The sequence below is a fragment of the Cucumis sativus genome, unplaced genomic scaffold (genome assembly GCF_000004075.3).
Source record: "Cucumis sativus cultivar 9930 unplaced genomic scaffold, Cucumber_9930_V3 scaffold61, whole genome shotgun sequence".
Taxonomy (NCBI): domain Eukaryota; kingdom Viridiplantae; phylum Streptophyta; class Magnoliopsida; order Cucurbitales; family Cucurbitaceae; genus Cucumis; species Cucumis sativus.
Window position 1 is genome coordinate 108,651 of NW_022279556.1, and position 72,089 is coordinate 180,739.

General features: G+C 37.4%; 1 protein-coding gene and 3 long non-coding RNA genes across 6 annotated transcripts; 2 read left to right on the forward strand and 2 right to left on the reverse strand.

The window, feature by feature from the left end:
* Positions 1 to 11,448: 11,448 nt before the first annotated feature.
* LOC116406059 lies at positions 11,449 to 13,074 on the forward strand. Of its 2 annotated transcripts, XR_004219124.1 has the most exons (3): positions 11,449 to 12,138; positions 12,219 to 12,266; positions 13,062 to 13,074. It is a non-coding gene; the product is annotated as an uncharacterized LOC116406059 (long non-coding RNA). The 2 variants fall into 2 exon arrangements; XR_004219123.1 differs by lacking the exon at positions 13,062 to 13,074 and having other exon boundaries at positions 11,450 to 12,138; positions 12,219 to 12,362.
* Positions 13,075 to 14,252: 1,178 nt separating this feature from the next.
* Positions 14,253 to 16,120, reverse strand: LOC116406058. Its single transcript, XR_004219122.1, has 3 exons — positions 15,861 to 16,120; positions 15,566 to 15,753; positions 14,253 to 14,460 (listed from the first exon to the last, which is right to left on the reverse strand). It is a non-coding gene; the product is annotated as an uncharacterized LOC116406058 (long non-coding RNA).
* Positions 16,121 to 38,915: 22,795 nt separating this feature from the next.
* LOC116406053 lies at positions 38,916 to 42,663 on the forward strand. Its single transcript, XM_031889774.1, has 6 exons — positions 38,916 to 39,801; positions 40,085 to 40,456; positions 40,552 to 40,790; positions 40,912 to 41,628; positions 41,995 to 42,292; positions 42,443 to 42,663. Exons 1-6 carry the CDS (start codon positions 38,916 to 38,918, stop codon positions 42,661 to 42,663), a joined length of 2,733 nt encoding a protein of 910 aa, XP_031745634.1.
* Positions 42,664 to 44,651: 1,988 nt separating this feature from the next.
* On the reverse strand, positions 44,652 to 47,069 carry LOC116406056. 2 transcript variants are annotated; one of them, XR_004219120.1, is made up of 3 exons: positions 47,056 to 47,069; positions 45,212 to 45,253; positions 44,652 to 44,823 (listed from the first exon to the last, which is right to left on the reverse strand). It is a non-coding gene; the product is annotated as an uncharacterized LOC116406056 (long non-coding RNA). The 2 variants fall into 2 exon arrangements; XR_004219119.1 differs by lacking the exon at positions 47,056 to 47,069 and adding an exon at positions 45,791 to 45,938.
* Positions 47,070 to 72,089: the final 25,020 nt, after the last annotated feature.

Sequence of the window (72,089 nt, forward strand, 5' to 3'; positions counted from 1 at the left end):
TTTAATTAAATCATATTTAATTTTTAATTTAATTAAATCATTTTTAATTTAATTAAATCATATTTAATTTATTTTAATTAAAATCAAACAATAATTAATTAATTTGATTAAATCATATTTAATCAAGAATAACTTAATTAATTAAATAATTAATTAATCATATTAATTAATTTCCATATTAATCAATTAACATGCATACAATACAATATAACCTTTATATCATACATTTTAATGCATGAACATGTTAACCTATGGTTGGATTTTAAATCTATATGACATTCAAAATGCACATACAAATTTAAAGTAATTTAATCATACATCACATGCATAAATAAAAAAAAACACCCTAAAATGGACTGATTTTTGGCTCCTAAATTAACTAAGTACTAAATTATTACATAATTAATTTGGTGTAGTACAGAACCACTCCCAAAAACTTCGAACCGGCCCAAAAACCAAATTTATTGGCTTGAACGGGCCAATTAACTAAACACGCCCAGGCGCACACAGGTCAGGCGCAGGCGGGCGCAGCGGCGGGTCGTGAAGCGGGTCAAGGCCGGGTTTTCGGGTCTGTGACCTTCTTTTCTTATTTTTTTCAATTCTCTCACCCGGTTGAACCAATTACAGCCTAACTTCAACTCTAATGACTTTTTTTTATTTTAAAAAAAATTACAAACACTTTGCAACAATAAAAATAAGCCATTAACAAGGCTAATTACAATAAATTAGAACAAAATGTTGGATTTTCCCACTAACTTAGTCCAAGGGTAAAATGGTCATTAGATATTTCTAGTCAAAAGTCAAACTTTGACTTTTCTTAGTCAAAAGTCAATATTTTGACTTTTTACCATTTTGTCCGTCTTGACTAATTCCAACCTCCCGAGCATGAATCCGCATTCATTTGTCCAAAATTCAAATCACATTTGAATATAAGGCGGTCAAAGTTTGACTTTTCAAAGTCAAAAGTCAAATTTTGACTTTTTACTATTTTTGACCAATTCCATCAATTCCGAGCTTCTTAGTATGAATCCGCATTCATACTTATAGTATGTAAAACATAAAGCTCTATTTCTAATTAGAAGACCGACGACTATATCACTATATTTGTCGGTTTCCCTTTCTTCTCCCAATTCGAACAATTCGACTTATTTTATCACCATGTTCTAAGTTTAATCCATATGAGCTAGCAGAGGAACCTAATGGACCTATAGATCATGGGCTCCAACGATTCAAGATTAACTAGCTAAACTCTTTTAAACCGAGTTAATCAACATTCGTTAACTAACGGGTCATTCCACTAAAGTCCCGTAGTTGCACTCCCTAACTATAGATATATTTGTGTCCATTTGATAAAACCATAATCAGTAAGTTAATCCTTCACAGGTTGCTCATAACCTTGGCTGGGTCAAAATACCGTTTTTCCCCAAGATTACATCTTGCTCCTTAAGTCCCACTAATCCACTATTGAACAATTGGTTTAAGCTTCAACCTATAAACTTAATCCTCTCGGGCCAATGAGAGGGTGGGGCCCCTTGTTCAAGACTTGGATTCAGTGCTTAAGAGAACAACCTATCTACTAACCTAAAGCGGGTAGGAGTGAATTCCATCTTGTCCTATGTTCCCAGCTATCCACCCGATCTTACCCCTGAAATGGGAGGCTTATTGGGCCAACGATGAAGAGCTGCCCTCACCTATGCAGATCTAAGGATAATCTCGTGCGAACAAGAGTTCATAGTTAACTCAGGATTAAGACTAAGTTACCTAGGTCATCAACAATTGAGATAGTTAGTTTTAAACAGTAAACGGTGTTATAACGTAAAAAAGACTAATTCATGGTTCAGTCTTATGTAAACATTTTACATAGGATGTCTCTACATGAACTATTAGGATCACCTCATTTGTACTACAAAGTGGGCCGCATCCATAGTTTCTCTAAATAAGGCGCCCAACCTTTATTTCATATACTATAGACTATTTAGGCTATATACTCGAACTTGATCCACGTTTATGTTTACACATAAAGTTCAAGTTTATTCAAAAATAGCCTTGGAACTTGATTTATTGGATTTAAGATTATAATATTTAATTTCTCAATAACAGCTTTATTGAACAGAATATGATTTACAAACTACGAGTTTTAGGAGAAAAAATTCCAACACGGAGGCCCCGAAAGTTCACGTCTAGCTACTGGGTGGTCCCATTCTGAGTGATCTCAAAGTTTCTTGCCCACAAAAGCCGATCGGTGATGCCCTAGACTCGGTTTCTTGGATCTGTCCCAAAACGCCGAAGAAAGGCAAATCGCCTAGAAAGGAACGACCGGACTCAGACTCGGTTTCTTGGTTCCGTCCCAAAACGCCGAAGAAAGGTACAATCGCCTAGAAAGGAACGACCGAACTCAGACTCGGTTTCTTGGTTCTGTCCCAAAACGCCGAAGAAAGGCACAACGACCTAGAAAGGAACGACCGGAGTAAGAACGGGGTCGGAGGACCCGAAAGTGCATATCTAACCACTGGGCAGTCCGATTCTGAGTGATCTCGAAGTTTCTTGCCCATAAAAGCCGAACGGTGATGCCCTAGACTCGGTTTCTTCGTTCCATCCCAAAACGTCGAAGAAAGGAACAATGGCCTAGAAAGGAACGACCGGACTCAGAACGGGGTCGAAGGATGCGAAAGTTCACATCTAACCACTGGGCGGTCCGATTCTGAGTGATCTCGAAGTTTCTTACCGACAAAAGCCGAACGGTGATGCCCCAGACTCGGTTTCTTGGTTTCGTCCCAAAACACCGAAGAAATGCACAATCGCCTAGAAAGGAACGACCGGACTCACAATGGGGTCGGAGGCCTCGAAACTTCACATCTAACCACTGGGCGGTCCGAGTCTGAGTGATCTCGATGTTATTTGCCCACAAAAGCCGAACGGTGATGCCACAGACTCGGTTTCTTGGTTCGGTCCCAAAACGCCGAAGAAAGGCACAATAGCCTAGAAAGGAACGATCAGACTCATAATTGGGTCGGAGGCCTCGAAAGTTCACATCTAACCACTTGAAGGTCCGATTCTGAATGATCTCGAAGTTTTTTGCCCACAAAAGCCGAACGGTGATGCCGAGACTCGATTTCTTGGTTCCGTCCCAAAACGCCGAAGAAAGGCACAATGGCCTAGAAAGGAACGATTGGACTCAGAACGAGGTCGGAGGCCTCGAAAGTTCACATCTAACTACTTGGCGGTCCGATTATGAGTGATCTCAAAGTTTCTTGCCCACAAAAGCCGAATGGTGATGCCCGGACTCGGTTTCTTGGTTCAGACCCAAAACGCCGAAGTAAGGCACAATGACCTAGAAAGGAACGACCAAACTTAGAATGGGGTCGGAGGCCTTGAAAGTTCACATCTAACCATTGAGCGGTCTGATTCTGTGTAATCTTCAAGTTGCTTGCCCACAAAAGCCAAACGGTGATGCCCTAGACTCGGTTTCTTCGTTTCGTCCCAAAACGCCGAAAAAAGGCTCAATGGCCTAGAAAGGAACGATCGGACTCAGAATGGGGTTGGAGGCCTCGAAAGCTCACATCTAACCACTGGGCGATCCGATTATGAGTGATCTCGAAGTTTCTTGCCCACAAAAGCCGAACGGTGATGCCCAGACTCGGTTTCTTGTGGTGCAGATCTGGACGGCGGCAGATCTGGACGCGTACGGCTACTTTGCAAACTGAAGAGAAGAGGAGAAGGGTCGCGGCGCTCGGCTTCAAAAGGGGAGACACGGCGGTTTGCGGCAGGGCTGCGGATGGAAAAAGAAAATGGAAGGGAAGGAGGCGACGGTTTGCAGCGGGCTGCGAACGGGAAGGAGAAGAGGAATGGAGGTCGGTCGGTGGCGGTTTTGCTTCGCAAACGGAGAGAAAAGACGAAAGGGGAACGGCGGAAGGAAAAGAGAAAAGAGAAGGAAAGGAGAAGGGAAAAGAGAGGAAGCGGGGGGGGGGGGGGGTCGCGGCGCGCGAGGGAGAGAGAGGAGAGAGATTTCTTTTTCCTTTGTTTTTCTTTTTATTTAAATTAAATATAAATAATAAATATATATATATATTTATATAAAATAAAAAAACAAAATATATATATAACGGTTCTTGACGTTTTAAAAACGTCAAGAATTTTTATAAATTTCTTGACGTTTTAAAAACATCAAGGAACTTTTACAATAGTCTTGACGTTTTAAAACCGTCAAGAATATTTTATAAATTTCTTGACGTTTTTAAAAATGTCAAGGATTTTTTTATAAATTTCTTGATGTTTTTTATTAAAAATGAAATCTTTCTTGACGTTTTTCGAAAAAAACGTCAAGAAAGGAAAACAGCAACCGTCAAGAAAGCCTATTTTTCTAGTAGTGCGTCCCAAAACGCCGAGGAAAGGCGCAATTTCCTACAAGAGAACGACCAAACTCAGAACGGGGTCAGAGGCCCCAAAACTTATCATCTAACCATTGGGCGGTTTGATTCTGAGTGATCTTGAAATTTCTTGCCCACAAAAGCCGAACGATGATGCCCCATACCCGGTTTCTTTGTTCCGTCGCAAAACTCCCAAGAAAGGCACAATGGCCTAGAAAGGAATGACCGGACTCAGAACGGGGTCGGAGGCCTCGAAAGTTCACATCTAACCACTGAGCGGTCTGATTCTGAGTGATCTCGAAGTTTCTTACCCACAACAGCCGAACGGTGATGCCCATACCCGGTTTCTTGGTTCTGTCGCTAAATCCCAAGAAAGGCACAATGGCCTAGAAAGCAACGACCGGACTCAGAATGGGGTCGGAGGCTTCGAAAGTTCACATCTAACCACTGGATGGTCCGATTATGAGTGATCTCGAAGTTTCTTGCCCACAAAAGCCGAACAATGATGCCCCAGACTCAGTTTCTTGGTTCCGTCCCAAAACGCGGAAGAAAGGCACAACGGCCTAGAAAGGAACGACCGGACTCAGAACGGGATCGGAGGCCTCAAAAGTTCACATCTAACCACGTGGCAGTCTGATTCTGAGTGATCTCGAAGTTTCTTTCCCACAAAAGCCCGAACGGTTGATGCCCCCGACTCGGTTTCTTGGTTCGGTCCCAAAACGCCGAAGAAAGGCACAGTGGCCTAGAAAAGAACGCGCAGACTCAGAACGGGGTCGAAGGCCTCCGAAGTCCACATCTAACCACTGGGCGGTCTGATTCTGAGTGATCTCGAAGTTTCTTGCCTACAAAAGTCGAACGGAGATTCCCAGACTCAGTTTCTTGGTTCCGTCCCAAAACGCCGAAGAAAGGCACAAGGGCCTAGAAAGGAACGATCGGACTCAGAACGGGGTCGGAAGCCTCAAAAGTTCACATCTAACCACTGGGCGGTCTGATTTTGAGTGATCTCAAAGTTTCTTGGCCACAAAAGCCGAACGATGATGCCCCATAGCCGGTTTCTTTGTTCCGTCGCAAAACTCCCAAGAAAGGCCCAATATCCTAGAAAGGAACGACCGAACTCAGAACAGGGTTAGAGGCCTCGAAAGTTCACATCTAACCACTGAGCGGTCCGATTTTAAGTGATCTCAAAGTTTCTTGCCCACAAAAGCCAAATGGTGATGCCCCATACCTGGTTTCTTTGTTCTGTTGCAAAACTCCCAAGAAAGGCACAATGGCCTAGAAAGGAACGACCGGACTCAGAACAGGGTCGGAGGACTTGAAAGTTCACATCTAACCACTGGGCGGTCCGATTATGAGTGATCTCGAAGTTTCTTGCCCACAAAAGCCGAACGGTGATGCCCCAAACTCGGTTTCTTGGTTCCGTCCCAAAACGCCGAAGAAAGGCACAACGACCTAGAAAGGAACGACCGGACTCAGAACGGGGTCGAAGGCCTCGAAAGTTCACATCTAACCACGTGGCGGTCCTATTCTGAATGTTCTCAAAGTTTCTTTCCCACAAAAGTCGAACGGTGATGCCCTAGACTCGGTTTCTTGATTCCGTCCCAAAACGCCGAAGAAAGGCACAAGGGCCTAAAAAGGATTGACCGGACTCAGAACGAGGTCGGAGGCCTTGAAAGTTCACATCTAACCACTGGGCGGTCCGATTCTGAGTGATCTCGAAGTTTCTTGCCCTCAAAAGCTGAACGGTGATGCCCCATACCCGATTTCTTTGTTCCGTCGCAAAACTCCCAAGAAAGGTACAATGGCCTAGAAAGCAACGATCGGACTCAGAACGGGGTCGGAGGCCTCAAAAGTTCACATCTAACCACTGGGCGGTCTGATTCTGAGTGATCTCAAAGTTTCTTGCCCACAAAAGCCGAACGGTGATGCCCCATACCCGATTTCTTTTGTTTCGTCGCAAAAGAACCAAGAAAGGCACAATGGCCTAGAAAGGAACGACCAGCCTTAGAACGGGGTCGGAGGCCTCGAAAGTTCACATCTAACCACTGGGCGGTCTGATTCTGAGTGATCTCGAAGTTTCTTGCCCACAAATACCGAACGGTGATGCCCCACACCCGGTTTCTTGTTTCCGTCGCAAAACGACCAAGAAAGGCACAGTGGCCTAGAATGCAACGACCAGACTCAGAACGGGGTCGGAGGCCTCGAAAGTTCACATCTAACCACTGGGCAGTCAGATTATGAGTGATCTCGAAGTTTCTTGCCCACAAAAGCCGAACGGTTATGCCGTAGACTCGGTTTCTTGGTTCCGTCCCAAAACACCGAAGAAAGGCACAACAGCCTAGAAAGGAACGACCAGACTCAGAACGGGGTCGGAGGCCTCAGAAGTTCACATCTAACCACGTGGCGGTCCGATTCTGAGTGATCTGGAACTTTCTTTCCCACAAAAGCCGAACGGTGATGCCCTAGACTCGGTTTCTTGGTTCTGTCCCAAAACGCTGAAGAAAGGCATAGTGGCTTAGAAAGGAACGAGCAGACTCAGAACAGGGTCGAAGCCCTCAGAAGTTCACATCTAACCATTGGGTGGTCTGATTCTGAGTGATCTCGAAGTTCCTTACCCACAAAAGCCGAACGGAGATGCCCTAGACTCGGTTTTTTGGTTTTGTCCACAAACGCCGAAGAAAGGCACAATGGCCTAGAAAGGAACGACTCATCTCAGAACGGGGTCCGAGGCGTCGAAAGTTCACATCTAACCACTGAGCGGTCTGATTCTGAGTGATCTCGAAGTTTCTTGCCCACAAAAGCCAAACAGTGATGCCCCTGACTCGGTTTCTTTGTTTCGTCACAAAACGCCGAAGAAAGGCACAATGGCCTAGAAAGGAATGACCAGACTCAGAACGGGGTCGGAGACCTCGAAAGTTCACATCTAACCACTGGGTGGTCCAATTCTGAGTGATCTCAAAGTTTCTTGCCCACAAAAGCCGAACGGTGATGCCCAGACTCGGTTTCTTGATTTTGTCCCAAAACGCCAAAGAAAGGCACAATGGCTTAAAAAGGAACGACCGGACTCAGACAGGGGTCGGAGTCCTTAAAAGTTCACATCTAGCCACTGGGCGGTCCGATTCTGAGTGATCTCGAAGTTTCTTGCCCACAAAAGGTGAACGATGATGCCCTAGACTCGGTTTCTTGGTTCCGTCCCAAAATGTCGAGGAAAGTCACAATGGCCTAGAAAGGAACGACCAGACTCAGAACGGGGTCGGAGGCCTCGAAAGTTCACATCTAACAACTGGGCGGTCTGATTCTGAGTGATCTCGAAGTTTCTTGCCCACAAAAGCCGAACGGTGATGCCCCAGACTCGGTTTCTTGGTTCCGTCCCAAAACGCCAAAGAAAGGCACAATGGCCTAGAAAGGAACGATCAGACTTAGAATGGGGTCGGAGGCCTCAAAAGTTCACATCTAACCACTGAGCGGTCCGATTCTAAGTGATATCAAAATTTCAAGCCCACAAAATGGGAAAGGAGATGCCCTAGACTCGGATTTTTGGTTTTGTCCACAAACGCCGAAGAAAGGCACAATGGCCTAGAAAGGAACGACTCATCTCAGAACGGGGTCCGAGGCGTCGAAAGTTCACATCTAACCACTGAGCGGTCCGATTCTAGTGATCTCAAGTTTCTTGCCCACCGAAGACGGTGTGCCCTGACTCGGTTTCTTGTTTCGTCCAAAACGCCGACGAAAGGCACAATGGCCTAGAAAGGAACGTCTGGACTCAGAACGGGGTCCGAGGCCTCGAAAGTTCACATCTAACCATTGGGCGGTCCGATTCTGAGTGATCTTGAAGTTTCTTGTCGACAAAAGCTAAACGGTGATGCCTCAGACTCGGTTTCTTGGTTCCATCCCAAAACGCCAAAGAAAGGCATAATGGCTTAGAAAGGAACGACCAGACTCAGACAGGGGTCGGAGTCCTCGAAAGTTCACATCTAGCCATTGGGCAGTCCGATTCTGAGTGATCTCCAAGTTTCTTGCCCACAAAAGGCAAACGGTGATGCCCCAGACTCGGTTTCTTGGTTCCGTCTGAAAACGTCGAAGAAAGCCACAGTGGCCTAGAAAGGAACGACCGGACGCAGACAGGGGTCAGTCCTCGAAAGTTCACATCTAGCCACTGGGCGGTCCGATTCTGAGTGATCTCGAAGTTGCTTGCCCACAAAAGCCGAACGATGATGCCCTAGACTCGGTTTGTTGGTTTCGTCTCAAAACGCCGAAGAAAGGGACAATGGCCTAGAAAGGAACGGCCGAACTCAGAACGGGGTCCGTGGTCTCGAAAATTCATATCTAACCACTGGGCGGTCCGATTTTGAGTGATCTTGAATATTCTTGCCCACAAAAGCCGAACGGTGATGCCCCGAACTCGGTTTCTTGGTTTCGTCCCAAAATGCCGAAGAAAGGCACAATGACCTAGAAAGGAACGGCCGGACTCAGAACGGTGTCGGAGGCCTCGAAAGTTCACATCTAACCACTGGACGGTCCGATTCTGAGTGATCTCAAAGTTTCTTGCCTACAAAAGCCGACGGTGATGGCCCATACTCGTTTCTTGGTTCCGTCTACAAACGCCGAAGAAAGGCACAATGGCCTAGAAAGGAACGACCGAACTCAAAACGGGGTCCGAGGCCTCGAAAGTTCACATCTAACCAGCGGGCGGTCCGTTTCTGAGTGATCTCAAAGTTTCTTGCCCACAACAACCGATCAGTGATGCCCAGACTCCGTTTCTTGGTTCCGTCCCAAAACGCCAAAGAAAGGCACAATGGCTTAGAAAGGAACGACCGGACTCAGACAGGGGTCGGAAACCTCGAAAGTTCACATCTAGCCACTGGGCGGTCCGATTCTTAGTGATCTCGAAGTTTCTTACCACAAAAGGCGAACGGTGATGCCCTAGACTCAGTTTCTTGGTTCCGTCCCAAAACGCCGGAGAAAGGCATAATGGCCTAGGAAGGAACGACCAGACTCAGAACGGGGTCGGAGGCCTCGAAAGTTCACATCTAACCACTGGGCGGTCGTATTCTGAGTGATCTTGAAGTTTCTTGCCCACAAAAGGGGAAAGGTGATGGCCCAGACTCGGTTTCTTGGTTCCGTCCCAAAACGCCGACGAAAGGCACAATGGCCTAGAAAGGAACGACCGGACTCAGACAGGGGTCGGAGTCCTCAAAAGTTCACATCTAGCCACTGGACGGTCTGATTCTGAGTGATCTCGAAGTTTCTTGCCCACAAAAGCTGAACGATGATGCCCTAGACTCAGTTTCTTGGTTCCGTCCCAAAACGTCGAAGAAAGGCACAATGGCCTAGAAAGGAACGGCCGGACTCAAAACGGGGTTGGAGGCCTCGAAACTTCACATCTAACCACTGGGCGGTCTGATGCTGAGTGATCTCAAAGTTTCTTGCCGACAAAAGCCGAACGGTGATGCCCCAGACTCGGTTTCTTGGTTCCGTCCCAAAACGTCGAAGAAAGGCACAATGACCTAGAAAGGAACGACCGGACTCAGAACGGGGTCGGAGGCCTCGAAAGTTCACATCTAACCACTGGACGGTCCGATTTGAGTGATCTCGAAGAGTCTTGCCCACAAAAGCCGAACGGTGATGCCCTTGACTCGGTTTCTTGGTTCCGTCCCAATCGTTTCGACATCTTTACTCAATCGGAGGTAACTATACAGACAGCACAATTCAGAACTATAGGTGAGTCCAATAGTAGAGAATCCCTTACCTTATAACCTTACTTAAGCTTATTTTTCAAACTAAAGTGCAACGAACCGACCTAAACATAATTGAAGAGAAATCAATCACTTCTACAAACAATTTAATCCATTCAATTCACTCTATATGTAAATTCCATAACTTACCCAAATTGTGGAGAATCAAATTCTAACGGAGACGGATCGGTGCAACAAATAACCGAACAATTCAAATCTAAACATACATGGCGTGACGGAACCGGAGTGACTCGGTCTAACGGTGATGCGACGATAGGACAAAATTTGCTTGACGTTCGGTGTAGGTGGAAGACGGTGATGAAGTTGATTGGAGAATGAAAAGAGAAGGAAGAAAAGAGACGGTGGTGTGGCCGTAGGTTGAAGAGGAAGAGAAAGGAAGAAGATGAATAGGAAAAGAGAAAAAATAAGATTAAATATTATAAATATATATATATATATATATGAAATACAAAAATAAAAGTAGAATAACGATGAAATTTTGAAAAATGAAAATTTGGATAAAGTAAAATTTGAAAATAAAGATTTGATACAAATCCAATATTTGGAGGAAAAAAAAGTGTGTTAAGATAATGTAGGAGAAAATCAATATTTATGCTAAAATTTTGCATATTTCAAAATTAGTTACAGTTTAACTAAAAAGCAGGCGAGGAGATTTTAGGGTTAATGAAAATTCAAAACACGTGAAATGCTCATGTTTGCTATTCTTCTAATAAAATTTTGCTATTTTCTCAAATGAGTGTAATCCAACAAAATGAAGTTGTGTGTGTGTGAACAAAAATGAGGTAAATAGCTTTGATGATGATGGCAAATGGGTAAAGAAAATCTTATCTTATTCTTCACTTTTCATTTAATTGACAAAAAGTAACCAACCATATGAAGGGAAAAACAAAATGCTCTCTCAGTTACTTTACTCATTTCTTTGTTCTTTGTGTGGGAGATATTTGAAATGGAGATGAAGATCAAAATGAAAGAGAGATTATGCATACACTGTGAGAAGCACACAGAAAAATTGAAAATAAATTGAGAAGAAGAGAGAGATAAGCCTGAGGGAGAAATATTCATGTAACGCCCCAAACTTGAAGGTAAATTATTTTGAGAGAATTATTTCGATTTGTTCAAGATTTTTTTTTTAAATATGTTGAAGGGGAGAAAGAAGATTTGAAAATGTATTAATATAATTAAATATGTATATGTATTTAATTATATTTTTATTATTATATTTATTTTACATTTTATTAAATAAAAGAAAAGAAAATGAAAATTTTAAATATATATATATATTTATTTTATATTTTTTATTATATTTATTTTATATATTTTTTTAAATAAAAAGAAAAGAAAATGAAAATTTCTTTTTTCCCTTTTCTTCTTCCGCCCAGCGCCGCGACCCTCCCTTCCGTTCTCCATCTCCGTTCGCGAAGCAACCTTGCAGCAGTCGTCCCGCGTGACTCTCCGTTCGTCTGTTTCCGTCTCCATTCACCGAAGCCGAACCCAACCGCCACCCTCTCTTTTCTCCTTCGGATCGAAACCGCCGCGCCCATCCACCTGTAACTGTCGTGCCTCCCCGCTCACAACCGTCGTCCAGATCTGCATCGCCGAGCCGTCCAGGTCCTCGCTGCCGCTCGTGCTTCACCCTTGCAGTTCGCAGTAACCCAGATCCGTCGCTGCAACCGTCGGCCGGTTCGTGAAGCCCTGCCGCGCAACCTCTGTTTCCAGCCGCCGCCCATTTCGTTCTCCTCTGTTTTCTGCACTGCCGCGCGACTCTCCGACCGCGTCTGTCTTCACCTCCGTGAAGCCGTCGATGCATACATCTTGTGAAGCCCGGTCGCCGCGTCAGATCGTCGATCGATTTTGAGGCAGCCGCCACGTCTCCTTTGGCCGACCGCTGACCGACCCACACTTAGGATTTTTGCTGCGAGTTCGACAGTCGTGCGTTGAGGTGTTGGGAGTAACGTTGGGCTCCCTTAAATTCACAACCAATATATGAATTGTTGAGGGTTCAGTTCGCCAATACTTCGGTGAGTTGGAACTTACGTTGAGGAAAGTAAGTGAGATATGTATCTTGAAAGTAATCGAATTTTTGTATTGTATTGCTTAGGATTGTTTCGAGGACGTTAGTTGATTAAGGAGCTTCCCTAACTTTGAGGTAAGGGATTTTCTACTGGACTCACTTATGATTGTGAATTGTATGTCTGTATGATTGTCTCTGACTGAGTAAAGATGTTGAGATGATATATATATATATACACGTATGGATGTAGATTCGGTGTTGAATGTATACTGTGGATTGACTGAAAATATATATATACATATGGATTGAAGTAGACTTAGTGTTGAATGCATATTGTGATTGTCTTGGAATATATATATATATGTGTGTGGATGTGGACAGGACGAAAATTGTAGATTGTGTTTGTATGAGATGCAGATGTGAACTTGTGATTGTCGTTTAGACTGGGTGTACGTTACGCTAAAGTATGACTGTGTGCTGGTGAACTGAGGGGTGTATTGACTGTATAGTTTGATTGACTGACGTATTAGTATGTTATTGACAGACATATGACTAAAGTGAGATAAGTTGACTGTTAGGACGTTGAGAGAAAGAACTTTATATTTTGAAGTAACTGAAAGATGGATTGAATGGAATGAGGGGAAAATTGTTAGCTTTTATTGGGATGTGTGCCTTGTAGGTGTCCCACGGGATCACCAATTTATTCTGCACCTTCGGAGCATTAGACTGATATGTGTTTCTGCAGAACACTAGACTGATATGTACGTCCCTCGGGCGTTAGACTGAAATGTGCATCCTACGGGATCACAAGACTGCGACTGTACAGGGTGTCCCAATAGAATGTTAACAATTTATTTTCCCCTGACGGGACCAGTAGAGGGTCTCTTACTGAGTATTGTTATACTCACCCTTCTTATGTTTAATTTTCAGGCAAAGGAAATAAAGGTGGCAAATCGGCGAGGGGCAGGAAGGAAGCGTGATTGCCATAGGAAACGTGTCATTTTGCTTCCGCTTATGGTTTCTTTTGAGGTTTAAGATGTTGTATTGAAATTTAGTTTACAAACTTTTATTTGTAAATAGTATTATTTTTAAGTTTTTTTTTTATATTAGAAAATCAGGCCTGACTTAAAGTTGTTTTTAAATTGGCTTACGTTTCATTTTGTATCAACCAAAGTCTTTTGTCAAAAATTAATGACCTCGACTTACCTAGAAAAGTTGGGTCGTTACAATTCATTTCCTTTTCAAAGTGAATTGCAAAGAAATTTTCTCAAATTGAAAAGAAAGGAGAAATATACAAATTCAGCCACCGCTTCTTCTCCCTTCAGTTTGCAGTTTTCGTCTCCCTCTCTTCTATTATTAAAATAAATAAATAAAATATCACAACCCGACTTAACACAAACTATTTACTCCAACTTTTTAAACCACAAATTTAATTTCTCAACTTTTAAACTATTTTAAACTTACAAATCTACTTTATTCATTTCTTCAGATTTATATCTAACAAATAAAAAAAAATCAAAATTTATAGACACTTAAAACATAAAATTGAAAGACCTATTAAACAATTGAAAGGTTTAAGAGGTAACTAGACAAACTTTAAAAGTTCTAAGGGAAAGAATCTTTTGTTTAACTATTACAGTAATTAATTTTGAAAATATGTTATTTTAGAAAAACTACAAGTGTTTGACAACTCTTTGAAAGCTATTGAAATACTCTCAAATTGTATTTTAAGCAATTTTAATAAAAAGAAAGTCTACATAAAAAAATACCCTTTTTAAAGGAACATTTTTTCTCTAATCACTCCAATGGAACTCAAACACGTACTTCAAGTTAATTCTGGTATCCAAGAATCAGTCTCATCCAACATAAACAAGAACATTCAACTTGATAGAACTTCATTACCTCATATTTACAATTCCCAAAGTTACTAAATGAAGGACCATTCCTAAAACATACTTACATCCAACTTTCTCCATGAATAAACTTATCGTCTTTTATGTACTGATGAATATAGAGATGGAGCGATCAGAGTTTGTTTATGTACCAAATTAGAGTGAGTTGAGAAAAGAGTGGATTTACACAAGGACGAAATGGCTGGCTGCTGCTTGTTCAAAATTGAAAGTTAGGGTGACCTTGTTTCTCATAGGGACTCAGCAAATTGAGGGGCCTCCAAGTCTACTTCTTGTCTCATTATACATGCCATTAGCCATTCAACGTTGAAAGTCCATATCCCTTTTTCTACGGCCACCAAGGCTTCCTCCACGTCTTCCTCACAAGCCACAAAGCTCGTCTTCCATACGTTGTTTACTTTATCTAGCTCATGAATCACCTAAATTTTCAAGCATAATGAATTTGCCAAATGAGAGAAAAAATTATGTATATACTACAAGGAAATTGCAAGTATTCACCCTATCAAAAAATATTAAACAAATTCTTGTTCTAGTCCCTAAAATTTTTCATCTTTTCCCAACTTTCAAAATGCTTCCTATGAGATATATTCCAATCACATATAGCAGAAATGACCGATGAGTATTGGATAAATGAATATTAATTGATAAAATAATTTACAAAATACTAAAACCGTTAGTTGGCTACGTTTTGGAAGCTCGATGACTAAAATGGATGTTTTGAAAGTTCTAAGGCTAAAATGGAATTTAAATCAACATAATAGTAAGTTCAAGATCAAAGACAAGCTAAACAATAAAATGTTGCGACCAGAAAACAATCTAATCATAATTAGAAACATGGATGTATGTATTTGTACACCAAATCACAAAAAATAACTCCAGATTTCGATCTAGAGACAATTAAAAACTTGAACAAATTTGATAATTAAAGAAACACGGAGATGGCCATATGACCCCTTGTGCATAGACTTTTTACATTACATGCTCAATTCCTAGGATCAAAACAAACATAAATATTAAAGACTTAAAGAAGCACATACACTCTAGTTTGGGTAGTGTATCAATAAACAATATGTATGGAACACTCGGAGAACACGTGTTGAACACTAGTTAGTACAGTAGATGTGTTAGACAACAAGTATTCCAATGCAATAAAGGTCAAGATTGGTCACACACACATATTAAACTCTTGGCTTTGAATAAGTTTTGAGTGAAGGACAAGCTTATTTTTAAGCATATAAATACATAAACTTATTGACTTTGAATTTCTATATAAATATGATACATACTTTTTAAATTATATATATTAAAACTGTGTTCTAGCACTATCCTATATTTTTAAGAAAAAAATGACACGTCACCATGTCTATGATTTATTGACCCATGTCTAGAATTCGTATACGTGCTTGTTTTTTGAGAACTTCACGTCTTCATTAGATGGGAGGATAGCCATATTATAGTGGTTGTATATGTAATATAGAGAACCAAACCTAGTACTCGAGATTTGTACAATAACAGAGAACTTACATTTCCACCGGCTGACTTGACTATCAGGGATAGAGTTTTAGGTGGTGGTTGAGCGTGAGCTGATATGCAAACATCATACCCTTCAAATAAAGCTCAAGAACATGCTTTTGCCCTGAGAACTACAGCTTTTAGGCTGGCTCGATACTTCGATATGTAGTCATCATCATTTAGTATGTAAGGCAACTCGTCTGCAGATCCATAAGGAATTAATCAATCACAAAAATTAGGTAGGATGAAAAACATAAGTGGAAGAAAATACATTACGCTTTGATACTAGCAAGCCATTCGAACTTACCAACAAATCTGCCTTCCCGGTAGCTTTCCTTTAACCAACTGGAGGAGACAATCCAAGCTCTGAGTAATTTGCAATTAACTTGCAATTTTAGTAACAAGATATAGTAAAAATTATGAGCAAGAGCACACTGACACGCTTGAAGCCACATGGTAATGCATATGCTCGATAATCATTGAGAACATTAACAGGAGAAAATAAAGTTAAGAACAGTAGCTTGAAGAACAAAAAACATTCTACAACATAAAATCTTCAAAAACACATTGCTTAAAATCAAGTTTACTAATATAAAAGGTAAGATATTACGTTCCACTCTCCACACTACTGAAGTTCAACATTTCACATGAAAGAAATGAAATACTACTCTCAAATATAAAAAAAAAAGCATAAATGGGTAAAGAAAAAGCATAGAGAAATGCAAAAGAATCCTTGGCTTTGATATATTGAAAGGTAAAGAATATCAACCATAGATGCCCGGGAGAAGAACTCCTACAAATACACACTTAACGCAGATTATCATTCGCTAACATGAGACCTTCTAGAGTTATTCTGTTAGGATACTTCCTAACAAGAACAAGTTCTTAATTTATTATAATGAACTATAAGAAAATACAAGATAAAACCAAGTATAAGGCACTTGGAACCTCCCTCTTGAGTACTCTCACCCAAGCCCTAGATCACTCCCCAGAATTCTCCCCTCACTTACCCTCCCTCCATTTATAATAAGATGTAACCACACTTACATAATAACTACTAGTAACTTTCTAAATATCCAATTACCCTTATACCCCTAACCTTATACTAATCTAGGTATCTAACATTACCCGATCATTCAAAACACCTTGTCCTCAAGGTGTGCTTACAAACATGATCAAGGCCCCTTTCTCTTTTTTTCTCTTTTTAATTGCAAACAATCCCAGCATTCTGCTCTTCAATGTTGAAAAAGAAATCCTCCCCTTCGGCTTTGAAAAACTCTCGATTCCAACAAGGTCCATTGACTTCAGCCCACAAAGCAGCCCAATGTACTTGAATTTTCCTTTTCCATAACACATTGTCTTAGTTAACCCTTTGCATATCACCAACAAGTGTTTAATTTTCAAACCCTTCATCTCTAGTGGGCTAGGCCATAATCAAATTGTTGCGTCAAGATCAAAATCATACTGCCGGTTTCATTCCTAGGACCCACCTACATACACGTTTTTCTTCCCTCCTATTTTTGGAACTCTCCACCCACTTCATCTACAAAATGATGTTCCCCCAATGTTTTATTTAGAATAGGTTGAAGCTTATTTAGGGTAAGTTGAAGCCCACTTGAAATAGTAAAACCCAAGATTGTTCCTTTTGTCCTAATCCTCTTTCCTACCAATTTCTACCACGTCATTGGCACCATCATGTGTGCAGCAACTTCTTCCTCGTCACGTGACCGGTAACTGTCGGCTTCTTCTTTCTCCATTGCAACCAGCCATTTTGTGTTTCTGTGAGCAACAAATTTTTCTTCACTCGAGTCTTCATTTCGAGCCTCACAGGTAATCATCATCGACCTTCCTCTATAGTTTCTTCTTGGTCACTCTTTGCCATCCTCTTCACCTTCGTTGTATAACCGTTGCAATCGCGTTTTCCTCGATTCTTCTATGGATTCAGCAACTTCTTGGAGTCCATCGATTTATGGACCTGAAGATTCCAATCCATTCTAAATAAACACAATCCAGATCAGTGCCACTGAACACAGGCATTTCAACCTTCTTGAATTTGCTATGATCGTTTGAGTTTTCATCCCTTTCAAACTTGTTTGTTTTACCTTCTACCTTGATTTCCTTCAATGTCTTACCTCCACCTTCGATGATACTCTCAATCGTTGGTCCTTTGCTCGACGATCCTTCCATTCTTCCGGAGATTGTCGAATAAAAAGAACTTGACTTGGACCCTCTACTTCTCCCGAGCACGAAAGACGGCAGCCTCTACTTCTTTGGAATATTTTGTCCCCTTTCTCCCTCCTCTTTCCTCCCTTTTATTTTGCTTTACTAACAAACTAATGGGAAAGATCTCCTCCGATATTCTCTCCTCCTATAATCTCTCCTATATTCTCGTGTGGGTCAATATTACCTTTTAATTCTTCTACTGTATTTAAATAATATTGGAGACATATACTTCCTAACAAGAACAAGATCTGAATTTATTATAATGTAACTATAAGAAAATACAAGATAAAACCAAGTATAAAGCACTTGGAACCCTCCCTCTTGAGTACTCTCACCCAAGCCTTATATCACTCCCCAGAATTCTCCCCACTTACCCTCCCTCCATTTATAATAACATGTAACCACCCTAGTTACCACACTTACATAATAACTACTAGTAACCACACTTACACAATAACTACTAGTAACTTTCTAAATATCTAATTACCTTATACCCCAACCCTATACTAATCTAGGTATCTAACAAATTCCATAACATAATGTATTAGGGGAAGAAGGAAATCGAGGATAAAAACACTAGCTAGCCAACAAATATCTTTCATTAGTGAGCTTGAGCCATTTTACACGTAAAATGGGAAAAGTAAGCCTGCAACCCAAATTAGCCTAATGGTTGTCTTAACAACCACTACCCACCATCACGATAGAAACAACTGAAAAGGAAGAGCATGATACAATCCAACTCAAACATAAGAATTGATTTTGATGTTTAACTAAAAGTAAACAGGCAGTAGAATAAGAAACTATGCCCTTTTAGATTTAGAAGGTTCACAACAATTTCCAGCCTAAGCACAACTACGAGGCAATGGAAAAATAACGGCAAAGGCCTTGTGTGCATGGAATTGCTAACTTTGGTGCAAATGAGATGATTATCGGTATTCAAAGGCCAAAAGGACACATAGAAGAGTGTTCGTCTAAGGTTGCAAGACTAACCCTAAAAAGAGAGCAATACAAAAATTTAGAGTTTTCCGCACTTTTCCTGTAATGACATGAGTGCTTGTACTCCCATCAGCAGTGAGAGAACCACCAAGCTCCTCAATCATCTGAATCAGAAAACAACTGCATATTAGAGCAGTCACAATTTGGAATAAATAGAACTTTTTATTGTTAGAATCTTAGAATATTTATGAAAAGTTTATGGGAATATTTTTCTTAATTCCTAAATATTTTCCTTTTTTATTCCTCTGTATATTCTATTTATTCTCCCTTGTACCTATTGTATTTTTCATCAGAAAATAATAAGAAGAAAAATATAGTGGTTTTTCTCCTGGTACACAGGTTTCCACGTAAAGTTTTGTGTTTGTTTGTCTCCCTTTCAATATGGTATCCGAGCAGGTGGTCCAAGAAGGTCTTGTGTTCAAGCCTCGCATTGTCGTTTCCTCCCCAATTAAAATCCATTTCCAGTTGTTGGGCCTTTCAAATATTTCAAGCCCACAAGTGAGGAGAGTGTTGGTGATATATAATTGAATTTTCTTTCTTTTTTTAAAAAAGGATACGAGTCTCACTATTATTAATATAAAGAAAGACACAAAGCTCAATGTACATGAGGATTATACACAGAGCAAAAGAGGAGAGGGAAGATCAACAGGCGCATCCGGGCATCTCAAACTAGGTTGACACCCCCTTAGTGCCCTCAAAACATCCAAAAAGCGACAACACAAGATCAAAACAAAAAGCCACAAAAACAAAGACAAACAAAATGATAAAAAGAATCTTTCCAAAGAAAAATCATAATCAAAGGCAGCATGCTGAGAACAAAGAAGAATAAGCCTTGATTGGTTGAGCAAAAACTGTTTGAAGCAGAGGGCTGATCCGAAAGTCCTGATCATCAAAGACTTCAAAATGGGGATGCTGTAAAGGCTGGCCAATATAACACAATATCCTACATCGAAGATCTTCTTTTGCATTACATTTTCTAAAATTTCCAATCCACTCTGTTAAAGGCCTTTTCAAGGTATAATTTAATGATCCATCTTTTCTTTTTTCGGATACTATAGACCTCCATAGTTTCTTTTGCTATTAAAATAGGATCCAAGATTTGGCACTCTTCCAGAAAGCCACATTGTAATGGAGAAGTATGTTAGGATTCTAACAATAAAACACAAAATATCCTAACCAAATGGCTAAATAGAGGCAGCACTCTGTAAATCTTTATTTATGTAAAAGCCAAAACACATTCAACAGTAGTAGATATGAAAAATAAAGGAAGAACAACATAGAAAACTTACCCAGCTTCTTTATACGGGGCTGGATACCCTCAGGCTACAGCAGCCTTTACTCTCCTTGAAATAACCAAAAAAGACCTAGCCTCCCCTACCCCAACATTACATATTTATACCTCTCTCTCTCATCCCTCCTGGCAGGCCCCACCTGCACGATCCTCTCCCATTATTCTCTCATCATTGGTTGCTAAGGAATTTCTCTTTCTACCCTTCCTTTTATAGGTATAGATAATAGGAGGTCTTACAAAGTAATACCTGGCCTGACTTTCTTTAATCTTTCTGCGAGAACCTTTCCAAACAACTTATAAATTAATGTTGAAACAACTTATGAGCCACACTGTAATGACCTTCCTTCTCTTGACCGAACTTCAATAATCGACAACTTATATTTATCCACATAATCAGCAAAACTCTTAATTTGCCACTAGCTTCAAACAAAGACCCAGCCAATTCCTTTTGAACTCCATAGTGCCTTTATAATACAACTGGCAATCTCTTCTCTTTTGGTCTCCGGAATCAATGCTCTATCTGGATTAGCTTTCTTCAAAATATTTTTAATAGCCAATTGTTTCGAATAGCCCATGAATCCTCTAGTGTTCCATGATATAATCTCCATCTTTGCTACCTCTGCCTTATATCAATTCAATTTCACATGCTGCCAAGAAAGGAACCAACTCTTGAGGGGGAAGGATACTTACACTGGTGACTGATTCAACTTCCATGAATTCATCTTCTAGGTTCTCAACTTTTTTTAGACAAGAAGTATCTTGCACAAAATTAAAGAATGAACCAGAAAGTTTGGAGGAGGATTGAGAAAATTTATTACTTAAGGAGGAAGGCAGTACTGACCTTTTGCCAACTGAATTTGGAATTTGTATCTTCACACAACTTTCCTCTAATAAATCAGAATTAGCCAAGCTCATCCAAATGTTGCGAAAAGAAGTTCTCCCTTTGGTATAGGTCTTGAGGTGCTTAGAAAAATTTCTGGCATGAAATGGAATAGCTTTCATTGCAGATGATATTTTAGTCTTGGGAGAGGCTGGTAATTTTGGTTGAGAACTGAAAACAGGAGATGGCCCGCAAGTGAAGTTCCTTGATGGAGGAGAGGACTCTGATTCTTCCTCCAATTCGTCAGAATACCAAAAGCCATTGGAATTCTGATTAATAAAATTCTTGGGGCCTACCATCTGTGTGTCAGCTTTTAAAATGTCTGCAGATACATTAAGTTTGAAACAATCTGGTTGGGGAGGGCTAGGTGAGCTGTTTTTTGAGATAATAAAATGTCGGCTGGCTGCCTTTTCTTCTTTCGAGGTCTGTTTTTCTCTCTTTTCTGTTGAAGTCTTTTCCCCTTCTAAGTACGTGGAGATGCCAACTATACCCAAATTTGAATTTTGCCTTCTGAAAATTATTTTTTCCGGTGAGGATTCAAGGGCTGAAACTCTTTCCGGTCGAACAAGGTTTTCTTCTTCATCACCCAACTTCCTAAGTGCTTCGAAAGGATTTCTTGAGATGGATGGGGCATTCTGTTTGAGAAAATTCAGGTATCTGGGAGACCATCACTTTGGAGCCCTTCATCTAAAATCACTGAATTTATTCTACATAAATCAATAGGATTGGAAAAATCACTTTGAAATAGATCAGATTGGATTATTACAGGAGCTTCTATGGGTTCAAAATCCCCAAAATTAAGGGAAAAATTTCCTCAGTTCTCACTCTTTAATTCTATAGTTGCAGAATCCGCAAAGATTTTTCCGAACTTTAATTCTTGCTTCAGAGAACTTGATCAGATTGAGTGTTTCTAAGATTATACTTTCTAGTCCACCAAAGTAGCTTAAGGCTATAATTGAATTTTCTTTCAACCACCAGCTTAAACTTTTTGGTGAATCGGTAGTTTAATATTTATATTAATATTTTATAAAAAAAGTATACAGCTAATGCCATATAAAATAAATAAAGAAATACTATAAAATCTACATCCATAAAATATGCATGTGAACACATATCAGAAGATGGATATTCGTAAGTTAGAAAGACCGATAACAAAATGTCATAATTAAACAACAGCATTAATATTATGGGTAGTTTCAAGCTTCATTTGTCTATTCTAGGTAGGGATATTGAATAACTCTTAAGAATAATATAAAGATTGAATCCCTAAACTTCAGGTGCTTGCTAGTATACAACCTAAAAGTTCAACAGTTAAAGAAACTGATTAATCATTTTTGGCAGGATGTCAGATTCGCCTTTTGAAAGCCTACATGAGTAGAGCCAGCCAAATAAGCCAAGCAAGATATGCCTCTTAAGGAATATGGAGAAGTTCAGTGACTGGGTATGTATATGATAAGCCTTAACCTCAATTTTATTTATCAATAATGGAGGGAAGGAATCAGAAGCTTCTCTAGCTCTTCAGAATTGAGGTCCTCTGATGCCACATTTACACTTCCAAATTCTTGACAAAAATTTTGTGTACACTGATTGGTTGGATTTTTAGGATAAATACTTGATAAAATTTCATGCTTTGAATTGGCTAAAGAGCATCCTTGAGAGCAGGTATCGTATACATCACTTTTAGGATCAAGATTTTTGTTAGAGTGGGAATGGAAATGGTCCAGATTGACTCCTTTTACTTTCTTTGACGTCAGGGAAGAAAGTGATGCTTCCCAAACTCTCTTTGCGCTATGTTTAGAGCAAGAACAATGTGTCTCATCCAAATTACCAAGAGTATTGGATAATTTTGCAATACTAGCTGTCGTGTTGTTCTCTATTTCTGCTAAAGAAACTGGACCGTTGCTGTCATGCACTGCATCCTGGTTTAAATAAACCGTTATGAGATAATTAAGCAACATATGGAGAATAATTTAAATTGTACTATCTTGTGGAACAAAACCTGAATTACACATACCCTGAATTTCATTTTCTTCTCCAAGGGGCACTAAAGTTACAAACTCGTCATGTTGAAAATTCAAATTTTGAATGGTATGCTGATCAGTTGCATTTGAAACGTTGCAACCTCGATTGGCAACACTGATTCTTGCAGCATACGGGGCTTCAGGCTTTAGTAGAATGTGCGAAATCCATGGATTTTATTACACATCCCAAAGGTGAACGACTTTGAGGCATCTTGGTTATAATCAATTGGTTCTCGAAGTACGCCACCTTCATCCCCACTACAAAACTATGTTCTGTCGAGCTGATAGCACACTTGTTCTTTAAGAACGTCTTGAAGTTATGGGGAGTTCCATCAAGCATTGTGAGTGACAGGGATGGTAGATTCATTGGTACTCTCTGGACCGAACTATTCGCCTTCTTGGGGACACGCCTAAATATATCCTTAAGCTGCCATCCTCAGACGAATGGCCAAACTGAAGGATTCAATTGTATGCTTAAGGAATATCTACTACATTTTGTTGATTTTGGACAAAAGAATTGGGCCTAGTTGATGGATGTGGCTCAAGTTTTGAGCGGAAGACCAACTCTTCATAGAGTTTAAAGCAAAGCAAATTTGATTTAGAGGACATCAACATCAGCATCTCACCAGAAAATACGAAGGGCCTGTTGAAGTTCTGAAGAAAATTGGAAATTCATCCTATAGGGTATCGTTGCCTGCATGGATAAAAAATCATCTAGTAGCTCATGTGAGCAACTTGAAACCTTACCATCAAGATCCAGATGACCAGTAGTGCAACAATGGTGTATGGTCATCTAGTGACCTAAAGCAGAAAGACAATAAAGAAATGGAAGAAATCCTTCCTAAGAGAGTGAGGAAGGGTATACCCATGAAGAAGATACATGAATTCCTACTGAAGTGAAAGAACCTCCATGTGGAAGAAACACGTTAGGAATGTGCTGAAGACCTTGGAGCGTGAAAGAAGAAGATCGAGGAATTCTAGCTTCGCCAATCGACAGGGACGTCAATTGTTTAAGTGGGGAAGAATGTAACAAGCATGCTTGTCCAGGGCGCTGTTTACTTATGGCCGCATGCCCAAACACCCCCAATTTACATTGTTTTCATGTTTTGTATTTAGTTTTACTTTTTGCTTTCCTTTTTATGTCATAAACCTTGGGTGTGACTTGGCTTTTTCTTATGCAAGCCTACCAGAACTAAAAAAGTCTAAAGTGTACTATAGATGGGACATAGTAGTTGAATCCCTGCCCAAGCCTTGTTGCACTCTTCGCAATCAAAGTTTTTCTTTGCAATTGACAGTCTTCAATGCTTGCTTTAACGATATTTTCATTGAATTTCTTTCTTCTCACGTTTTATAAAACATTTTCTCAAGAACCTGAAGAGAGGCTACATCGTATCATGTGTTTGTCTGTGGTTTTTGGATTTTGATCAGCTAACTTGTTGTCTACGTAAAACAAGTGCAACATAATCGCGCCTCTCGTGTTTGAAAGCTCGCGATTGTGACACAAGAAATGCACTAGCCAAGAATGCACATGAGGAGGGCTATACGAAATGCCAAGCACGCAACCAAGTGAGGTTCACAATGTGCTTGTGTGTGAGGTTAGCACGCGGGCATGCCCAACACGCATGAAAAGCCTCTTGTGAGATCACACACAGTAGCCAGCGCCCAACCAAGGCCCTGCCACCCACCCATTCGTGTCAGGCAGTGTCATATTGCGTGTTGAGCTATTGGTAATTTTTTGAGTTTTTTAAGTATACTTTTGATATTTTCTTGGCAAAAGATAATTAATTGTACTATTTTACCATTATTTCAAGACATGAGAAGATCATACAAATTTATAAACCAAGGATTTCAAGCGTGTTATTGTTTAAAGGTATTTATTCTAGCATATTGTTTACTCTTCAAAATGAATAATATTCAAAATGTTTTCCCACTTTCTAGGTAGAGATCGTGTCCTTTAAGCCTAACTTGCTGCTACCTGTCTACTGAAGGATTTCATTTTGTTATCGTATGTGTCCTGTTATTTTGTACTAATGATAAATTAGTCTTTTGTGCTATCAGACATAGGCTTTTGGGAAGGTTTTATAAGGTTTTGTTCTAGATAAATAAGATTACGTTTTTTCTATATAAAACTTGTCTAAGGTTGTTAAATGAAAAAGGTTTAGCCCAATTGGTTTTAGTAAAATTTATGTGTTATGTTTCTGCTATTGTTTAGAGTTTAAACGTTCAAGCTAAGGGTCAAATGGTGTCGTTCTTGACGTGGGTGCTATCGATTGGCTTCACGCCATATCTCGAGCCACGCAAGTAGGTGCTCATGGTGGGGTGTGATAGCCTAAGTTGGCTTATTAACGGTTAAAATGTAAACATGTCCATAACAAAATAGTCGGGCAAGGCCCATGTGGACCGACTGGTAAAGGTTGAAGAGCAAATGCTCTACCTAATGAAAGTTCCTAACTCAATTCGCTTCTTGGAAACCCGCCTTGAAGAAATTTTATAGAAAGCTGATGCTATTAATTAAACCACCACCCAAAATCTTAAGCTAGTGATTAAAAGTAAATTTAATTATATATCACTAACAATCTCCCACTTATGGGTTCGAAATATCTAAAAGGTCCAACAAGTGAACATCAATTTTAATTGGGAAGGAAACACCAATACAGGGACTTGAACATAAGACCTTTTGGACCACCTGCTCTAATACCATATTAAACCCCAAATTCACCCAAAAGCTTAAGCTAGTGGTTGAAGGTAAATTTAATTATATATTACCAAAGTATGAGGTTTCATCACAATACCAATTGGCAATGAGAGAAGTAGCTCATCTATTTTATAAGGAGTCTAAGTTTCCTTGGTTTTTCAATTGTGGGAACATGCCCCTTCAAGATGGTGCCTCTTTGGTTTCACCTATCTTGAACCAAATATCCGTTTAGGCTTAATGAGCTCTAATACCATATTGAAAGCAATATATACGAAACCAAAGCTTACGTGAAAACGTAAGAATCGAAAGAAAAGCATTGTGTTTGTACTTTTATTATTTTTATGATAATTACAGATGTACAATTGGTGGTTTAATATATATCACTAACACTATTGCTGCAATGATCGATCATCTCGATGGATTACCCATTTAAGAGTTGTTGACAAGAGTTGACACTCTAGAATCAAAAGTTGTAAGAACTAGATGTTGTAATAAATGTCCTAAAACTCGTTGTAATCATAATCTATTCATTAATGTCGTTATTGATACTATAATCTTAAAGCCAATAAACTAAGGACCCGAAGTTATTATTAAGTAAACTTGAACTTTATGTAGAGACATAAAAGTTGATCAAGTTTAAGTATAGAGCCTAAATAGTATAAACGATGTGATCCTAAATCCTAGAGACATGAAAGTGTAGACATCCTATGTAAAAAGTTTACAAAAGACTAGAACCATGAAATAGTCACTTTTAAGTTATAATATCGTTAACTTTGAAAAACTTACTATTTCATTGATAGATATCAAATATAACTTAATCTTAATACTGAGCTAACTATAAGCTTCTGTTCTCACTAGCATGCTTGTTTAAGGCGTTGTTTATCTATGGCCACATGCCCAAATACCCCCAAATCACCTTTTCTTTATGTCTTGTATTTAGTTTAGTCTATTGCTTTCCTTTTTATGTCATAGACCTAGGGTGTGAGGTGTCACACATTTTCATTTGCAAACCTGTCAAAGCTCAAAAGGTCTAAATTGTACTATAGGAGAGACCCAATAGTTGAATCCCCAAGCATGTCTTATCGTATTCTTTATAATCAAATTTTTATTTGCCATTGAAAGTCTTCAACGCATTCTTTAATGATGTTTTTAATGATATTCTCTCTCACATTTTATAAAACAATTTTTTCAAGAACGGGAAGGGAGGTTATATCATATCGTGAGTTTGTTCGTGATTTTCAGATTTTACATGACTGACTTATTGACTGAGCAAAACAAGTGTTCTACAATTGCCCGTTCCATGTTTGAAAGATTGCGATTGTGGCACGCAGAGTGTCACAAGTGTGCTTGTCCAAGGCATTATTTTCCTATGGTCGCATGCTCGAATATCCTCAAACCATTTTATCTTTATGCTTTGTACTTAGTTTAGTCAACTGCTTTCTTTTTGTTGTCACCGACCTAAGGTGCGTCGTTTCGCAATTTTCATATGCAAGGTTGTCAAAGCTAAAAAAGTTTAAGATGTATTGTAGGGGAGGCATGGTAATTGAATCCCCAACTAAGTCCTGTTGTGATTTTTGCAAATCTAAGCTTTCTTTGCAATTGACAATATTCAATTTTTTCTTTAAGGATGTTATCATTGTTTTTCTTTATCTCTCACGTTTTATAAAACCAATTTCTCTCAAAAGATGAAGCGAGGCTACATCGTACAACAAGTTTGTCCACAACTTTCAAATTTCACAAGGTTGCCTTGTTCATCAATTTAGAACAAGTGTTGCACAGTCACCCGTCCCGTATTTGAAAAGTTGCATTTTGTGACAAGTGGTATTAAAGCTTTGTTAACTCCTTGGCTAAGCGAGATGCAATTATGTCGACAATGAAACAACTATCGAAGTTGCAATCTGAGCGACTGACTGAGATTGAAGAGGAATTCTTGGATATGAAAGAATTGCCAAACGAAGTAAGATTTCTCCAGACCGAACTTGAGATGTTTAAAGAAAAAGTCAGAGAACTAGACGCATTGAATGCCTAAATAGACAAACTACCCATAAATGAATTGGCGCTGAGGGTTGATTCGTTATAACATAAAACCACCAAAGTAGGTAGTTTTGAACGTGGAAGTAGCTCTTCAAGTTCTATCGCACAAATGGAAGAGCGTGTCGAAGAGTTTGAGTTTTGACAAGCTCCAACATAATGAGTTATATTTCAAGAAAGAGAAAAGTGTTTTTGCCAAATAGCGTATCAATTTTCTGGGTCACATCATCGAATGTAGAAAGATTTGAATGGACGAACATAAGTTGTGAGCTATTAAGGAGTGGAGAGCCCCCACTTCCTTGAAAGAGTTACGTTTCATCCTTCAATATATTCTAAAATAGGGTTCACCTACTATCCTCAAGATTCAGTACCGGGAGAAAGAAATAGATGGAAAAAGAAATGGGCTTGGTAATTTTTTTTTCTATGTAAATAAGAAAAAGAAATCCAATTTGGTACAAGAGCCCAAATTCAATAGCCAGCCCATCAAATGAGGTCAACGACCCTATTTATAAGGATTTTCCATGCAAAATTGCATGTCCATGGAATACTAAAGCCCAACAACTCAAAGCTCTATTTCTAATATGAAATTCGATGGCTATAACACATATACTTGTCAGTTTCTCTCTCTTTTCCCAATTCGAACAATTCGACTTATTCCATCACACTGTTTTAAGTTTATTCCATATGAGCTAGCAAGGGAAACTAATGGACCTATATATCATGGACTCCAATGATTCAAGATTAATTGACAAAATTCTTATAGACTGAGTTAATCCACATTCGTTAACTAACGAGTCATTCATGTATGTACTGGAACGATTCAGAATCATCTCGTTTGTACTAACTACAAAGTGGGCGGCATCCACAGTTTCTCTGAAAAAATCTGGGTTACTACAACGTCACCACGATATACAATTTTCCTAATAAAATGGTACTTACGTTCGATATGTTTTCCCCGTTTACGGCTTCTAGGTTCTCTTGAATTTGCAACTGCACCACTGTTGTGACAGTATAAAGTGATTGATAGATGCATATTTGGAACGACTTCCAGATTTGTCAAGAATTTTCTTAGCCATAATGCTTCTGTTGTTGCTTCAAAAGTTGCTGTATTCTACCTCCATTTTGGAATCAACTATACAAGTTTGTTTTATGCTTCTCCAAACTACTACTCTTCTATTTAGAGTGAATACTAATCCTGATGTAGACTTTCTAGCATCTTTATCAGTTTGAAAATCATAATGAGTGTATCCAGTAAGGATCAAATCTTTTGTACCATACACGAGAATGTAGTGTTTTGTTCTTCAAAGATATTTTAGAACATTCTTAACTGTTGTCCAGTGATCACGTCCAAGATTGGACTGATATCTACTGACCATCCCTACTAAGTAGAAAATGTCAGATCTAGTACACAACATTGCATATATCAAACTTCCAACAGCAGAAGCAATGGAAATTTTTCTCATATCCTCAATTTCTTGAGGTGTCTTAGGACATTGTTCCTTTGACAAATGAATTCCGTAGATGTATAATAGCATACCCTTTTTGGAATTCTACATTTTATATCTAGACAACATTTTGTCTATATAAGATGCTTGAGACATGGCTAGTGTTTTGTTCTTGCAGTTCTGTACAATTTGGATCTTAAGAATGTATTGTGCATTTCCCAGAACTTTCATTTGAAATTGCATAGCTAGCCATTTCTTGATATTAGTATGAAATCCTATGTCCTTTTTCAATAAGTAGAATATCATCTACATACAAGACTAAGAATACTACAATGGAATTGACGACCTTTTTTGTAAACATAAGGTTCGTCAACCTTTTGTATCAAAGCCATAAGATTTGATCATAGTATCAAATCTTATATTCCAGGATCTAGATGTTTGTTTTAATCCATAAATGGATTTTTGAATCTTACAAACCTTTTGTTATTGATCTTGATCTATAAACTCCTCTAATTGAGTAATATAGATACTCTCTTCAAGATTGTCATTCAAAAAAAGTTGTCTTGACATCCATCTGCCAAATTTCATAATCATAAAACGTGTCGATGCATAAGACTATTCTAATTCACTTTAGCATGGCAACGATAGAGAAAGTTTCTTCATACTCTATGTAAGAAAGAGACATGCATAGTGGAAAAATGGAATACAAAATTACCCTAATTGCACCTATTTAACTTGCAACCCTAAATTAAAAGAATTAGGGTTTAGGAAATATTATACCTTTGTATCTATTCGAATATGAACGTCTATACCTCTCACAAAATTCCAAAAGTTTTTGAAACCAAAATGTAACACCTTAAACTTAGGATTTGGAATTCGTATCTCCAACATTCTCTACATCCTCTGCGACCTGGCAGCATCATCCTTACTATTCTTAAAAACTTATTAATTCGAACAATGTTGGTATAAGTATTAAGTTTCACATTGTTGGTATAAGTATTAAGTTTTAATTCTTTTCAGTCTTTCTTAACATGACTTTCATGTCCTCAAGGTGCACCTTGTCGGTATACTTGTTGATTTTTCTCTCTTCTCTCAATTCAAACAATTCGACTTAATCCATCACAATGTTCTAAGTTTATTCCATATGAACTAGCAGGGAAACCTAATGGACTTATATATCATGGGCTCCAACTATTCAAGATTAACTGGTTAAACTCTTTTAGACCGAGTTAATCAACATTCGTAAACTAAACGGTCATTCCACTAAAGTCTCGCAGTTGCACTCCCCTCACTATAGATATATTCTTGTCCATTTAATATAACCATGATCAATAAGTTAATCCTTCACATGTTATTCGTAACCTCGAATGGATCAAATTACTGTTTTATCCTTGAGACTACATCTTATTTCTTAAGTCTCATTGATCCACTATTGAACAATTGGTTTAAGGTCCAACCTATAAACTTAATCCCTCTCGGGCTAATGTGAGGGTGGGGCCCCTTGTTCAAGACTTGGATTCAGTGCTTAAGAGAACAACCTATCTACTAACCGTAAAACAGGTAGAAGTGAATTTTGTCTTGCATCCTATGTTCCCAGCCATTCATCTGATCTTACCCTTGAAATAGGAGGCTTATTGGGAGAACGTTGATGAGATACCCTCACCTATGCAGATGTAACCCTAAAACAAGTAGAAGTGAATTCAGTCTTATGTAAGTACTTTACAGTGCTTAAGAGAACAACCTATCTACTAACCCTAAAACAGGTAGAAGTGAATTCTGTCTTGCATCCTATGTTCCCAGCCATTCATCCGATCTTACCCTTGAAATGAGAGGCTTATTGGGAGAACGTTGATGAGATACCCTCACCTATGCAAATGTAAGGATAATCTCATGTGAACTGGAGTTCATAGTTAGCTTAGGATTAAGATTAAGCTACCTAAGTCATCAATAAACGAAATAGTCAGTTCTAAACAGTAAACGGTGTTATAACGTAAAAGTGACTATTTCATGGATCAGTCTTATGTAAGTACTTTACATAGGATGCCCCCACTTTCATGTCTCTACATGAACAATTTAGGATCACCTCGTTTGTACTAATTACAAAGCGGGTCACATCCGTAGTTTCTCTAAATAAGGCACTATAGACTATTTAGGCTATACACTCGAACTTGATCCGCATTTATGTCTCGACATAAAGTTCAAATGTATTAAAAAATAGCATTAAGACTTAGTTTATTGGATTTAAGATTATAATTTTAAATTTTTCAATAACGATTTTATTGAACTGAATATGATAACAAACTACGAGTTTTAGGACATAAAATCCCAACATATGTATTTTTGCCTCTAATAATAATGTTGAAAGATGTTTGTTGTGGTTTCATATGGGTGATATCTCTTCTGGTTGGACATAGTCAGGTTTTGTAATGGGTGACTTTAACGCTATCAAAATGCATTTTGAGGCTTTTGATAGGTCTTCTGTTCCTATGGATATGGAGGAGTTCGATATGGCTATTTGCGAGGCTTATTTAGTTGAACCTACAGTACAGGGTAACTGGTTCACCTGGACTAGAAAGGTTCATGGGTTTGGTTTGATAAAACGGTTTAATCGTATTCTGGTTAATGGTGTTGGATTACTGCATGGCCTTCGGGTATTTCTGATCACTCCCCTTTATTTTATCCCAACTTTTAGCAGAGACAGTGGGTAGTTTCTTTTTGTTTCTTCAACCATTGGGTTGAGGATTCTTTGTTTATTGATGTTGTCTCTTCGATTTGGAGTCGCCATGTAGGAGTTTCTCTGATTGTGAGTTTCGTGAGAAATTTACATAACCACAAGCCTACCCTCCATAGACAGTTTGGTAAGCACATTTAGAGCCTAAGTGAGGAGGTTCGTATTGCTAAAGAGTCCATGGATAAAGCTCAGAGAAAGGTTGGGCAAAATCCTATGTCTGATGTTTTGAGTCGCCAAGCAGGTCTTGCCATTTTGGCCTTTTGGACGGCTGTTAGATTGGAGGAAGCCTTCATGTGTTAGAAGTCCAAGAGGTTTGTGAGTTGCCTTAGAACTTGTGTTACCTCCTCGATGTTCTCCATTATGATTAATGGCTCTTTCAAGGGTTTTTTAATGGGAGGAAAGGTTTGCGGTAGGGTGATCCTTTATCTCCTTTCCTTTTTATCATGGTGATGGAGGTCCTCTCTCGTATGTTGAATCGGCCTCCTCCGAGCTATCAGTTTCACAGGCATTGTGAGAAGGTTAGCTTAACTCATCTGACCTTTGCTAATGATCTTATGATTTTTTATGCTGCTGATGATTCCTATCTGAGTTTTATTAACGAGACTATTCGAAAGTTTGGTGATCTCTCGGGGCTATTTACTAATCTTAGTAAAATTTCTATGTTTGTTGTAGGGGTTAATAGTGATGATGTTTATCGTTTGACTACCAGTTTGGGTTTTGTCCTCAGGCATCTCCCTGTTCGTTATCTTGGGCTTCCTTTACTTTCTTGGGAGGTTACGACCTACTGATTGTGCTCTCTTATTCAACGTATTACTAGTCAGATTCATTCTTGGTTTGCTAGAGTTTTATCATTTGCAGGTAGATTGCAACTGGTTCGATATGTGCTTGATAATCTTCAGGTTTACTAGGCTAACGTGTTTGTGCTGCCTGTGAGTGTGCATCATGAGGTTGATAAAATCTTGAGGTCTTATCTTTGGAGGGGTAAGGAGGAAGGTAGAGGAGGTGTTAAGGTGGCGTGGGCTGAGGTGTGTTCCTTTTGAGGAGGGTGGTCTTACTATTCTTGATGGGTCTTCTTAGAATGTTGTGAGTACTATGAAGAATCTTTGGTTGTTGCTGACTAGTTCGAGTTTTCTATGGGTTGCTTGGGTGGAGGCTTATATTCATAAAGGAAGGTCATTGTGGGAGGTCGATTCTTGTGTTGGTCGGTCTTGGTGTCTTTGCGCTATCATGTGTAAACGAGATAGTCTAAAAGAGCATGTTCAGATGGAGGTTGAGGATGGTAGGCATTGTAAACTGTGCCAGGATCCGTGGTTGCAGGGTGGTCCTATCCTTCAACACGTTGGTGAGAGAGCGCTTTATAATGTAACGAGTAGATAGGAGCCTAGGCTCTCTAAGTTTATTGGTTCGAAAGGGGAGTGGAGGTGGTCGAGGGTGTCTTTGGATTTGATTAATTTATGGGATAGGGTTCAAGTTGTAAGTTCGTGTCCTAATGTTGGTGATAGGTGGGTTTGGGTTCTTGGTCGTCATAGTGGTTTTTTGATTGCTAGTGCATGGGATACTATTCATTCTCGTAGTGTTAAGGTTCGTTGGACAGGTTTCTTGTGGGGTGGGGATTGAGAGTCTCGTTATCATTTGTTTTTTCATGTCCTTTTGGGTGTGATATTTAGTCTCGGGTCCTTTAGGTTATGGCTTCCTCTCACAGGATTGGGTATTGGGGGGTTGAGTTGTTTGGGGTTTGTCATTAGAGTATTGGTAAGGGTGTGAGAAGGAAGTTGTGGTATGTTCTCTGGTGTGCTACGATTTATTTTATGTGAAAGGAGCATAATCATTGTCTCCATGGTGGTCAAGCTCGTTTGCTCATTGTTCTGTTTCAGCTTATTCCATATTGTATCAGTGCTCGTGTTGTTTATTTGCGTGAGGATGCTCATGGTATTATTTAGCTTGTTTTCTTTTGATTTTTGTTTTATCTGCTTGTTCTCGGGCTGTGGGGTTGTTTGGACTTTTTATGTTTTTGTTGCTCTTAATTTTGTTGGGTTTATTATTGTTCTTTCTTTTGATACTTTGGATTCTTCCTGTTTTTGTGAGCATTGTTCGCTCTTGTGAGGTCATCCTTGTTGTATTATGATATTAACTTTTCAAAAAAAAAAAAAGATAATGCAATTCAACTTTAGATAGAAACATGATTCGAATTTTCATTTCAAGAAAATACAAGGGGACAGAACTCAAGGATTATGTGGATCACAAAACTTGAATTACTAGAATCTAAATTTCCATATGTTAGATATCATTAGAAGCAGTTAGACCAAAAGTTAATTATCAATATGTTAGTTCACAGGAACTGCATAATCAAGCACATAAACATCCACATTGTCATTCATTGTAGGCAGCTTTGATACACAAAAAATATGGATATTTTCAGAAGTTCAAGCATACACAAAAAACATATCCTTGTCAGAAAATAGCCAACTAAGAAAGAGAAGTTCAAGATTTATATACAAAGTGCAGCTGCAAAAGGACAAGCAAGATGCCAGAATCTATATATTATGCAGTCGGATATTAATTGGCAAGTACTAACAGCAAAGGTACCAAAATAAAACTGTATCAATTTATCTTGTCTAAAACTAAACAGTATATGTAAATCTTGCAAACAAACAAGTTTTTTGAATCAAAACTGTCAAAAGATTTTGATTCAAGTGATAAGTGGATTGTGATCTTTTGTGTCACCCATCCATTCCTCCTGTTTTAACCATTTAAATCAATAAATAATTTTATGTTCAAACATAAGTTGGACAACCTTTGTTAAAGAACTGCTTCCCAAAACAAATAGCATTAACCACCCTTTTTTAATTCAACACATGGGAATAGAGATCGAATCTCTAATTTTTTGGTCTAAGGTACCTTTCCTAAACTTGTCGAATTCCATTTTCTACACCAACTTTAATTCGACCTCCCACGAATTCTCTTCTTCTAAGGATTAACTTTTCTCTAAGGCTCTGCACTCTACTAAAAAGCCTTGATCTTCTTCCCCCCAATGTTTTCATAAACTTCTTAAGACAGACCTTGGCCTTGGTTAGGCTCGGATCTCCTTGGATTATCACCTTCTTCCCCTGATATGTAAATGTTAACATCAGATTCTTCCAATTCACTCCAGTCGTTCCCAAGGAATACAATCACTGCATTCCAAGTATGGCAACTACCCCTCCCAACTTCAAGGATAAAAACTCATTCACTACCTTCTAGTCTCCCAGCATTAACTCAACATCTTCACAAATTACCTTCCCTTTGACTACAGTGCCCGAGCCCAAAATGACTCCATAATTTGACGTTTCTCTTGTACTCAGTTACAACTCTTTCACTATTTTTTTCTGAAATGAAATTGTGCGTGTGACTCCACAATCAATTAGTATTATAGCCACCTTCCCTTGTATCATCTCTTTTACCTTCATTTTCCCTAGGTTGGATAATCCCACCACATAATTAATGGATAATTCCACCATCATTTGACTCTCCTCTACGATCTCAGGGGCATTCAATTCTTTCTGATCAATTCCTCCTTCTTCAATAATTTCATACTCCTCGCCTTCTTCCTTCACAACAATCATTCGCAATTCCCTTTGCTCTTTCATCTTGCATTTGTGGTCATGAGAATATTTCTCATTACAGCGAAAGCACAATCCCTTCTTTCTAGATTGAAATTCAGCATCAAATAAGCGCTTCGTCTGTCCCTCTTTCCGTACTTCCTCTTTTGTTGTTCCTCGTAGAGTAATAGTTCTCATCGGCCAATTCATTCCTCCTTTACTTTCTTCTGTATTCGCAATGGTATTAGCCTTGGTGCTATTATGGGAGTTTATCACCTTTTCTCCAGAATATCCAAAAAGATTTGCTTCCTGACGTATATCTTCCTTGTTCTCTACCTTTTGCGCAATTCGTATCATTTGTGCTAATCCCTTCGACTCACATAAATCCATCTCCGCCTAGATCCACAGTTTCAATCCCGACATAAATGTCTCTTTTACCACCTTCTCTAATAGGTCCGACAAAGGAGCTACGCACTTATCGAATAAATTTTGATATTCCTCTATCGTTGTCTTTTGTTGAATTTGCAAGAACCTTACATACAACGATTCCTCCCTAACGGATCGAAATCGCACCAATAATCTTTCCTTCATATTCACCCAATCTACAAAGTTCTCTCGTTCTTCTTGAGAACGGTAAAAGTTCAATGCTAGTCCCTCAAAACTAATAGTGGATACAGTCATTTTCTCAAATTCAGTAAGTTTATGAATGTTCAAATACCTCTCTACGCAAAACAGCCAAGAATCGGGATCATCTCCATTGAATATCGACATCTCCACCTTCTTAAACTTATTGCAGTCACTATTACTTTCATCATCTATTTTCTTTCCTTCCTTCCCTGTTTCGTTCTCCCATCTTGGTCACCCTTCGCCTTCGTCCACATTCTTCGTCGATGAATTGTGCATTGTTGTCGATTCCATAATTCGTAACATCATCTGATTCTACCTCTCCATATTTTTGGATATTTTGGCCAACGTCTTTTCGATCACCAGTATCTTACTAATCTCTTTCTTAATGTCTTGTATTTCCTGGTCAAACGTCTCCATCTCTTCGATCCGAGTCTGAACCATTTGCATTCTTCTTGCCCGAGATCAATGCTCTGATACCAATTTGATGGAAACCACTCTTGGAATGAAATTGCTACTATATTATTAATGATAGAATAGGAATGAAATCCTAATTACATTATGAAATCCCACTCCTGTTATCCTCTCTCTCAAGGAAGAATAGAAATTCACTTTCTCAAACAAAACCTAACTTTCCCGCCCACGATTACTTTTTATTTATACTAACAATAAGGTAACTAACCCTCACATGCTATTCATGTGCACGTGATATATTTTTTTAATTTCTTTGTCCCTCTTCCGCTGTACAGATGTAATATAGGGGGTCTATCAGATTCCTCCTCTTTTCAAAGCCTCCAATCAAACTCAATGCTAAGTTTGACTGCTCCCTTCAGAGTGACGACCCTCATTTTCCCCCTTCCGTGGTTTGGGGAGGATTCCTCCTCTTTTTAAAGCCCTCAATCAAACTTGATGCTATGTTTAGAACGCTAAGAATAGGTGGTCTAGTTTTGGTTAGGCCAAAAGTGAAATTTTCCCCCAAAAGCACTAATAGTTAGGGAACTCAACACATTCTACTTGACTTAATCGACTTGACTCTCTAATTTTTATGAGCTTTTTTCAATGCATATTGCATATGTTTTTTTTATAGTTGTTGATTGTCTCACATTTTTATGGTTTGCATTTACAAGCCTCTTTTTTCTTTCTTTGGTATGAAATATGGTAATAGGCCTTGCTAGAACCGGTGGGGTAATCTCTCTATGGTTCTACACTTAGTTTCAAAGTTTGATTACTCCCTTCGAAGTGACAACAAGCCTCGTTTTCCCCTATTGTGGATCAGAGAGGATTCCTCCTCTTTTCAAAGCCCTCAATCAAACTCAATGCTAAGTTTAACTGCTCCATTCGAAGTGACAACAAGCCTTGTTTTCCCCTATTGTGGATCAGAGAGAATTCCTCCTCTTTTCAAAGCCCTCAATCAAACTCAATTAGAGTAAAAAAGGAAAAATTTTCATCTCGGGCGCGTGTACCTCACACGCGTCTCTCTAGGATTTCCAAGTTCTCTCACTCGGGTGGTGAAGGAGGCGAACGGCTGGTGAGTGCTGCGGTCAGCAAGGGATCAAATTCGAAGGTAATTCGTTCGGTTTTGGCAGATTGAATGTGAAAACTAATGTCATTTGGTATCCATTTCGAAATTGATTACAATTGATCAATTGAACCATTACGAATGATATTCGTTTTGATTCGGGAGAATTAACGTCTGTCTAGAAATTGTTTAAATCGATTTCCAAGCTGAATTGATTTGAACTATCTTGAAAGTATTGCGTGTGGTACGAATCGATTTATTGGCTATCAGTTCTGGGTTTGAAGACCGTGATTTAATTCACTCGCTGAAGGGATCTCGCATGAATCTCCTCGGTTGAATTTCAATTCTTTTTGAGTTCATTCGTGTTCCCAGATTGGGCCGAAAAGATCATCACGGGTGTTGGGTTGATGTCCTAAGCATGAAACGATGAAGAAATTATCCAGTGACATTGAGGAGGTGAAGAAACGTGTGATGTCAAGCCTTCAACGCGTACATGATATGGCGGCGAACGACCGAAGGGCGGCGACTGCAAAGGCTGACCTAATTTCTGTGAGGAAGAAATGGTCGGACATGAGTGGACCCGAACCGGTTTACGTGAACCGTGAAACATATAAAAACTGAAATACAGGAAATGGACCGAGCGGAGATGGTCCCATGAAGATTGTTGGCCCAAAGGCGTGTGGGCCGATTGTTTTGAATGAAAACGTGATGAAGCCCAGTGAGCCGGTAAAGGGGCTGAAGCCGAATGGTGTGGACACATTTACGAATGGAATTGGTCATGGATTTCTGGTTGATGGGCCATCGTTGAATGATGGGCCGCCCATCTCACACGAAACTGGGATCTCACAGAAGGAGTGCTTACCTGCTGGTGCTTCAAGTGTTCAGCATGTTGGGCAAATTGCAACAGCCGAAGGATATGGACCTGGGCTGGATGCTATTGCAAGTGCCCCAAAGATTGGGCCGGTTGATGGGCATTTGAATGATGGGCCAGCCATTAGAGAATCGTTTGGTATTAATTCAAATGGTGGGCCGCCTGTTTCGATTCGTGGGCATGAGGTGCAGAAATCTAATAATTCTGGAGGTGCAGGCAAAAATTCATGGGCTTCCTTATTTGGCTCAACAAGAGGTTTCTCTATGACCTATACACCTCTGACTACCGTGGGAGAGAAAATTGTGGTGACCCCGTTTGAAGAAGTTATTAGTCAAGGAGTTAGAGTGTGGGAGAACTCCCTCGTCAGCCAATTAATTGATGCAAAATTGTGTATCTAGTCATCTATCGTCTTATAGAGAAGATTTGGGGTAGAATTGAAATGCCAACAATTACTCTGATGGAGAATGGGCTCATCTGCTTTCAATTCAAACATCTGAAGTCGATAGAGTGGATCTTATCCCGTGGCCCATGGCACCTTGGAGGCAAACCTATGCTCCTCCGCAAATGGACTCCAGGTATAGTTCCTGAATCCTTTGTCTTTGATTCAGTTCATGTTTTGATAAAGTTAGGGAGGATTCCGTTGGAGCTATGGACGGATGCTGGTTTGGCTGTGGTAGCGAGTGCAATAGGAAAACCTCTTTCAGTTGATCTTGCTACTAAAGAGAGGCGTCGTCTTTCTTATGCCCGTATATGTGTGGAATTGAATGTGGACAGTATTATGCCTGCCGAAGTAACAGTCAACCTTAGAGGAGAGGAATTTATTGTAACTGTCACTTATGAGTGGAAACCGAAAAAATGTAACTTGTGTCGATCTTTTGGACACTCGCAGAACACCTGCCCTAAGAAAAGAGGCAATGAAGATAGTAAAAAGGAAGCTGCAAGTAAAGAGGTTCCTGTTAAAGAGGTTGTTCCTACTAAAGAGGTGGTTCCAATTTGTGGGGAGTATGAAGATGTTGTGTTGGAATCCTTCCAACACATGGAAGAAGGAGAAATTATTACCCATAAACTGCCTGAAAAGGTGGAGGTAAATTGGGAGGAATTTACCCCAGTTGACAGGAAAAATAGGGGAATGATCTCTATTTGGGACAGAGGGAAAAGGGCGGAAGTGAGTATCACTAACTCCTTTAACAACCTCATGGAGGTGGATAAAGGAGATAAATGGCCTTTATCTATAGTGGATGCCTCCCCTCCTCCCTTACGAGTAGATGACTCTTCTATGGTCCTTTTGAGTACTGCAGGTGATGTAATTCCTATGGGAGAGGCGGCTCCCATACGACCTCATGGTTAGTTGGTGTACGTGGAACGTGCGGGGCCTTAATAGCCCTATAAAGTGTAGAGCGGTGAAGGACTTCTTAGCTGTGTCTACGGTGGGTTTCTGTTGCATCCTGGAGACTAGAGTTCGAGAGGAGAACTTTGTCTCGATATCTAGAAGATTTGTGATTCGTGGGGTTCATTAGTAACTACAGCGATAGTGGAGCAGGTCGAATGTGGATTATGTGGAAACGTAACAGTTTTGTGTTCACGACTAACGAGGTTGTCGACCAGTTTATTTTGGTGTAATAACAGATTTGATCTCTGGGGAGAAGGTAGAGGTTCTGTGTGTGTATGCCTATAATAGTAACATCGAGAGACGTGTTTTATGGAGGCAAATGGCTGAGATCTCTGCTGGTTGGAGAGGACCGGGTATGGTCTTGGGTGATTTTAACACCATCAGACTCCAGTCTGAAGCATTCGGGGGTGCTCCGAACGTGGGGATATGGAGGAGTTTGACATGGCTATTCGAGAGGCGGACCTTGTTGAACGCGGTCCAGGGGAACTGGTTTACTTGGACTAGTAAGATACATGGGTCGGGTTTGATGAAGAGACTTGATCGTATCCTAGTGAATGATGAGGGGCTTAGTACATGGCCTAACATGAGGGTTAACGTCCTCCCGTGGGGTATTTCTGATCATTCTCCATACTTGTCTATCCCAGTAATCAGCGAAGCCAACAAGTGGTCTCTTTTCGTTTCTTTAACCATTGGGTTCAAGAAGCGTCCTTTATGGATGTTGTGTCCTCTGCTTGGACCAAAGATACTAGAGTTTCTCCAATTGTGAATATTGTGAGGAACTTAAGAAATCTCAAGTCGATTCTTCGCAGACATTTTGGTAGGCATATCCGGACCATCAGTGAGGATGTTCGTCTTGCCAATGATACCATGGACCGAGCTGAAAGAGAGATGGAGACGAACTCTCTGTCGGAGGAGGCGAGTAATCACGCGAGCTTAGCCACGGTAAACTTTTGGAAAGCGGTTAGAGTGGAGGAAGCCGCTATGCGTCAGAAGTCGCAACAGATGGTTGAAGCTAGATGACCAGAATACTGCCTTTTTTCATCGATATGTTCGATCAAGGCAGAGCAGCAATGCTTTGAGATCAGTTATTGACCCAGATGGAAATCGGTTGACTAACCATGATCAGGTGACTCAGGTGGTAGTGAATTATTTCAAAGATAGTCTGGGTTCTCAGAATATTAGCTATGGAGAGCTCTCTACTAGTATTGAGGAGATTGTTCAGTTTAGATGGACTGAGGAGTGTTGTCAGGCCCTCCAGTCGCCTATTGGCAGGGAAGTGAGACGTGTTCTGTTCTCCATGGATGGTGGAAAGGCTCCAGGCCCTGATGGGTATTCAGTTGGCTTCTTCAAAGGAGCTTGGACGGTGGTTGGAGAGGGTTTCTGTGATGTCGTCTTACACTTCTTTGAGACCAATTACTTCCCTCAAGGGGTGAATACGACTGCTATTACACTTATTCCTAAAAGGAATGGTGCTGATCGATTGGAGGATTTCAGCCCTATATCTTGTTGCAGCGTTATTTATAAGTGCATTTCAAGAATATTGGCAGATAGGCTTCGTGTGTGGCTTCCTTCTTTTGTTAGTGGAAATCAGCCAGCTTTCATCCCTGGGAGGAGTATTATTGACAATATTCTTCTTTGTCAGGAGCTTGTAGGGGCATACCATTTGCACAGAGGTAAACCTCGGTGCACTATGAAGGTTGACCTCCAAAAAGCTTATGATTATGTTAATTGGGATTTCCTCTTTGGCCTGCTGATTGCCATAGGTACGCCTTTAAGATTTGTGAGTTGGGTTCGAGCGTGTGTGACCTCTCTGATGTTCTCCATTATGATTAATGGATCGTTGGAAGGTTTTTTCCATGGGAGGAAAGGACTTAGACAAGGTGACCTTTATCCCCGTTCTTATTTGTGATGGTCATGGAGGTGCTTTCTCGCATGTTGAACAGCCTACCTCAGAATTTTCAATTCCACTAGTTTTGTGAGAAGGTCAGATTAACTCATCTTACTTTTGTAGATGACCTGATGATCTTTTGTACTGCTGATAATCATTCTATGAGTTTCATAAAAGAGACTATTAAGAGGTTTGGTGAGCTTTCGGACTGTTTGCTAATCTTGCTAAAAGCTCAATTTTTCTTGTGGGGGTTAATAGTTCGAAAGCTCTCGGCTTGCTGCTAACATGGGTTTTTCCATTGGTCATCTCCCTGTTCGTTATCTTGGGCTTCCTCTCCTCTCTAGAAGATTGCGGAGCTCTGATTGTGATCCCCTTATTCAGCGTATTACCAGTCGTATTCGGTCTTGGTCTGCTAGAGTGTTATCTTTTGCAGGTAGACTTCAGCTTGTTCGCTCAGTCCTTAGGAGCCTTCAGGTTTATTGGGCTAGTGTGTTCATGCTTCCTATGAAAGTCCACAGAGACGTTGATAAGATCTTGAGGGCTTATTTGTGGAGAGGTAAGAGGAGGGAAGAGGTGGTGCTAAAGTTGCCTGGGATGAGGTTTGTCTTCCTTTTGATGAAGGAGGTCTTGATATTCGTGATGGATCTTCTTGGAATATAGCAAGCACGTTGAAGATATTATGGTTGCTACTTGTTAAATCTGGTAGTTTATGGGTTGCTTGGGTGGAATCTTATATCCTTAAAGGGAGATCGCTCTGGAGATCGATGCTGGGGTGGTCGATCTTGGTGCTTTAGGGAAATCTTGCGTAAGCGGGATATCCTTAAAGCTCATGTTAAGATGGAGGTGGGCAATGGAAGGAAGTGTAGAGTGTGGTTGGTTCCATGGATTCAGGGTGGGCCGATTATCCAGCAGTTTGGGAGAGGGTGATCTATGATGCAGGTAGTCGGTGGGATGCGAGGCTGGTGGATTTCATGGGTCGGGATGGTGATTGGAGGTGGCCGCTTGTTTCTTTGGATTTGATGGACATTTGGGATAGGGTTCAGGGAGTGAGGCCGAGTCCGAGTGTTGAGGATAGGTGGGTCTGGGTGCGGGGAGTCATGATAGTTTTTTATCACTAGTGCGTGGGAGACTATTCGTCCTCATAGTAGTAGGGTTGGTGGTCGGGTTTACTATGGGGTGGGGGAAATATTCCTAAGCACTCCTTTTGTGCTTGGTTGGCCATCAGGGATAGGTTGGGTACTAGAGATAGGTTAAGTCGGTGGGATAGGTCGATTCCTTTATCGTTTGCTTTGTGGAGGGAACTATGAGTCTCGTGATCATTTGTTTTTTTCTTGTCATTTTGGGTGGGAGATTTGGTCGAGGATCCTTTTGCTTATGTCATCTTCTCATAGAATCGGTTATTGGGGGGTTGGTTATCTTGGATTTATAATCAGGGTATTGGGAAGAGTGTGAGGAGAAAACTGTGGCGCCTTCTCTGGTGTGCTACAATTTATTTCATTTGGCAGGAGCGAAATCATCGTCTTCATGGAGGTGCTATTCGGGAGCCTATGGTTGTATTCCAGCTCATTCGGTCGTGTATTAAAGCGTGCTGCTTCTTGGTTGGATGGTGTTCATGGTCTTATTTAATGTTCTTTTCGTTTGCTTGTTCCCGGGTTGGGGTTTCTCTTCTCTTTATTAACTTTGTTGTCTTTCTCTCTTCTTCTTGTCCTTTTAATGTTTGGAACACAAGTATGTTTCTTTTGGTTTTAGTTCTTGTTCCCGAGATGTGGGGTTGTTTTGGGTACTTATGGGTTATTTTGTCTAACTACTTGTTCTGTGAGTGTTGTTCGCTCTTTTGTCTTGACCTCAGGCTGTGAGGTCCACCTTGTTGTTGTATAATATTATCATTACCTTTTCAAAAAAAAAAAATCAAACTCAATGCTAAGTTTGACTGCTCCCTTCGAAGTGACAACAAGCCTCGTTTTCGCCCTACTGTGGATCGAGGAGGATTCCTCCTCTTTTCAAAGCCCTCAATCAAACTTGACGTTATGTTTAAAACACTAAAAATAGATGGTCTAGTTTTGGTTAGGCCAAAAGCGATGTTTTCCCCCAAAAGCTCTAATAGCTAGGGAACTCAACATGTTCTACTTGACCTAACCGACTTGACTCTATATTTTTTATGAGCTTTTTTTAATGCATATTGCATATGTTTTTTTTTATAATTGTTGATTGTCTCACTTTTTTATGGTCTGCATTTACGAGCCTCTTTTCTTTCTTTGTTATGAACTGCGGTAACTAGGCATTGCTAGAACCGATGGGGTAACATTTCTATGGTTCTACACTTAGTTTCTAAGTGTGATTGCTCACCTCTAATTTTCAAAACACTTAATTTCTAAGCACATACAATGTTCACCTAGAAAAAAATGAAAATTGTTGTAGTTAAGATCAAAACTAAATAGTTATGAAATAAGACATAAGAGATTTGATTTTAACAACCTTCCCGTTGTACTTGGGATCCACTCTGGCTTTGTGCTGGAAAATTGGTTTGGAGCTGATCGTAAGCTTTCGGTTGCTCTTCTGTAACCTTTAGATACTCTTCAAAGCTATAAGCTTTGCTTCCTGACGAAGAATCTTCTACTATTACAATACATAAGAAAATTCTATTTCATAAACCCTGTATCATAATTGAGGCTGATAGAATGATTATTCTATAACCCTACGATAGTTTCATTCTTAACATTCATAGACACGATGCATGGCAGCTATCCAATTCTATTTCATGTTCTCTAGAATGGCTCGGTTTAACAATAATGTTAATTTTTGTTTTCTATTTTAAAATAATAACGCTGCTTACTAATCTTTTTTTTTTCCATTTGGCATTCTACTTTTTCTACTCAGCTTTCTTTTCCTAGTGATAACAAATAATACGGGTGATAAAAAACTTAATCACTCACTTGTTTCAGCCACCGAAAGCCCTTCTGCTTTAGAAATAGAAGATGGGTTTGAGTAGGTAGATTTACTTGCATTGTATGTGCTGTTCATTGAACTCTCAATTTCATCGAGACCAATTTCTCACTCAAACATGGTCTTGCATTCTCTAGAAACGTCCTACAAACAAAAATGAAGAACAAAAAACTACAATAAGGTCTATGAAAAAGTTACAAAGGAAAATCTCAAAAACTGATATGTAAGTCATAACAACCTTAAGTCCTCTTACCGTGGGTTAAAATGCACGTAAGGTTTTTCCAAGAGTCCGAGCAACCAGCATGTAAATAAGTTAAGTCAACTAAATTTGCTATAAATTTACTCGTATTAACATTATCATTGTTATAGACTTGACAACTTCAAATTTATCAATATAAAATATGCTTTAACAAAACGTACCTTGAGGTTCCTCCAACCTTATTAAAAAAGCAAATAATCCAACAATTTAACAAATTTATAGTGCATATTATGTATATCAATTGATCACAACAAAATAAGATCGAACAAATACCCATGAGTAATATTTAGCCACCAAATGAATAATGATGAAAACCTGAAAACAAAACCGAGAAAAAAAAGGAAACAATTCATCAACAAAACAAATTTAGGGGACTAAAAAATTGCTTACCTTATTACACACTTCAAAATATTAAGAAAAGTGGAGGGAAAAAACCAACCAATAATCAACAAATAAACTTCAACACAAATAGCCATAAATTTTCTTCTTTAAAGGTATCACAAATAAGTCCATCAGTAATAACAAAATAAAAAAGGGCAATGTGCAATTGAATTCTGCAGTCGTAAAGCTATGCTAAAGGCAGTATGAAATCAAACTTGAGCACTAACAAGAAAATTTGCAAAACAAAAATTATTAGACATCATTAACTAAAGTACCAGCACAACAATGAATGTGTAACCTCCGCAAGAGCAAACCCGAATGGAGAAGAACATGAAGAAATATATAAATAGAAGAAACATAAAAGACAAACATGAAACACATGGAAATATACAAAGGGGATAAATAAAAGTACAATTATAAAGTGATGAAGCACAAATATAGGTATCAACAGAACCAGAATACAAGTCTTACCCTATCTCAACTGTCGAGGAGTGTTAACCAACCGTCGGAAGGTTGGTTTTATTTTTTAGAAAAAATTAATGTTGTCTGAATTCTTTTCCAAGCCACTAACCAGCCCCTCCTTATCTATGATCGGCGATCAACTCCTCAACCTCTAATTACATTTAAAAGAGTGATGCAAACATTGTGTGAAATCCCAAACCTTTGATGGATCCCACCATCACTCTCTTTCTATCCCATTCAAAACCTCATTATTTTCAAGAGAGGCCTCAAAGCTTCTTCCAATTAACATAAAAGAAGAATGAAAGAGAATGAGAGAAAGGGAAAGTGGTTCAAAAGCTATGGAAAAAAAAGTAAAAGAAAATGGTCTACTCATTGGCACATCTTACACAGATGATAATGTTAGGGCAAGGCAATGAGAGACAGAATGCTTTTGGAGCCTTCTCCTCTACTTTCGAAGATTTTAACAAACTAAAATATGCAAATGTTACAAGAAAGATCTTTGGAGATTTGAAATAATCCAAAATAAAGAAAAAGGAAAACCCCAATATGTACAAATTTCAGAATCTAAAACTTGAAAAGTGATTGAATGATGAGATATGTTTGTACAATCAGTTATAGAGACAGTGAAATATTAAAACAAAAATGAAACGTACCAAGATAAAAAGAATAGCAACTAGTATTATGACCTTTGTATGTCTTCAAAATACAAACATCAAAATGAATCAAGAGATCTACCACACAAATAATGGTATCAACGCAAATAAAGCAATTGTTTTAGTAACAATATTTGAGTACAATTAAACTAAGCATGCTATTGTCCTTGACAAATTTACATTCTTCTAATCGAACAAAATCTGACCTTTAAATATGATAGATAGAAACTGAAGATGAAAGCAAGTTTAGCTACAACTTCAGACCGTGATATATATGACGGAACCTATAAAAAAAAAGAAGAGTACCTAACTATATATACACAGAGGAGATCTGATGCTTACTAGCACATCAGAGGCTCAATCGATTTATATTTAATTGAAAAACAATCCCTATATTTTAATGCATACACATTGAATAGCCCCTGTTTCAATCCAATTTACAAAACTACCTCCATAAAATTACATAATGGGGGAAGTTCGACCGGATGCACTGTGCTTTACTAGAACCACATGAAATTATTGGAACATAGTTCATTCAATTAACTTTCTATTCAATAATTGAAACAAATGGAAAGAGGATAATTGAATATTAAATAAAGATGGAATTAATTGGGAACTCACGGAGTAATGCGATTTGTTCGGGGTCACCACTGGAGTTGGAAGAGACACAAGGATTAGAAAGGAAAGGAAGAGGAGCGTCTGATAATCCAGCGGATTCTTTGATGAGGGGAGTACTAATAGTAGTAGTGGAGGTTCCAAGGACATTGAAGTCAATCCGGTGAGAGTGAGGGAATTTAGAAGGTTGAGGTTGAAGAGAGTAGAAATTGCAACCAAAATCGGTGACGATGGTGGAATCGAAATTGCGAGGGAAGAAGAAAAGAGCATCACAGATCGAAGTAAGGAGGAATCAACACTGGAGAAAGGAGGAAGATAGGAGAACCTGCCATTAATGGAAGAGGGAGGAAGTGAGAGAGAAAGGAGAGGGAATTAATTAATTAAAGAGAATTAGGGTTTGAGAAGAGAAAGGGAAAATGGAGTGTACGAACAAAGAAGAAGAAGAAGAAATGGAAAGGACGCGCTAAGAGAAGAAGATGGAGATGGATCGGCGAAATGGGTATGATAGGGTTTCTTCCTTAAAGAAACGGAAATTGAGAGATAGGCCTTAGGGTTTCGAAAAGAGAAAGGAAAATGGAGTGTACGAAGAAATGGAAAGGACGCACTAAGAGAGAAGATGGAGATTGGATCCGCGACTAGAGAAGAAGATGGAGATGGATCCGCGAAATGGGTATGATAGGGTTTCTTCCTTACAGAAACGGAAATTGAGAGATAGGCCAAAGAAGACAAGAGAGCAAGAGAGAATGGGGGAGAAGAGGGGGAGAGGGAGACTTGGCCGTTAGAGAAGAGGAGAAAGAAATTTTAAATGAGAGAGACTGTACATGTAGGGTTTTTATTAGAATTTTTTTTTTTTTGAAATCTTGCTTAATTGGATTTAGAGAATTTTGTGTATTCGGTTCACCGACTCGTATTAGCTGTCCATTGGTCCATTGTTTTGTCCTTTTTTTTTCAACAAACTAAATGTTTTAAGCCATTTTGTAGTTTGTGTAAAAAAATTACCTTAAACTTTTAAATGTTAAAAAAAATTGTTTTGAACTTTTAAAAATTATTCATAAATACATCTACATACGTAGGATGAAGGTATTGGCATGCTTCTCTAAAACAACTTTCCAAAAAGATGTTGTGTGACTTTTGAAAAGAAAAATTACAAATGGGGTCGTTTTAAACAAATTAGATATATCAAGTTATATTTCTTTAATTTTTTCCTTTTTTCACATATTATCAATCACATCTTACTTCTTCTTTTTTCTTTGGAACCTGCAAAAATAACAAAAACATTTATAATCACATGACTCATGTCACTACATTTTCTAAATTTTAAAAGTAGTAAATTATTAAAAGTGATAACTCTATGATTATCGTTTGATAGTCATCTAATATCACTAATTTTGTCATATTCGTAATATCCAAATAAGGTTCTTGGTGAGTCTAGAGTCGAACGTGAGGACTTATACTAAAAATATATTTATATTTTGAAATGATCTTAAGCTGATTAATAACATACGCCTAAGAACCATAGCGGTATCATCCACTTGTAAGGGGGAGGGGAGTCATCCACTATAGATAAGGTCCACTTGTCTCCCTCACCCAACTTCATAAGGCTGCCAAAAGAGTTAGGCATAATCACATCCACACGTTTACCCTTCTCTCGAACATAAACCAACTCTCTTTTCTTCCTAATAACGAGTAATTTCATCCCGATTACCTACCTCCTTTTCCTTAATATGCCTAATGGGAGCTATTAGTTTTACTTTCCTCCAATTATTTAACGTCTAACACCACATCCACAAGACACAATTGTCCGTTCCTCCTCTTTGTTTGAAACCACTTGCTCACATCCTCCTCTCGATGAACTTTGTTTTCCACAATCTTAGAACTTACCACTAGAATGCCCAAAAGACCAGCACAAATTATACCTTCGAGGCTTCCATTCATAATTCACAGTCATAACGAAATCCTCTCCCCTATGGTGAATTGTAAATTCAGCAAGCATAGGAGAGTCCACATTTGATTCAACACATACTCAAGCATGTGACAACCTTCATCTTTCCTTAGTAGCTAGATCTAAAGATAGAGGTTTGCCTATAGCACTAGCCACAACAGTCAATCTGACATCTGTCCATAACTCCATTGGAAACGTACCTAGTTTAATCCATATAGGAACATAATAAAAAACAAAGGATTTAGGGACAATACCTGGAGTCCATTTACGGAGGAGCATACTTTTGCCAGCAAGATGTCGTGATCAACGAGATAGGATCCATTCAACAAGTTTTGGGCATCTGAATTGGAAACAGATGAGTCCGTTCTCAAGAATTGTAATCGTTGGCATTTTAATTTTATCAACAATAACAACGAGCTAAACAAAATCCTCTATCCAGGACGCACTAATGAAAACTAAAATGTAAAATAAGTACGAAGTAATTAATTAAAACAAAATACAAAAGAAACCCACAGTAAGTTGACAAAATGCCCACAATAAGCTTCAAGATGAGTGAGAGGGAACACCAAGAGAAACATGAATAGCCTTGCTAACTTTTCACTACTAGCCAACTACATATTTTTTTACAATACGTGTTAGGGAAATCTTTCCCTTTGCAAAACAGACCAATATATAATCAATCATTGGCTCCTTATGGGAAAATACAGAAGCCCTATACATGTATGTTTCAAGCCTGTGTTGAACAACTTTTAATTCCCTAAGATAAGGAGATTTATCTGAAGGTTCGAGAATAATGACATGTCCTAAACTAACCCACCATTTCGCAACAGTGAACCAGTTTGATCGTTAGGGGACAACTTTTGATAATAAGTGCACAACCATGCCCCAATTCCAATGTTGCCCAAAAGTAAAGGCCTTTCTTCACAAGGCTCCATAAAAAAAAAGTTCGACTTTCACATAAAGATCTTATTTCTTTTTTATTGCTCCAAGAGATCTAATAGATCTATTTTCACCACGCAAATCCCTTTTGTTATCATGGGAAATGTGTTGGTTGTGCTCAAACCAAATCTCTGCTAGCAACACTTTTATCAAATTAACCCATATTGTTTTTTTTTAAAAAAAAGGATATGAGTCTCACTATTATTAATATTGAAAAAGAAGAGACAAAGTTCAATGTCATGAGGATTATACAAAGAGCAATAGGATGGAGGATCAACAGACGCACCTGGACATCTCAACTAGGTTGACACCCCTTAGCGCCCTCATCACATCCAAAAAGCGACAACACAAGATCAAAACCAAAAGCCACAAATAGAAGGCTTTTTTTGTGTTTGTTTTGCCTTTGGACATTACTCCTTTGTTATGGGTTTTAGCTTGGTTGGATATGATGAGGGTGCTATGGGGTGTCAACCTAGTTGAGATGCCAAGGTGCACCCCCTGATCCATGGTTACATGTTCCTTGTATAACTCTCTTGTACTATGAGCTTTTGTCTAATTATTATTATTATTTTAATATTAATAAAGAGGTTGTCTCCTTTTCAAAAAAAAAAAAACAAAACAAAACAAAACAAAAGCCACAAATATAAAACCAAACAAAATGATAAAATAATATGTCCAAAACAAATCATAAATCATAGGTAGCAGGTCGAGAACAAAGAAGAATAAGCCTTGATTGAGCAAAAAATCCCAACAAATATTGAATGTTTGGAGAAGACGGAACCAACATTTCGATACAAAGACATAGTCAATTAAAAGGTGCTAAATATTTTTCATGTTATCAACACAAATGGGGCAGACATGAGGTGAGAGGACATGGGAGGGAAGTTTTCTTTGAAGTACTAAAGCACAGTTTAATTTTCCAAACAACGTAATCCATATGGGGATATTTATCCAAAGAGTGAGCTAAATAGCCCAATGAGTGATTGTTTTATAAAACATCGTTTTGAAATAACAAGTATTTAACAATTAACTCTTAACATAAATGAAATCAAACTCAAACAACTTATCTCAAACTTTCCCTCTCAGTTGCTATACCTAGAATCGTCGAGACGAAAAACAATAAACTAGGCATAGAAGCCCTATCCCGTGATACGATACTTACGAGATGAAACTCTAGGCATCAATTGTGCCCTATCTCGTTATAACTACAATGAGATGGAAAACTAGGCATTCGTACAGGCTCTCGTCCCTTGAGATGGGAAACTAAGCATCTTTAGAAGTCTTCATCTCTTATCTAATACCAATGATGGAAAGCTAGGTATTTACTGAATATCCAAATCAAATGACCTCTATGCACAAGAAAATCTCTCCCGAAGGGTTGCTATATATCTTAGAATATTTTAGGTATAGACTAAAACATGCTAATATTATTTTCAAGCTTAAACATTTTGAAAACTTAGCACAATCATGATTGCTTATAATTTTCATTAGTAAATTCATCAATAAAAACATGTTTACCAAAATGTTTCTAAATTCATGCTTTGGAAATACATTATAAGTCAGTATCCTCAAATATTCAAACATCAAAGCATGCTTGAAACATTTGATAGTAAATTCATGTTTAGAAATCAACTTTAAACTCATTTTTGTCACTTATCGAGAGTAGCTTGGACCCTTGGCTTATAAACTTGTTCTATCTCCTTCAGATCTAAAATATCAAAACTTTGCTTAAAATTTCCAAAAACCACAAAAACAGCCCAAAGACATTAGCTTGCGTACAAAATATTTGGCAGAAGTTGGCAGGCGCGCGTAGGGCTTGCCTTGCCATGTCTCATTCTAACCTCATGTGCAGCGTGTCACAATCACAACTTTTCAAACACGGAACAGACAATTGTGCGGCACTTGTTGTAACTCGATGAACACGTCAGTTGTATGAAATTCGATACGATGTAGCCTCCCTACAGGTTTTAAGAGAAATTGGTTTTATTAAACATGAGAGAGAAAGGAAAGCATTGGAAACATCGTTAAAAAAAACTTTGAAGATTGTCCATTGCAAAGAGAGCTTAAATTGCAAAGAGTACCTCTGTGATGAGATTGGTTTGTGGAACCAATTGGGATGGGAAAAAGTTTAGAGATATTTGAGAGAAACTCTTTTCTTTTTGCAAAGAGCAATAGCGTTAGCCTTATTTTTTTCTTTTTTTATTAATTCATTTTTTTAAGAAAATTGTTTTCTTCTAGATATTATAACTCTCTTTCCTTCTAGGAATAGAAAATGAAGTAGAAGAGAACCATGAGATTCTATTAATTTACAAATAATTAAATTAATATATATATTTCAAATCTACTGATTAATTAAACATTAATCAATTAGTTAATAATTAATGAAATCGAATTTAATTAAATAATATTAAACTAAACTATTAATTAATTCTCCAATTAACTAATAACACTAAATTATTTATCTTATATTTAACTTAAATTAAATTTGAATCATATTCAAATATAAGTTTCTCTCAATAATTTTAATATGAATCCAATTCACATTAAATTAATATTTGAACTCATTCAAATATTTTATCTCTCATAAATTAATTTTGAATCATCCCCAAAGTTAAATTTATATAGTAAAGTTTGATAAACTTTATATTATAATGTATCACTATACATTATACTAATTCCCAAGTTAAATTTAAACATTTTAAATTACAACCAATATAAATAAATCTCATTACCCTTTACGAGCTAGGAAAGGGACCTAATGGATCTACAGATCAAAAGCTACAACGATCTAAGATTAATTGGCTAAACTCATTAACCACATTAATCAATATTCGTTAGCTGTGTGTACACTCCATTAAAGACTCACAACTGAACTCTTCTCACTAAAAATATATGTCTGTGTCCACGGATATAGACCAATAATAGTAAGTTAGTCCTTCACGAGTGTTTGTAACACCAGTTGGATCAATTTACCGCTTTACCCCTATGTTACCTCTAATCCTTAAAAACCAGTGCTCCTCTAATGAACAACTTGTTTATGGTCCTACTAATAAACAAAAACCCCTCTCATGTCATAGAGAGGGTACGAACCCTTTGTCCAAGTTTTGGAGCCACCATTTAAGCTAACATTCATCTACTTACCCTAAAGTAGGAAATGAGTGAATTCTATTTTGTTTAATTATAATCCCAACTCCCCACTCAGTCTTGTCCCCAAAATCACTACTACAAAAATAGGCTCTCTTGACGGTTGTAGTTTTCCTTTCTTGACGTTTTTAAATAAAAAAACGTCAAGAATTTTTATGAAAGGCCAATTTTCAACTTTCTTGACGTTTATTAAACGTCAAGTAAGATGTATTTTTTCTTGACGTTTAAAAAACGTCAGGAATGTTTATGAATTCAACATTCTTGACGTTTTTTAAACGTCAATAATATATAGTTTTCCTCGACGTTTTAAAAACGTCAAGAAATTTATAAAAAATTCTTAACGTTTTTAAAATGTGAGATAATTCTAAAAAGTTCTTGACATTTTTAAAAACGTCAAGAAATTTATAAAAAATTCTTGACGTTTTTAAAACGTCAAGATAATTCTAAAAAATCATTGATGTTTTTAAAAACTTCAAGAAATTTTAATTTTTTTTAGTTTTAAAAACGTCAAGAAATTTCTAAAAAATTATTGTGTTAATATTCTTTTACAAAACGCAACGTTTCAATTAGATCACTTCCCCTTTTCTTAATTAAACCTAATTCGCCGCGACTTTGTCCCTTCTCCCGAAATCAAAAGCGTCGTTCACCTAACCTTCCCTTCGCGTTCATCTGTGCATTCATCTGCGTTCATCGCCGAAAAAGACTTCCCTTCGCGTTCATCAGCGTTCACCTTCATTCATTTGCTTCATCGTCCGTCACCGTTCGTCTGCTTTGCGTTCCCTTCACCTTCGTTGATTTGCGTCTGTTCACCGTTCGAAATGTGTAAACACATTCTCTGTTTCGAAAACGAGTAAACACGTTCACCGTCCTTCTGTCGCATTCCACTTTCGCTAAACCTCTATTCGTTTCCAAATCCTTCATGGTTACTCATTCATTTTCTTCCCTTTCTAAAGGTAATAATTTTCCTTTTTTCCTTTGTGATTAAAATTTGTAATTTGTATTTAAAATTGGAATGCAAAATTAAAGAAGAGGAAATATGCCTTAGAGAATGGAAGAAAGGTTTTGCATTTTAGGCTTGAAAAGGGGGGATACAAGTTATTATAATTGTAATATATAATATTTTGAACAAGGCTACCAAGCGTGCGAATATGATTCATTGGTTAGTTTAGGGATTGGAAAGAGAAGGATTGTGGAGTTTGTGATAATATTTTGGTACACTGGAGCTGGAAACAGAGAATATTAAAAAACACATACTGTTATACACATATTATAATAATACGAATCACTAGCTTTTCTTCTTCGTTTTCTTTTTCTTCTCCTTGAATTTTTGTTATGGGTATTGTATTGAGTTTTGTGTTTTAGATTGTGAAGTATGGGGTAGCTAAACTCTTAATCCTAGGGATAGATGTAGACAAAGTTTATGAATTATTCTTTGTAATGCATCTGATTATTTGCTCATCTTTTCATGTTTTTATGTGAATAACGTTCATAATATCTTAATCACAGATTAATTGTTGATTGGCCATGAACCTTAATCTTTGCATGACTAGAGTGGTTATGAACTTGGAAAGAGATAATTAAGGATCCTTGAGGAGGTTGTTGAAAGAAGTGGACCTAAAAACTTTTGTTTGTTAATAAAAAGAAAAATGAACAGAGATTCATCTTCGTCAGGGGTCTTGATGTTTAATTTAATTTAAATTGTGTATGAATTTTTAATTACGAGAATTTTAATATGTTGCAAGAGCACTATAGCCAAGGTATAGAGTGAGGGAGATAAGGTTTATATGTCTTAGAGAATGGAAAGATGGAATTTGTGCTAAAATCATTAGTGTTCCAAATACAATTATGAATTGGGTATAGTTGCATTCCCCCTTCTGGATTGCATAGCACATAAATATACTCTCATGGATTGCATAGCACATAAATATACTGTCAAAAACAATAACATAAAACACAAACTTGATTTAGTTTCATTCACACTTGTACACCAACATGTTTCAAGTAATGATCATATATTAAAAATCATTTTCAAATTTGGTAATATAAAATGGAAGAAGTGAGACCTTGAGGTTTTGACCACCAATACTATCTAACTGATGAGTTTATGATTTTTGTTTCTATTGTGTTCTTTCCTTAAGCTTTAACTTGTTTTAGGGGCAAGATGGTGAAGGTCTAGTCCACAACCTTTCCCAAGAATTTAATGATGTTTGGGTTGACCCAATTATTGTTATTGGACACCGTTTTATGGTAATTGGTTGTTATGGTTTTTAAGTGTGTTTTGATATCTTGTGTTAAAAAATAATTGCAAAAAGTCGGAAAAGTTTGTTAAAGATTAGGTGTTTTTAAGTTTGTCATTCCACTTTAATTCTCACCAGTACTTGCTGAATGGAAGCCTCTTGTCTAAGACAATTCGAGTGGAATAACTCTCGTGACTACCACAACATTTGGGAACTCACCAAATGTAAGACTATTCCTTTATCCTAGCATTTGATCTCTCTCTATAATTTGGTTTGCTATCGTAAGTTTCATTAAAATAAATGCTGATAATTCAACTCCAATGTTCTTATTTTCTTAACTCCCATTCAGTCAGTTAGAATCAGAACTCATTTATTTATCTTGTCTCCATAATTTGGATTCAAAGATTCATCACAATAATCTTCTCAACAACATTCTTGAAAAGGTATTGAATTTTCAACTGTGTGACCTTTATACACAAATTTCTTCAAAGAAATTTACATTCTTTAGAGTTTAGAGCTTTGAATTCTAGTACAACTTATAAAGCTTTTGATACTTGTTAGACTTTTTTGCTTGGTGCGGATAAAACCTTATTTACATTCTTTCTTTCCTGCATGTTCTCTTTTGATATTTGTTAGACTTTTTTGCTTGGTTGTCCTTAGTGTTTTCCTCTTTAGCTGAAATTTTCTATCTTGAAAAAAATAGAGCTTTAAAATTCAACTTTAACTTTATTTGATACTATCTTAGTCCATACTTATTTTGGTATTTCTTTCCTTTCTCACAAACACATCTAAGAGGTTGCCTTCACAATATGGCCAATTAACAATATGGCAACCTTTTTCATTGCAAAACATATTAGAGGTTGGTTACTTAGTTAGCCTTATTGGGTAAATAATTGACATTTAGGTACTTTTTAGTTTGTATATTTATAGATGCCAAATCGATATGTGAATTTTAATTGTTGCTTATTTGAAACATTGCAACCATTTGATAAAATGTTGCTATGTGAATCCATCTTAACTTGATATATTATTTTATTTTGGTTTAGGTTGTGGAATCCAAGTTTGTATTTGAAGTCAAATTCATCCAAGATCATTGAGTTTCAAAGCTTCTTTAATTAAGATTTTGTTTCTTGAACTAGAATTGTAGTCTTGTGATTTTTGGAATAGCATAGTTGGATTGGTTTTGTAATTTTGGTTTTGTAGATTCATCCAAGATCACTGAAGTAGTGTTTTGTATATGACAATATCGAACAAACATGTAAAGTTTTCGAAATGTTCATACATATATGATTAAATGTTAATATATGTTAAAGTTTTGGAATTGTACTCGTGCATATTTATGAGATTGTTGGGCCACACTACAGGAATTATAGAGACAATACAGGAACAAAAATATAAATAAATTATAATTTAAAAAAATGAAACAAGCTTGACGTTTTTTAAATGTCATAAACAAATACATTCTTGACGGTTTTTCAATGTCATTAACAAGTAAATTCTTGATGTTTTTTAAACGTCATAAACAATTGTGTTCTTGACCGTTTTTAAATGTCATAAATTACATTCTTGATAGTTTTTAAATGTCATGAATACTCATTCACTTGACGATTTTTAACTGTCATGAATATTTGTATACTTGACGTTTATAAACTATTAAGAATCGCTATTCTTGACGTTTTATTAACCGTCAAGAACTTTGACTTTCTTGACGCTGGCTTCAACGACGGTTTTAAAACCGTCAAGAATAGTGATTCTTGACAGTTTAAAAACGTCAAGAGAATCTGTTTTTGTAGTAGTGAATGATAAGCTTATTGAGTCGGCGATCTAGCCACTCTCACTCGTACAAATCAAAGGACAATCTCTCGTGAACAAGAGTTCATAATACACTCAAGATTAAGACTAAGTTATCTAGGTCATCCTAGTGAAATAGAAACCTAACTAGTTAATGTAGTAACACCAAGTGGTTACTATTTCACGATCTGGTCTATTGCAATCTCATTGCATAGGATACCTTCACTCGCATGTCAACTACATGAACACATTGGATCATTGTATTTGTATCAAATACAAAGTGAGTCGTATTCATAATGTTACCATGATAAAGGTACCCAGTCTTATCCCTATACTATAGACCCTTTAAGCTGATCTCGAACATTGATCCTGTATGTCTCTACATACTATTCAATACTTATTAAACAGTTTAGGATGTTAGTTTATTGGATTTGAGTTATTAAGACAAAACTAATAATATAATCAATAACAATTATTACAATAATAACACTTTATTAACAATGGTCAATGGATTATATTTACAATCTACGAGTTTTAGGACATAAATTCCAACAAACTCCCACTTGGACTAAAACTCTAGTCTCTTTGGGATGTTCATAATAAAGTAATCCTCTAACATTGAAAATGGTAAAATGTACAAGTGTATTACATAAAATGTGTATATACAAATACAATAAACTAGGGCATCCTCATACCCATTACACATCTGCCACTTTTCCTAGATTACCTAATGTACATAACTCGCAGATCTAGACTTTCTAGAAGACCCTCGAACACTTTAGCCATGAGAGTCTTTGTAAATGGATTAGTAATATGCCCCACTATTATCACAATATAAAGTGATGGGGCATGTTCATGTTTGGAACAACTTCCAAATTATGCAAGAACTTCCTAGCAAAACTGCTTCTTTTGCTGCTTCACAAGTAGCAATATACTCAACTTTCATAATAGAGTGTGTAATGACGCGTGGCTCAGGCTGCTTGATCATGCCAGGACATGCTTCTTGCATGTCCCAAGCCTAAATAACCTCTTTCGCTCAAAACACACGCTCATCTCACCTTGTCATCTGGCAATCAACCCACCCTTGGCCTTGCCTAGAAATATGATTTTTCTACCAGAAACTTAACTCGACTTTGAAGCTTAAATCAATAAGATTCCTTCTACAAACTTACTTAGAATGTCTTCACTAGCTTACCACAAAGTGTCACTACAAATTCCAAGTATTGAGTTATGTAGCTCCAAAATACTCTACATTGTTCAAGTTTTTTTTTTTTTTTTTTCTGAAAATGACCTTTGAGTCTTTCTTCACTTCAATGCCTTTCTTCCTGGTAGCCTTTCTCCTGATACTACACTCAATTTAGGAGATTTTGAAGTAGAGTTACCCAATTAACACAAGTTGATTGTTAACATAATTCGTCCAAAGTTGTACATATAGTGATCCTTGCATGCTCTTTGGTTGACACTTTTATTCTCACCTCTTACGCCTATACTTGCCACTTTCCACCTCATGCAAGACACTTATTTGGCAAAACTTAGGTATCTTGTATGTTGTCCACTTGTACTCTACCGCACATCTTACCTCATATTGCTTAAGTCATCCTTGGACGCATATCCCTTTTTCTATGAGGGTTCTTTAGTAAATTCTTACTGCCAAGAATGCCTAAGACTTTTTTTTCTCGCCTAATCTCCCAAACATCCCTCAATGCCTTCAACAAACCATGCCATCTGACTAGCATTTGGTTGAATTGCCCCATTGGCCGCATGGCCTATGTCCACATAGCCCACCTCTTTGTTGCATGACATTCCTTATCCACGTTCTAACTTCTTTAGAGTTTCTTGACATTTCTAGATGCTTAGCTTCCTTGCCTAGCGCATACCCTTGGTCATATAGCCTTGTCTTATAGAGGTTGTCTTGACACCTTTCGGCCATACCACATCTCAACCTTTGGCCACCCAACATGTCTCTTTAGAGGTTCGCTTGACACTTTTGGCCGCCTAGAGTATGCAACATGCCCTAGCCAACACTTAGCCATTTTCGAACACCCTTTAGGCCTTTCTTTGTTACGATGACACTTTTCTTTTGTCATCTTAAAAATATTAACACATCTTCCATAACACTTCAACTAAACTATTTAATCTTCAACCATCTATCTCCTAACATCAACCCCTAATGTCCTATTGAGTTCTTTAGATGAATTAAGGATTATTGAGTATCGGGGTTTACACGCGAGATGTAAGTCTTCCTCCTTGGAATTACGTATAGTAGTGTGCGGAGGGAGAGGAATGTGATGCAGGACTTCCTCCTCAACCCTAAGGAATTTTTGTTCGCTAACAATGCCCTTTTGATCGATTAAGGGCTTGTTCGGTCAGGTCGTGAGGTGAAGGATGTTGTTATAATGATGGGGGATTTGGTGGTGAGAGGATAATAGACATGCGAGAGGACTTGGGTAAGATTGATGAGGGGGAGGTTCAATTTTTGGATGAGGACTGGAATTGAAGGATTTGGCTTTTGGAGGAGGCAATGAGAGAGTTAAGGGTCGGATTGCAAGAGCTTTAGGGTCGATGACCAAGATGTTTATTAATAACATGTGTTTGATACATAATTACAACACTTTGACCAAACAAGCAATGCTTAACTATTTTCAAAACGTCTGGTCATCTCGCTGCAAATCCTTCAACCTTCTTCTCTACTTGGCCTAAACACCTCATCTTGGAAGATGAATTTTTGAAAGAATGTCTAAAAGACTAAGGTTTTATGAAATCCTTTTCGCAATACCTTTTCATAAACATCATTTCGCATAAACAACATCAAATAATTTTATCTCGCATAAACCTTTCTTTATCCTTAACATACTCTAACAATTTCACATAAACACACATTAGTTAACATTCATTTCTTTCACCAAAGATTTTGAATTGTTCTCTACACTTTGATGTAGAACATCTCCCTTCTTGATGTTTCTTGAGTTTTATCCTAGAGGAGGGGTTTGAATTACCATTTTTGTAGTTTAGGATTAGTTATTTGAATTACCAATTTTGTATCTTGAGTTAGTTATACTAACTCAACTCCAAGTTAAACTAACTCAACCCCAAGTTAGTTTAACAACTCTTGTAATCTCCAGCCTATAAAAAAGCTTCTCATTTTCATTAATAAGACATAAAAAAAAGAGGCATTATACATAAAGATTTCTAGCTTTGCAATTACTGCATCAATTGGTATCAGAGCATGATCGTAGCTCACTCTTCCCTAAAAAAACTTGGATCCTACCACTCTTATCCATGGACGCGGAAGCCTCCTTCAACCAACGCTTGCAGTTGGTAGAACAAGCTATTGAAGAACTTCGAAAAGGGCAGTCGGATATACAACAATCGTTAGTAGAATTAACAAACCTTTTTACCCGATTTCATGTCCAACCTTTAGAAGAAGCAATTTAGCCCCCAAGAAACCCAATTGCAAGAAACCAAGAAAGACAAGAAAGACCAATAAACTCTGTTGTAAACCAAGAACTACTAAGAAATCAACCTATTCACATCAACAATAATCGATTGTATGGAAACAACGTACCTGGAAATTTCTTAAGCGATTCTGACTCTTCCGATGAAGACAACTTGCTGAACATTCATCAAGAACCTCAACAAAGGCTTGGACTTCGACCATACTTTCAAGAAGATCAAGAAATACGTATGAAAGTGGATCTCCCTACCTTCAATGGTCGAATTGACGTGGAGAAGTTTCTTGATTAGATCAAGAACGTAGAAATTTTTTTCGACTATGCCAATACACCCAAACAGAAGAAGGTTCGATTAGTTGCTCTCAAACTTTAAGGTGGTGCAAGCGCTTGGTGGGATCAATTACAAAACAATAGACGATTATTCGGTAAACAATCTAAAGATTAGCTGAATATCTTATAAAAAGATGTTGTTGTAGGCTTAGTGGTGACATGTGAGAAAGTAAGCTGTGTCTTTTATGACTCTTAAACGTTGAAGTCAATCAATGAGTTCCAAATGCAATATTGGAAGTTTTCTTAAATATTTTGATGCTTTTGCATGTTATGAAAGAACTTGGTTAGATGTGAGAAAGGGGTTTATGAGATTAGTTACTTACTATTCCCTTTTTCACTGTCATTGCTACTCAGTAGACATGCTATGGGCTCGTGTTTCTGTAGAATATAATTCAGATGCTCTTTCTCTAGATTATAATTTATATGTTCTCTCTACAAATTTGAAGTAATTTCTACTGCTTTTGCTAATATTCTCTAAAGCTTATTCAAAATGTAGTTTTTTAATAACTGTTCAGATTTAAAATATATTATATAGTTAAATTTAACACAGTTAATCAGCTTAAGCATTTGACTCTGGTGTTCTTAAGATATAAATTCAAATCCCTATAATTTTATCATGTGGATCTTTTCAATCTTCTCACATACTGTCTTCATTTCATAATCTTGCCTACTAGCTGCGTATCATCAATGAAATTACCATAGGAGTCCACATGAAGAGAATGCCCACGAGGAAAATGACCATGAGAAAAAGTTGTGTATTCCTCCATCCATAACTGAGCTCTCTAATGTGTATTCCTCCCTCCATAACTTGCTTACTTTGGACTGTTTGGATAGAAAGAAACAATAGAATTTTTAAGGATAAATCAAGGTTTATTGTTAACTTGTGGGAAGATATATGTAACTTGATCGGAGTTTGGTCTAGGCGTCATTCATCTTGTAACCAATATGATGTTAATTACTACCAACTCTTAACTTTAAGCTTTGTTAGATTAGGTTGTTTCGGGCTTCCTTCTAGCCTTCAACCTTGTAACTTTAACTCAATTTGAAAAACGTTAAGAATGTTTATATATTCAACATTCTTCAAAATTTCAAACGTCAAGTAATATGTACTTTTACTTGAGATTTTAAAAACGTCAAGAAATATCTTAAAAATTCTTTATGTTTTAAAACGTCAAGAATTTTTATAAAAAGCCGGAGAAGAGTTATTTTTTAAATATCTTGATGTTTTTTAGACGTCAAGTAAGATCGTTTTCTTGACGTTTTAAAAACGTCAAGTGTTATTACTATATATGTATATATATATATATATATATATATATATATAAAGAAAATATTGGGTTGAATCCTTCGAAGCCCTAGACTTGTCTCTACCGCATTCGAAAATGCCAAGTTCTCTCGGAGGATCTCTCACTTCTGCCGTGTTCACCGTCCGTCCGTCCGCGTTCACCACGCCCTCTCCGAAAATGCGTACTAGATCCTTCGCTTTGAGTCGTTCACCATCCACTGAGTACGAGATCCCTAAGACTTCCACCATCTGCCATCTCTAATACTCTGAAATCGTCGTCCTTTGTCCCTCAAAGTTGTCGTCCTTCTCTACGAAAATGTCGTCCTTCTTTCGAGTCTTCATTCCCCTTTATGTCGCCTTCTGCATTTAGAGGTTATACTTCATTCCCCTAAAACTTCCATTGGTTTCCATATTTCAAGAATTTGAAATTTTTATAGGATATTGCTAGTGGAAATTAAGTCAATTCTGTTTGCTCCCAAACTACCTCCTGATTATGGTGTCTGGTTAGGAGAAATAAAGTCTTTGTCATATTTTAAGGTAGTGTATGTTAACCAACACTTAGTGCATTTTCATGTTTATGAGCTTATTTTAGTCAATATGTTTTTGTAGGAAAAAATATGATGTCAATATGGCATATTATACGATGAAATTGTAGTCGTTTAACACAAAATTTTGAGGTTCTTTTTCAACTAATTATGCTTTATCTAATATATTTTTTCCAAATCTTAAAAAAGAACTTTTGATTTCATTGGAGTTTATCATTAGAGGCATTACTATATTGGCTGCCTCTCAGTGGGCTATAGGTTTTCCAATGGTCATTTGAGACTGATTGATAATAGCAAAAGTTAGAGCTTAAGAAGAAGGAGCGAAGAAAGTAATGAAGACAAAAGAAGAAAGAAAGCTGAGTGAAAAACGAAATTGACAAGGTAGAGATGTGACATGAAAATGATGATGAGAAGTGAAGGAGGCACGACACAATACTGGTACACAATGACAAAGCCTTGATAATTAAAAAAAGGATGGTGCCAAGAAAATTTAAATACAAAAAAAATGAAGGTTCTTGCAAGTGTATTGAGTGAATGGGAGAAAGAATGGATAAAAAAGGTAGAAAGAGAGAAAGAGAAGTCAAGGTTAGAGATACATAGCTTTGTATATAGAAATTTTATGTTTATATCCATTATACGTTTGGAGAATATAACATCCTTATATGTTTGATTCAATTTGAATGATGCAATTATTTATTTTTCTCCAATAATTCTACTTTTAGAAACTAAATTTTGAAAGCCTACTAATTTTGCAGAATTAATTCGAGACCCCAATTTTGCTTAAACTTTAAAAGTTGTTTGAAAATTTTTGCTGAAACTTGTAAAATTTGTTTGAAGTTCGTATATCTCTCACATATTGCAAGGTTTCTTAATTATTTTATTGAATTTCCTCTAGAAATGCATTCAACATGAGTTGACATTATTGGAAAAGATTCGTCACCCTAATGTAGTTCAGTTTTTTGGTGTCGTTACCCAGAATTTGCCTATGATGATTGTTTCTGAATACCATCCGAAGGTATGGATATATTTTCTTACCCATTATTTTATTCCAATGAAAATTATTTCATCATGTTTCATTCCAAGCATTTCATTACATATTTTGTTCATATATGATGAATGGTGATTAGTTTTTGTATCAAACTTATTCCCTCTTCATGTATATTTCATCTTCCAGGGTGATAATATCAATTTATTCCCTCTTCAATTGATTCTTGTTTTTACTCTCGGCTTATAGGTTGCTACATGATCGTATATTAGGAGCAAAATTGTGCAATTAGTTTATAGTTAGGAGATTTCAATAGTAAAAAGCAAAGAGAGTAAATGGTAACAAAATCATATTGTTCACATGAAATGATAAAATAATCATTACACATTTACAAGAACAATAAATAAATTATGTGATTTTCGTGAGAAAAATGAAGAAGAAATAACTTCTAACAAAAGTGAATATAAATTAAAGGAGAATATAAAATTGTTGAAAATATTTATTTTCAATAATTTGGAAGTTCTTTGGCTATATATAATGAAAGAGAGCCTTTCCAAGGTGTGATGCCTGACGTAAACAATGACGCGCTTAGCACAGATACGAACCGGACACCATCTTCTTGGTGTTTGTCTGTGCAAAAGCCTCGAGTGGCTATGGTCTTCTTCTTCTCTGTGAGGGAAATGGTTGAAGTTGCTAGACTATTTCAATTACTATGTGAGAGGTGGCTGAATTTTATTGGACCTCTCTTCTTAGGCTTACTTTTTACAATTGTTTAACAATCTATCTCCGAATATACCTTCGTCCCCTTAGCTGCTTTCCACTTTGGTAAAATCGCCAAAGCTTTATGTGTACATTGCAAGAGGCAGAGGAGCAAGGCAAAATAAGGTTATTGGAACAAGGCGAAAGTTATCATTGCTAGCTACAACTTTCCTCATTCTTCTCACCCTCCTTCAAACCATATTGTCTGCTATGTATGCATTTCCTAGCTAGCCTTCCCCGCATATTCTATTTTAGCTTTTTTCCTCTCCAGTTTATGTTATGTATTTTTACTGAATATTGATCTCCTTTTTGCTATCAAGATAGTATACCATACATGCATGTGTAGGACTTTAATTTTATCCCTTATATTTTATAATTTGTCTTACTACTGTTATTGACTGATATACCAATATACATGTGTAAAGTATTGATCATATAATTAATATTAAATTTATTACATTCACTCATCAATTTAAGTTTTTTAGTCAATGTATGTTCATGATGTACCATGGTCATATCATAATAGAATAGATCCAAGATTATATATGTTCAAACCAACTGGTGATTTAATTATCAAAGATATTATGATTTTGTCCAGTTTTTTTTCAGTCACTACTAGAAAAATGGATTTTAATCAAGACATTGTGTCGTTGAAAATAAAAGAAAAAAGAGGTGGGATGAGGTACATTGTGTTGTTGAAAATAAAAATATGGATTATTTCTTAAAACAATTCTATTGATACAATTTAATTTATTTCAACACAATTTTTGCGTCATTAATTAACGACAATTTTTTTGTCATAAAAACATTTTCAAATGAAAAAACCTCAAATTTCAAAATTTTATAATTTCCCTCTCTCACGCAATTACAACAAAGTAAAAACCTCAAATTTTCTCTTAAGCAAAAACGATGTCGTCGAATGAAGTCTTAATGCAATTTTTTTCTCACTCTACCAAAAATGCAAAAAAATTCTCGTCGAACGAAGTGGCTACCGAGTCGTTATGAAGAACCCTTGCCTTCCAATTTTTTTGCCACTTGCTGTCGTCGATTCCACACTCCAACCACTGTTGTCGTTGCTGCCACAACAAGCCTTCGCCGTCGAACCCACCAATCTAGCCACTTTCGTCGAATAAATTTATTTAGAAATATAAGTTTTAATGACACTTGAAATCAAGAAAAAGGGATATGAGGGAATAAAATGTGTCGTTAAAAATAAAAATACAAAATTTTTTGTGACACAAATTGAGTTTTCATCCCACATCGTCGTTGTCTTTCTCTTTCGCAAATGCTCTCTGCGACGTTCCCCCCTCTCTATCAATTACTCTTCACGACTTTTCCTCTCTCTCAAAATTAAGCTCTCCGCCCACGTTTGAAGGAACTCACCAAATTTGCAAGTAATTGAAGAATTTAGTCCATGATATCGATTAAGTCCATTTATGAGTTAGTTTGATTAGATTATGTCACATATACATGTATTACAATTAAGGGACACTTGCGAAAATGGCAAAATAAGTTATAATAATTAAGTCCATCGAACACATACTTTATTATTTGAGAAAGTGACAAGAACAAAGACCAGCTCACACATTAAGAGGTAAAATATCACAAATGCCCTCGTTATTGATGTACATTTGATACACCTTATACACGTTTGATACACCTAATACCTCTTGATACACTTGATACTTCTTGCTGATACACTTGATACATTTGATAGTTATAATTCATGCACTCGGTATTCATTGATACACTCGATACTTTTTTATACACACCTGAAACATCTTCATACACATAATACTTCTCGTTACACTTGATTCTTCTTGATACACTTGATACCCCTGAGGCCTTGATACACTTGATTAGTTTGATACACTTAAAGACTTCACTTATAAGTTTGATACGCTTGATACACCACTAATAAACTTCTTATACTTCATTGGTACACTTAACAAATTTGATATGTTTGATGTACATGCACTACAAGAAATTTACCCTTTCTTGATGACAAATATCGTCAGTAAATCTTCAAAAACTCATCGACTTTTCTTTTGCCAACGAAATTAAGCTGTCAAAATGACCCATAAAAATGTTGCTATATCTCTTATGACAGAGTGTATATCTACTGGTTCATATTCGACCTGTTTGTTGCTAATATAATTGGATAAAATCGCATTATATTGAAATAATTACACGAATGACACTTTTAAGCCAATATTGATAGAAATTATAGTTCATTTAATGTTATTAAGTCAAATGAACATTGTTTAAAAGTCCTTCTAAACACAATTAATGTAGTTGTTTTTTAATTTTAACTCATTTATACATCTTTATGCATGCATGTGTGTGTCGTGTGCGCGTGTAGGTAGGTGTGCATTTGTGTATGTGCGTGCGTTCGTGCGAGTGTCGTGTGCATGTGTGTGGGTGTGTGCATGTTTGTATGTGTTTGTGCGTGCGTGTGTGCTTGGGTGTGTGGGTGTGCTCGCACGTGCGTGTTTGTGCACGTGTGCGTATGTGTTTACGTGTGTGCGTATGTGTCTACGCGTGTGTGCGTTTGTGCATGTGTGTGTGCTTGTGCGCGTGTGGATAGGTGTGTGTGTGCATGCGTGCGCGTGTGCATGTGCATGTGTGCGTTTGCTGTGTGTGTGGCTACTGTTTGTGTGTGCGTGCGTGTGTACACGCGTGTGTGTGCGTGTATGGGTGCACGCGTGTGCAAGTGTATGTATGTGTGTGCTGATTGTGTGCGAACAAGTTAATATTTTTTAATGTTGAGTTTCTTCCAATTTTAAAATAATAATTTAATTATCATGATATTCAAGGCATTAATGTTATTTTGAGATAAAAGAGTGAACAGGTTGATATTTTTAATTTTGAAATTCAATTAAGGTTATTTTAATACAAAATCTATCGTTGAGACTCTCAAATTCCGAAAAATAATAATTTTGTTATTTGAAATTCAATTGTTATTTTGAAATTCAAATTTAATTAGGTTATTTTGAAATTAGTATGATTGAATAAAGTTAATATTTGAATTAATTAGTTGAGTCTCGAGATATTAAGAAAAATATTATGATATGAGTTGATGTATCTATTTCAAGTAAATGATAATTAAAAGTTGATAAATGCATAACATAAATTAATTACAATGTAGAAGCGAAATAATTACAGTTGAAGAATGTTGATATTTTGGTATTTTATAAAATACCATGCACGTGCAAAAAATGCTAGTTGCTAAAATTCAAAGGAAAAAGTAGTTTTGTCATTTTTCAAAATGACCCCTAAAAACGTTGTTATGTCTCTTATGACAAAGAGTGTAGATCTACTGATCCATATTCGATTTGTTTGTTGAAAAATTGGATAAGACCGCATTATATTGAAATAATTACACGAATGACACTTTTAAGCCAATATTGATAGAAATTATAATTTAATCAATGTTATTAAGTCAAATGAACATGGTTTAAAACTCTTTCTGAACATAATTAATGTATTTGTTTTTTAACTTTAATTAATTTACACTTCTTTGTGCGTGTGTGCATATGTGCGTGCGTGTGCGTGTGTGGATGGGTGTGTGTGGTGCGTGTGCGTGCGTGTGCACGTGTGCTTGTGTGCATGTGTGCGAACAAGTTGATATTTGTTAATGTAAAATTTCTCCCAATTTTAAAATAATAATTCAATTATCTTGATATTCAAGCCATTAATGTTATTTTGAGATAAAGATAGTGTACAAGTTGATATTTTTTAATTTTGAAATTCAATTAAAGTTATTTTGATACAAAATCTATCGTTGAGATTCTCAAATTTCGAAAAACAATAATTTTGTTATTTTGAAATTGAAATTTAATTAGGTTATTTTGAAATTAGTAAGATTGAATAAAATTAAAATCTTGAATCAATTAGTTGAGTCCCGAGATATTAAGAAAAAAGTTATGATATGGGTTGATGTATCTTTTTCAGGTAAAAAATAATTAAAAGCTAATAAATGCATAACATAAATTAATTACAACGTAGAAATGAAATAATTATTGTTTGAGATGGTGAATATTTTGGTATTTTATAAAATATCATGCACACGTGCAAAAAATTCTATTTGCTAAAATTTAAAAGAAAAAGTAGTTTTGTCATTTTTCAAAATGACCCATAAAAACGTTGCTATATCTCTTATGACAAAGAGTGTGCATCTACTGGTACATATTCGACTTGTTTTTTGTTCGTAAAATTGGATAAGACTGCATTATATTGAAATAATTACACTAATGACACTTTTAAACCAATATTGATAGAAATTATAATTTAACTAACGTTATTAAGTCAAATGAACATGGTTTAAAAGTCTTTCTAAACACAATTATTGTAGTTATTTTTTAATTTTAATTCATTTATACATCTTTGTGCATATGTGCGTGTGTGCGTGCGTGTGCGCGACTGCGTATGCGCGTGTCCACGTGTGCGTGGGTGTGTGTGTCTACGTGTGCGTGGTGTGAGTGTCCACATGTGTGCGTGTGTGTGTGCGTGTGGTGTGTGTGCGTATACGCGCGCGTGCGTGTGTACGTGAGTAGGCGTGTGCGCTTTTTGTGTTTTTCTTCCAATTTTAAAATAATAATTTAATTATCTTGATATTCAAGTCATTAAAATTATTTTGAGATAAGGTTATTTTAATATAAAATCTATCGTTGAGATTCTCAAATTCTAAAAAATAATAATTTTGTACTTTTGAAATTCAATTTGGTTATTTTGAAATTCAAATTCAATTAGGTTATTTTGAAATTAGTAAGATTGAATAATGTTATTAAAATGTTGAATCAATTAGTTGAGTCCGAGATTTTAAGAGAAAAGTTATGATATGTTGATGTATCTATTTCAAGTAAAAATTAATTAAAAGTTGATTAATACATAACATAAATTAATTATAACGTAAAAACAAAATAATTATAGTTGGAGAAGGTGAATATTTTGGTATTTTATAAAATACCATGCACGTGCAAAAAATGTTGTTTGCTAAAATTGAAAAGAAAAAGTAGTTTTGCCATTTTTCAAATTGACCCCTAAAAACGTTGGATTTTTGTGTATTCCCTTGGGCTTTCTTGTTCAATATTTAGTCAAATTGCAGTATACATAAAATTTGTGTTTGTTACGTCACAAGATTTCATTCACTATTTGTGTGTATTATTTTATATTTTATACAGGAGACTCCGTTTGAGTGTTGAGCTAGTAATGGGAGGGACTACCGTTGACCCCAAAATTACAAGGTTTCATGTTGCTTACTGGATCATTAATGATTCGTCTCTATCTTTGGCTCATCGAGTGGTGGAGTTGGAACCCCCTGAAAGTGTAGATTTAGACTCTCTACCGTTGTCAAGAGCTGTTAAGTATGCAAAAATGGCCTTGAGAAATCCTATAAACTCTCTGAACAGGAGACATTCTAGTGTAAGATGAAATGCTCAAGTCCTTGAAGAAATTGAGGACACAACTCCAATTCCTAGCATGCTTTCTCCCTAAGACTATGCTGGTCCTAGCCGGGGAGTGGCATTTACATCCCAGAAAGACACACATGTATCACCTCGTGTTGGCACTTCCATTGCAATGCACAACTCTGACATATATAGTGCTGACATTTCCTTCCTTAAGCTTGAAAAAATGTGATTTGATGTCCAAAAAATTAACTGAGCAGTTAGATATTTTCTAATACGTATCTCACGTAATTTGATGCTCATTGATACTGCATTACTGTGTCAGGAACGTGTTGATGTAAAATCTTTCAGCTTTGATGGATCTTATTACAAGCTTTCAACTCTTCTTAGCACGACTTCTGACAGAACAAAGGTTTGATATATCTTTACACGATCGCATATCACATATGAACGATCGCATATCCCATTTGAAATATCGATCACCCTTCGTAAAACAACCGTTTAGATATTCTACACGATTGTTTGCTTAAGGATACACGATCATTTTGTAACTATTTTTTTTATTATCCATTTTTCTTTCTATACTAGAATCAGAATCAATTGTTTGATGATATTAACAACATGTATGATGATCTTCGTGATGATTCTAGTCATCACAATCTGGACAAGAATGATGACCATCAAAATAACAAACATGTGATCATCCATGAGAATCCATCTGTTCAAGAGTCACATCTTCAAGAATCTACTGTAGAGACTCAACAGTTAGTGTTTAATTCATTAGTTACTGCTTTATATTGTTTAAAATTGCTTAGATTATAAATAAACAACAATAATTTTTTTTCTTTTCTGTGTAGGGAACAAAAATGAACAACGCCTCAACATCAAGAGCAGTCAGGCAGTGATATTAGCATAGATGGCAGAGATGCACATTTGATATTAACTATAAGTAATATAGCAGAAAATATGGAAGGTCATACTCAAACAGAAAAGGGACTGCTAGAAATGATTGAAAATCTTTCGTTGGTAAGCCAACCACTTCCACTTTGTGAGATGCTACCGTTAACTACTGTCAAAGGTCTTGCATTAGTTTAATTGGTATGTGTGCCCTAAAGGGATAAAAGCTCTTGGCAGTGAAAGACTTTACAAAACCATTCATCAATTTTAATTTGAAAATTCCAAAATACCAGTACATTGACAATATTTAGAATCAAAGTTCTAAATAAAGAACTAAATATGCTTTTAAATTAAAAGATACATAGAACGTATCATCTGTTGACGTCTCTGAATCTATAATCCACCGAATTGGGGACACCACCCGTTGGAGACCTTCCTATCTTCGAATACTAAATGTTAAATAATAATATATATAATAATAATAGAATTAATGTTATTATTAATTTAAAATATCAATTCTTTATTGATTCACGTGCAACCCCATCTCTTTCTCCTTCACTCTTCCTCTTCCCCGTGCCCACCGCCGCCTGCCTCCCTTAGCCATTTTATATTACTCTTGGACGTCAGCCGCCACGCCGTCACCGATCGCTTCGTCTCCATTGAAGCCAAAACACCGTTCGTCGTGAGTTCGAACTCTCGCATCGCGTCTCACCTCTGTTTTCCAGCCAAGCTGTGATTCATTCGCGCGTAGCTCCTTCGACGTTCGCGCCACCACATTATGCTTCAGGTGACGAGGAACGTTACCGATTGACCTATCATCTCACCGGCGTTGTTACTTAGTTGAAGCAGTCGTCGAGCAGACCTGAGCCCGTCGCGTCTGTCGAAGTGCCGTCGCGCGGCTCTTCACCTCCAGCCATGGGTTGTAAGCTGAAGTTTGTTTTTCGTTTGTTGATTAGATCTGATCTATTACACGCGTCGATTCTAGTTATTCGAAGTTGTTGCCCCCATTTTACTCTAATTTTTGGGATTTTTGTGGTAAGTTGTATTGGTGAGTGTGGTGGTTTTACATTGTAATTATCCTTGGGTTGTAGTTTTGGATAATTAGTTAAATTGTTAATTGATTCTTGAAGTTAGCGTTTGAGTTCTTTGGATTCACAACTAAATTGTAGATTTGTTGGAGTTCGATTCGCCAATACTTTGATAAGCTAGAATTTACATTGAGGAAATTAAATGAAAGAAAGTATTGTGAAAGTAATTGAGTTCCATATTCTTAGTATTAGGTTTCCTTCGTTTGAGAAATTTGAGTAACATTAAAGTAAGGGGTTT

Excerpts from the sequence above, each read along its gene's own strand:
- LOC116406053 (XM_031889774.1), top strand. The coding sequence starts at position 38,916 with ATGGAGAATGGGCTCATCTGCTTTCAATTCAAACATCTGAAGTCGATA. Across the intron at positions 39,802-40,084 it reads GGCTCCCATACGACCTCATG|ATTTGATCTCTGGGGAGAAG; the intron begins GTTAGTTGGTGT and ends GTGTAATAACAG. Across the intron at positions 42,293-42,442 it reads GAGGGCTTATTTGTGGAGAG|TTTATGGGTTGCTTGGGTGG; the intron begins GTAAGAGGAGGG and ends TAAATCTGGTAG.